This window comes from Salvelinus sp. IW2-2015, linkage group LG23 (genome assembly GCF_002910315.2).
Source record: "Salvelinus sp. IW2-2015 linkage group LG23, ASM291031v2, whole genome shotgun sequence".
Classification (NCBI taxonomy): Eukaryota; Metazoa; Chordata; class Actinopteri; order Salmoniformes; family Salmonidae; genus Salvelinus; species Salvelinus sp. IW2-2015.
Genome location: NC_036863.1, coordinates 41,559,814 through 41,631,902, shown reverse-complemented (window position 1 = coordinate 41,631,902; position 72,089 = coordinate 41,559,814). Strand labels below are relative to the sequence as shown.

The 72,089-nt window shown below is 42.7% G+C and overlaps 4 protein-coding genes across 5 annotated transcripts in view; 1 reads left to right on the top strand and 3 right to left on the bottom strand.

Annotated features, from left to right (window-relative positions):
* LOC111951004 (zinc finger protein ZIC 3) overlaps positions 1 to 3,773 on the bottom strand; it is a 6,378-nt gene extending 2,605 nt beyond the window's left edge. The window contains exons 1-3 of one of the 2 annotated variants that reach the window (XM_023968959.2): positions 2,341 to 3,773; positions 1,945 to 2,108; positions 1,043 to 1,227 (exon numbers count right to left, since the gene is read on the bottom strand). In XM_023968959.2, the coding sequence (XP_023824727.1) occupies positions 1,043 to 1,227; positions 1,945 to 2,108; positions 2,341 to 3,319 (1,328 nt within the window). In that variant the 5' untranslated portion in view covers positions 3,320 to 3,773. Of the gene's footprint in view, positions 1,228 to 1,944; positions 2,109 to 2,340 lie in introns of both variants that reach the window. The other variant, XM_023968958.1, reaches the window with a different exon arrangement.
* Positions 3,774 to 19,567: 15,794 nt separating this feature from the next.
* On the bottom strand, positions 19,568 to 27,484 carry LOC111951208 (fibroblast growth factor 13-like). The gene is made up of 5 exons (XM_070434534.1): positions 26,693 to 27,484; positions 24,665 to 24,787; positions 24,346 to 24,473; positions 21,791 to 21,989; positions 19,568 to 21,249 (listed from the first exon to the last, which is right to left on the bottom strand). Exons 1-5 carry the CDS (start codon positions 26,895 to 26,897, stop codon positions 21,107 to 21,109), a joined length of 798 nt encoding a protein of 265 aa, XP_070290635.1. The 5' UTR covers positions 26,898 to 27,484; the 3' UTR covers positions 19,568 to 21,106.
* Positions 27,485 to 40,628: 13,144 nt separating this feature from the next.
* On the top strand, positions 40,629 to 45,761 carry f9b (coagulation factor IXb). The gene is made up of 8 exons (XM_023969212.2): positions 40,629 to 40,832; positions 43,375 to 43,544; positions 43,654 to 43,678; positions 43,811 to 43,924; positions 44,163 to 44,294; positions 44,401 to 44,753; positions 44,846 to 44,972; positions 45,066 to 45,761. Exons 1-8 carry the CDS (start codon positions 40,766 to 40,768, stop codon positions 45,644 to 45,646), a joined length of 1,569 nt encoding a protein of 522 aa, XP_023824980.1. The 5' UTR covers positions 40,629 to 40,765; the 3' UTR covers positions 45,647 to 45,761.
* Positions 45,762 to 46,000: 239 nt separating this feature from the next.
* On the bottom strand, positions 46,001 to 62,307 carry LOC111951173 (proto-oncogene DBL). Its single transcript, XM_070434640.1, has 27 exons — positions 62,169 to 62,307; positions 56,475 to 56,603; positions 56,084 to 56,200; positions 55,731 to 55,880; positions 55,486 to 55,610; positions 55,181 to 55,295; positions 54,963 to 55,082; positions 54,619 to 54,810; positions 54,258 to 54,449; positions 53,728 to 53,899; positions 53,423 to 53,508; positions 52,293 to 52,378; positions 52,023 to 52,089; positions 51,820 to 51,935; positions 51,634 to 51,703; positions 51,422 to 51,514; positions 51,148 to 51,240; positions 50,915 to 51,040; positions 50,545 to 50,760; positions 50,334 to 50,426; positions 49,798 to 49,876; positions 49,559 to 49,619; positions 49,039 to 49,238; positions 48,650 to 48,762; positions 48,371 to 48,483; positions 48,178 to 48,281; positions 46,001 to 47,140 (listed from the first exon to the last, which is right to left on the bottom strand). Exons 1-27 carry the CDS (start codon positions 62,217 to 62,219, stop codon positions 47,106 to 47,108), a joined length of 3,114 nt encoding a protein of 1,037 aa, XP_070290741.1. The 5' UTR covers positions 62,220 to 62,307; the 3' UTR covers positions 46,001 to 47,105.
* Between the last annotated feature and the right edge of the window lie 9,782 nt (positions 62,308 to 72,089).

Here is a 72,089-nt window from a genome sequence, read left to right as displayed (position 1 = left end):
GCCTATACCAGATGTATTTAAATTGCTTGTTTAAAACCTTTCCCTTGATGTCCAACTGAATACTTTCAGATTATTTTGTGTCTTGTGGGCAGTAATGGGTTGTCAACTTTAGCATTGTCCTCAAATACTGGATCTTGGGAATCATTTAGCAAAAGGTAGGTTACGACTCCAAAATCTAAAAAATAAACGCCTAAACATCTCTACAAATGGATCTTATCTAAGTTAGACTCAACATCGTATAAAATGCCCATAAACATTTTTCTTATTAAAGTTTTGACTGAAGTTGCATGCCTCTTATGAACTTACGAAATATAATTTGTATTTGATTGATTTATATCCGTAAAATGTATACACCAACATTATAATACGTTCCAACAAAAATACAATTAAATAAATGATATTATAAACGGTATATTTTAAGATAGAGAAATGAAGCCATTCATTTTTATGTTGTTCTTTTCTAAAGGCGACATGGAATGTCGACCACAGTAGACCTATCTTTTTCTGTCTTAAAACGGATTCTGACGAAAGAGCTAAAATAGGCTAGCGCGAGCCTATTAACATGCAAATGAGCCTATACTGTTCTTCAACTCTATCTATTAATACATTTCCTCGGTCATCTGCTTTCCTTCTTTCTTTTTATACTATAGGCCTATTTGGCTTTTGCTTCTTCATTTCGTATATTTTTGTGTCTTTCATCGTGTATTCATTTATTTGTCTATTTATCAGTAGCCTAGAGGCTTATATAGAGGCCTGCCTATTAATTTAAAGGCTTTGTGTGGGTCACATTTTCATCTATTATACAGTCAATGTGTAGTCTATTCCAAGGATAAGACTTTTCCAAACATTTGGGAGGGGGGATACAGAATAGAAATGACTCCAAAATTACAAAATTTTATGATGGCGCCTTTGAAGCGTAACACTAAGGCAATGCATAGGCCTATACCCTGTGTTTTCTGTAACTTTGTTGAAAACTTGGCAAACGTAGATTCTATTGACGTTTTAGTGTTTACACTTGGACAGTTAACCCTTTCAAACGTACCATTCAACCAAATTGGTTGAGAGGTCCTCTTTGAATATTGACTTATGACGCTTGACCAGCAGCATGGATGTTTTTGTCGAGTCTTCGATGGTTGAGGATGTAGGTCTACACGGAGCTGGTGGCGTGGACGACTCATATCCAGAAGTTCCCGTTGGGGAGTTCTCCGAGGTTTGAGATTTGTGAACCTGCGAAGTGAGAACATTTATTGTACATTTGATAATTTAAAACTTTATTTTTTTGATTGATCCAATTGATTGAAAAAAAATGCCTATGTAGTCCTTCCGTTGTGTTTGTAATGTTTTGTGTGTGTTTAAAAAAAACATTGAAATAATGCAGAAACGTGATTTCTAGGTCATATAGGCCTACAGGTAACGGCCAAAATAACGGAAACACGTGAGTAAATGAGGGATAACATGTCTATTGAAAGCAGTTGCTTCCACACAGGTGTGGTTCCTGAGTTAATTAAGCAATTAACGTCCCATCATGCTTAGGGTCATGTATAAAAATACTGGGCAGGCCATTACTTTGGATAGCCCTCATAGGATGACAACGCTCCCATCCATAAGGCATGAGCGGTCACAATGGTTTGATGAGCATGAAAACGATGTAAACCATATGCCACGGCGGTCTCAGTCACCAGATCTTAACCCAATTGAACATTTATGGGAGATTATGGAGCGGTGCCTGAGACAGCGTTTTCCACCACAATCATCAAAACACAAAATGATGGAATTTATCGTGGAAGAATGGTGTCGCAACCCCCAGACACTCTATGCCAAGGTTAATTGAAGCTGTTCTGTCTCCTGATGGCCTAACGCCCTATTGACACTTTATGTTGGTGTTTCCTTTATTTTGGCAGTTACCGGTACATTTGCATTCATTCTCCAGAAAAGATGGCTTACCTTCGAGTGTTTCCTCAGAGAGCTGGGATGAGTGTAGGCCTTGTCGCACAGCTTGCAGATGTATGGCTTGTCTGAGGTATGAACGTGCATGTGTTTTTTTCTGTCGCTGCTATTTGCGAACCGCCTGTCGCAGCCTTCGAATTCGCATTTGAAGGGCTTCTCACCTGCCAAAGAAAATATGTAGCCTAATTTTAACATAGACGTGGAGTTCAGAAATTGTAATGCGTTGTAGGTCAAAGTTGCAGTTGGATAGGCCTATTGACTGGTAATTGGCCAAAGTTGGACCCATAGCAGTCTTAAACAAAGAACATTGTAACTTCAACCAAGTTCAAATAAAACATGACATATTGCGTGTTAGGCCGGTTGGTTTTATAGCATATATGGCAGGCTCATTACCCGTATGAATCCTCTTATGTATTTTCAAATTTTCCGACCTGGCAAACATTTTCCCACAGCCATGAAAGGGACAACTGAATGGCTTTTCTCCAGTGTGTACACGAATGTGATTGACTAGTTTATACTTCGCTTTAAAAGATTTGCCTTCTCTCGGACAATCCTCCCAAAAGCAAGTATGCAGACTCTGGTCTGGACCGCCGACGTGATCCATGGAGACGTGCGTAACCAGCTCGGACGTACAGCAAAACATCTTGCCGCACGTTTTTTGGGTTTGATTCGTCTGATTCGCATCTATCCATTTACAAGTGACATCCTGCTTAGAGTGCTGTCGCATGTATCGAAAGAAAGCACCGTGACCAGTCTGTGTTGTCACTCTCATGCCCATGTCCACATTGTGACCAAAGTGTCGCTGGGTATCACTGAAATGCGGATGCGGGCCCGAGACAGGTTGATGCGGATCTGCTCCCACGTATATGTCTCCCTGTGTACCCAAATGCGCCCTGCTATTCGCCATGTATCCATTTGGGGATGCGCTCTGTTCACCTATAGACGAAAATAGAGTGTGCGCTCGGTTTTCAGAGATCCTTGGGGGAATTCGCACACTTGCTGTTGCGGTGCGGCTGAAAAGTCCGTGCCGAGTATCTCTTGCTGCGGAATCGACAATGTCTGGAGTGCGATAGGTAAACGTAAAATTCCTGGAATCGATAGCTCTGTATCCATGTGAACCGATGTGGCCTCCGTAGTGGCTTCCTAGCGCAGCTGCGTATCCAGAAACTTGGGGAACAAACTGGGACTTCTGTGCGGGGGCAATGTCTTGACACGCGGCAATGAGATTGAAGGCTGCGAAGTGAGAGGTCTCTCCATACGGGCTGATCCCTAACCGAAGGTCGTTGTCCCCCGGTTCATGTTGTCTTGGTATTCCAACGCCCCCGACACCAAGCGCGGAGAATTGCGCACCACCGTTAACTAGCTTGGTCATTGAAGCGCAGAAGATGGAAAACAAATAAAGCAATACGGAAACCTTTTACAGCTTCATAACAGCCAAATTGTCTCCAACATGGCCATACTGCGCGAAAATCGTATGTATGCTTCCATTCTGTTACATGTTGGCTAACCCACAAAATCGCTTGAAATCAAGGTTTTCAGAGGACACAAAGTGAGAGGGGGTCAAACTCCTAACACTTTCGATTACGTAGGCTATAGTAGCCTAAATGTATTTGGTCGAATCAAGTCAATCACTCCACCCAAATACGACAACAGCAGCACCCATACAGTAACCAATGACATCCAAGATAACCTCTTGGCACGTGATTTTTCGCACAGTGAATGAATTGACAAGCTATTTCCTCATTGCAAACTGGTAGCCTGCATGTCCTCCAAAGCGTCCGTAGTAACACCAAACCCGTCAAGCTGTCCTATTTCTCGTCTATCAAAAAGTGTACCTTTATTCCCATGTCTTCCATGACTCTGCTTCGCGTCATTGCTATACGCTCGACACTAATTACCACCACTACCTGCAATGATGCTGCTGCTGCTGCTTTAGATCGGCAATGTTTGGAATTTCAGTATTGGGTAATTCAACCAAACCCACACTGTAGTATTTACACCGTAACTTCTCACGTGTTACCGGACAGGTCTTTAAAGCCCATGCCCATGAAAATGCCTCCAAATAAAAATTACATTTGTGCAGGTTGCAGAATGATTACACTGAACCAAAATATAAACGCAACATGCAACAATTTCAAAGATTTGACTCAGTTACAGTTCATATAAGGAAACCAGTCAATTGAAATAAATTAATTAGGCCCTAATCTATGGATTTCACATGACTGGGAATAAAGATATGCATCTGTTGGTCACAAATACCTTTAAAAAACAGTAAGGGTTTGATTCAGAAAACCAGTCAGTATCTGGTATGACGCAAAGAGTTGATCAGGCTGATTGTGGAATGTTGTCCCACTCCTCTTCAAAGTCTGTGCAAAGTTGCTGGATATTGGCGGGACCTGGATCACACTTTCGTACACGTCGATCCAGAGCATCCCAAACATGATCAGTGGGTGACATGTCTGGTGATTATGCAGACCATGGAAGAACTGGGCCATTTTCAGCTTCCAAGGAATTGTGTACAGATCCTTGCGACATGGGGCCGTGCATTATCATGCTGAAACATGAGCTGACTGACGGCAGCGGATTAATGGCACCACAATGGGCCTCATGATCTCGTCACGCTATCTCTGTGCATTCAAATTGCCATCCATAAAATGCAATTGTGTTCATTGTCCGTAGCTTATGTCTGCCCATACCATAACCCCACCTCTACCATGGGACACTCTGTTCACAACGTTGACAAGGGGCCATGCAGGCTACCTTGCGACATGGGGCTGTGCACTATCATGCTGAAACATGAGGTGATGGCGGCGGATGAATGGCACTACAAACGGCCTCAAGATCTCGTCACAGTATCTCTGTGCATTCAAATTGCCATCCATAAAATGCAATTGTGTTCATTGTCCGTAGCTTATGCCTGCCCATACCAACACCCCACCACCACGGAGCAGGCACTCTGTTCACAACGTTGACATCAGCAAACCGCTCTCCCACACAACGCTATACAAGCTGTCTGCCATCTGCCCAGTACAGTTGAAACGGAATTCATGCGTGAAGAGCACACTTCTCCAGCGTACCAGTGACCATCGAAGGTGAACATTTGCCCACTGAAGTCAGTTACGACACCGAACAGCAGTCAGGTCAAGACCCTGGCGAGGACGACGAGCACGCGCATGAGCTTCCCTGATACGGTTTCTGACAGTTTGTGTGGAGGTCCTGGGCTGGCGTGGTCACATGTGGTCTGCTGTTGTGAGTCCGGTTGGACGTAATGCCACAAATTCTCTAAAACGACATTGGAGGCTTCTTATAGTAAAAAAATGAACATTTGATTCACTGACAGCAGCTCTGGTGGACATTCCTGCAGTCAGCATGCCAATTGCATGCTCCCTCAAAACTTGAGACATCTGTGGCATTGTGTTGTGTAACAAAACTGCACATTGATATGCCACACCTGTCAGGTGGATGGATTATCTTGGCAAAGGAGAAATGCTCACTAACAGGAATGTAAACAAATTTGTGCACAAAATATGAGAGAAATAAGCTTTTTGTGCGTGTGGAACATTTCAGGGATCTTTTATTTCAGCTCACGAAACCAACACTTTACATGTTGCGTTTATATTTTTGTTCACTGTACATAAAAATATCTGGGTCATTTGATCCTGTCCGGCCCCATGCATGTTTTAAAATAAAAGTAGTGTATTTGAAACAACTGATATTTTGCCACAGAATTCATAATAACACAAGTACCCTGTCAATTGTGTAAATATGTGTTATTTCCTGAATTTATAGACAGGCCCCAATAGACGAATATGTCCGAAAAACCGAGATAATTGCTAGCTTAGGCTACTGTTTAACACACAGGAAACATTTCAGTGTATTTATGCAACAATGTTATTGAATATTTTATCACTAATCACTTACACGTCATTTGAAAGGGCTGTTTATGTGCGCATAGGCCTAAAAATTGGGAGATTTCAGGGAGGTTTTATGTAGCCTAAGGTTTAGACTATATTTGTTTATCCCAAGAATCACTTCTGTTTCAGAGCAATTGAGCAATTTCATCCAGTTTTGCTGCCACGTGTAGGTTATAGTGGTAGGCTATAGTGGTAGGTTATAGTAGGCTATAACACTGTGACCAGACAGTTAAAAATTCAAACAAACAAAATTAAAATATGGTTAGCTGAATGACTATAGTTGCTATAATTTTTTTTTTCTTCTGTTCTATTGGCCTATTATCATAGTTTTTACCTACATAAAGTTCAATATCAACCTGAACCACAATTTCAATAAATATAGCCTAAGAATAGACAACATTACGATTTGCATTGGTGTATGTGTGATTAATTCAAGGCTTTTAAAAGCTAGAATCCTTAGTTGCTACATCCATTTTTTGACTTATAAATTAATGATATATACCCATTGATTCTTGAGGAATATACTGTCTGGTCCATAATTATGGGCACCCTTGATAAAGATAAGCAAAAATACTACACAATAAATAATACACACTGAGCTATATTGCATTGCATGCTATTTTTTGTGTGAAAATTAGAGTACCCGTTTAAAGTTTGGGTAAACCTACTCATTCAAGGGTTTTTCTTCATTTGTACTATTTTCTACGTTGTAGAATAACAGTGAAGACATCAAAACTATGAAATAACACATATGGAATCATGTAGTCACCAAAAAAAAGTGTTAAACAAATCTAAATATATTTTTTATTTGAGATTCTTCAAAGTAGCCACCCTTTGCCTTGATGACTGCTTTGCACACTCTTGGCATTCTCTCAACCAGCTTCATGAGGTATTCACCTGGAATGCATTTCAATTAACAGGTGTGCCTTCTTATAAGTTAATATGTGAAATGTATTTCCTTCTTAATGTGTTTGAGACAATCAGTTGTGTTGTGACAAGGTAGGGGTGGTATACAGAAGATAGCCATATTTAGTAAAAGACCAAGTCCGTATTATGGCAAGAACAGAAACGACAATCCATCATTAATTTAAGACATGAAGGTCAGTCAATGCGGAAAATGTCAAGAACTTTGGATGTTTCTTCAAGTTCAGTCGCAAAAACCATCAAGCGCTAGGATGAAACTGGCTCTCATGAGGACCGCCACAGGAAAGGAAGACCCAGAGTTACCTCTGCTGCAAGGATAAGTTAATTCGAATTACCAGCCTCAGAAATTGCAGCCCAAATAAATGCTTCACAGAGGTCAAGGAACAGACACATCTCAACATCAACTGTTCAGAGGAGACTGAGTGAATCAGGCCTTCATGGTCGAATTGCTGCAAAAAACACTACTAAAGGACAACAATAATAAAATAGAGACTTGCTTTGGCCAAGAAACACGAGCAATGGACATTAGAACAGTGGAAATCTGTCCTTTGGTTTGATGAGTCCAAATTTAGGTTCCAACCGCTGTGTCTTTGTTAGACGCAGAGTAGGTGAACTGATGATCTCTGCATGTGTAGTCCCCACCGTGAAGCGTGGAGAAGGAGGTTTGATGGTGCTTTGCTGGTGACACTGTCAGTGATTTATTTAGAATTCAAGGAACACTTAACCAGCATGGCTACCACAGCATTCTGCAGCGACACACCATCCCATCTGGTTTGGGTTTAGTGGACTATCATTTGTTTCTCAACAGGACAATGACCCAACACACCTCCAGGCTGTGAAAGGGCTATTTGACCAAGAAGGAGAGTGATGGAGTTCTGCATCAGATGACCTGGCCTCCATAATCACCCGACCTCAACCCAATTGAGATGGTTTGGGATGAGTTGGACCACAGAGTGAAGGAAAAGCAGCCAACAAGGGCTCAGCATATGTGGGAACTCCTTCAAGACTGTTGGAAAAGCATTCCAGGGGAAGCTGGTTGAGAAAATGCCAAGAGTGTGCAAAGCTGTCATCAAGGCAAAGGGTGGCTACTTTGAAGAATCTCAAATAAAAAATATATTTTGATTTGTTTAACACTTTTTTGGTTACTACATGATTCCATGTGTTATTTCATCGTTTTGAAGTCTTCACTATTATTCTACAATGTAGAAAATAGTAAAAATAAAGAAAAACCCTTCAATGAGTAGGTGTGTCCAAACTTTTGACTGGTACTGAATATTATTTTATACTAATACAATTGCTCAGAAAAAGAGACGTTGTTTAATAATAACTCTAAAAGATAAGGGTCAAAATTATTGGCACCCCTGTTTTCAGTTCTACTCCATCACCCTCCCCTTCTGAGGATAATGGCACTGAGCCTTTTTGTAAATGTTTTGTGAGATTAGAGAACACGTTGGGAGGGATCTTAGACCATTCCTCCATACAGAATCTTTCCAGATCCTGATATCCTTCATCTGTTCTTATGGACTGCCCTCTTCAATTCAAACCCCAGGGTTTCAATGGGGTTCAAGTCCAGAGACTGAGATGGCCAATGCAAAATGTTTATTTGTATGGTCAATGAACCATTTCTTTGTGGATTTTGATGTGTGCTTGGGGTTATTGTCTTGCTGGAAGATCCACTTGCGGCCAAGTGACAGTCTCCTGGCAGAGGCAACCAGGTTTTTGACTATAATAACATCAAAGATCCATCACAATATTTTATCGTAGGTATGAGGTACTTTTCTGTATATGCTTCTGTTTTTCAATACCAAACCCACCACTGGTATCACAACCCGCGGTGATTGGGAGTCCCATAGGGCGGCGCACAATTGGCCCAGCGTCGTCCGGGTTAGGGTTTGGCCGGGGTAGGCCGTCATTGTTTAATAAGAATTTGTTCTTATCTGGCTTGCCTGGTTAAATTAAGAATAATAAATAAATGTTGTGTGTGGCCAAAAATATTTATTTTCATGTTATTATTTAACCATAGCACCGGTTCCAATCCAAGTGCCAATAAAGTTGAACAAACTCCAGGCAGTGTCACGGATCAGATTGGGGCATTACGGAGTCCCTCCGTAGGTAGTCTATCACATAGAGTACCAGGTGCAGCAGACCGTAGCTCTAATGAAACGAATAAATAAATACAAGAATGAACTATCCAGGTAGTCTGGTCTATGACATTTCTACTTCGGGGAAAACAGAGCTCAAATTTGAAGCCGTGCCTTTAATCGTAATCCCATTTTTGTAAAAACAGCTTGGAGCCATTGGAAACTATAGGCCTGGCGGATCAAAACGTACAAGTGAGGAAAACCTGAAGCTTTCCCCCATCATTAACATGGACCTACTTTTTGGATGCAAGAAGCATCTCCCTTTGCTATCCATCTACTTTCTCAGCCATCTAAGAAATGCCAGCCCCTAGTTATGATGTTTTTTGGCATCCGCTTGCTGCAGGGATGTCCCTCTGTTTCCTATTTGAGGAGTCAGGAGGATCACTGTGATCCATGGTTCGAGGGCTCTCGCTGATTTTTTCACAAGTAAGGTGTGTTCAATAACCCCATAAGCAAACACATTGATACAATTCACGCAACAACACAAAACAATTGGATTGGTAATATTATGTTGGTGATAGGCAATAAACATGTGCACTAACCAATCTAGCGTGTTGGGACGTTATATACAGATTCGTTCAAATGGCCTCCGCATCAGAGGCATCAGCAATCTCATTCAACTATTATTCAGAGGCCTTTGGCATTGAAAAGGAATTATCCGCAACCACAGAGTAAACATGAATTAATTATTTGTGATGATCACTCCTTGAGTCTTTGGTCGAAATGCAAAGCATTGAATGCAGGCCTCAATAGCAAGCTCCTTAATAATTCAAAACTCAAAAGGCAGCGTACACAGTGCTTGCCTTGGGCAGGATCTCACCGGAGCTCAGTGCATGCACTTCAAATATTCTACTGCTTGATCTCCTGTTCCTCATAGATTATTAGCACAGAAGTAATGTGGAGCTCCTGCACCTAAATATAAACATTACCAGCACCCAAAATGAGTACAAGCACCTAATTCAGTCCAAGTAAAGTACCGAGCATACGTGATTCGGTTCATAGTAACCGAGTCCCATTTATTAAATCAATATCAAAACACTCTCATGATCATAAGGGCACCCGTATGAGACAAAGGATGTTGGGGCATCAGGAAGTTGAAACGTCTCTGAGCCTGATCTTTAATACAGATACAGTAGCATAGATTGAATTTGGTCAAAGTCATGGCCAAATGGATTAAATAGATCTAACGAACGCATCCCCAACCAACATGTTTAATTTTTTTTATGTCTGTGTATGTAAATTAATGCTAAGATTATGTTCTGAGCTGTCAATTTGTCAAGAAGAAATATGATTCAGGGATGGTAACCATTTTAAGATGTTCTTGTCCCTGGTAGGACGAAATGTTGTATCAGGATCCTCCATGTTTTGTGAGAGTCTGATGTTTCAATGAGTTGGAAATATTATTGAAATATTTGTCAGTGAGCAAGATTTGAAATATTTCTCACGGCGTGACTTTGATTTTGTAATGTTTAAWGTTATCACAGCCTTTGATATGGAAGAACATTTTGTAATTGAAACTATTCCAACACTAGTAGTGGCAATGTAAGAACAAAGGATATTTGTGACTGTGTCTCATTTCTGTGTCACTTATGAGACATGTATCAATTGATCCTTACTCACCATTGTCACAATACGCTCATTGTATAATTGATGGGTAAATATTATATTTGACACTACGGTTAACTTTCCATGTCCCTGTGTGTTTCAGTATTAACAAAAAGCAGAAGCAGCATCAATAGTGAAGCTTAAAATCATTTAAAAAAAGGAAAATCCCTACTATTGAGTCTTCAACAGTAGTATACAAGGTATTGATTTCCTATATATCTATACGCATTGCTTGTGTTCTTATTGAATCTAATTTGAAAACAAAGTCAATGAAGAGARAGTAAACCACTAGCCTAACCAGTATTAATCATACACATATAGTTCAATAAAAAAAACAACAGTGCATTTGAATGTGTCTATGTCCGCTATATTTCAGCCAACCCACCAGTTCAGAGGTCAAATAAAGTACATTGTATCCGTCATGTACATTATCAGTGATGTGTCATCCAACCCGTGATTGCTCAGAGTTTGTTGAGTATAAGTATTGAGCTCTTTGTCTGCCAGTGACAGCAATGATACAGTCTATCTCTAATATCCCTTATCAAATGACCTGCCATTCATACTACAAACTATAATCCATAAACACAGACAGTCCTGTATTGACGATGACCTAACAATTGACAAAACCTGAACAAGCTAACATCACATTACCCAACGACAAAATGCACAGACTATTACTTGAACAATTGCAGTCCGCCATGAGGTTTGTAAAACGGAAACTGAACACTGTACATGCATTCTTGTAACCTGTCCCAAACATAATCCGTACCCCCCAAAAATGTATTACCACAAAATCTGTCCATGTATTTCAAATGTTTTCACATTAAAACCATCCCCAAACCCTTTGCCCTCTAAAAGTTATTTATCGCAGAGGAGAAAAGTGAGAAGAGGGTACAGTACCTTGGAGGAGCCTATGACAAGATCCCCAATATAAGCATACAGGACAGTGGGCCACTCACTTAAGACTACAGATTCTATTTGGGCCAGTAGCTTTTATGAGGAGATACTAAGAAGGAGCCTTTGTGAGAATTTGGATGGCACATTAAACCTGCATTATATGAGCCATTAGAAGAGAACGATATTGGACTTTAGGTTTCTTTTTAAAGTACAGATCAAGGATCTGATCATACAGCGTATGTGGAAGAAGAGGKGGAGGGAGGGAGGAGGGAGGGTGTTAAAGTAGTGGTGTCCCATTCCCTTATAAAAGGAGCTCTTGCTGTTTTTGTCTCTTTTCAAATGTCCCCCACACAGCTATACAAATAACTATGGTCCTGCTCATCGTGATGATCAATCTACAGTGGGCCTACCACTTGACAGAAGAGAATAAACAGTTGAATGGCTGACAGATAGACTAGGCGATTATTTATCCGTTTATGGATGAAAAGGGGAGAGGAGATGTGAGAGAAATTATATAGATCAGAGGCCTCTCTCGTCACAAAACGGGACAGAGCGAGAAAGCACTATGCCCCCTACTGGCTACTTCTGTCATGCTATTGTCTTTTTCCATGAATGGTTATGATGAGATGATGAGAGTATTATGATGCTGTTCGCAACACTAACTATGATTTAAAAACCTTAGTAATCCAACCAGGTTGTGGACGATTGTGGGTTTGTTTTCAATAGAAATAAATTCAATCTTTGGACATGTCATCCTATTTACATGATGGCACATATCATTTTATCCCATTTATATTACACTTTACCTGTACTATTCAAAATAGTAGTACAAAAGGTAACAGAAAATGGACATTTACATTAGAAGAGAGTGCCCTCTGCTGCATAGCTWAAACTAGTGCACTATGGTTGATGCAGCAATTTATCTTGAGCGTGGTACTCAATCTTAAAGGTTCAATGCAGCTGTTTTTATCTCAATATCAAATCCTTTCTGGGTAACAATGTAATTACTGTAATTGTTTTCAATTCAAATGGTCAAAAACAAACAAATAGCTTCTTAGCAAAGAGAAATTCCTCAAATATGAATTCTGCTAGGACTGTCTGCGAGTGGTCTGAGTGGGAAGGGGAATACTGAAATATGAATTCTGCTAGGACTGTCTGCGAGTGGTCTGAGTGGGAAGGGGAATACTGAAAACGAGCTGTTATTGGCAGAGAGTTTGGAGCTCTCTTTCTTATTGGTCTATTAACTCCACCCCACCAAAACAAGTTGAACTTTCAGGCGGTCTTTTCAAACAGCTCTTACACTAAAAGGGCGTTATCATCATTTTCACAATTTCACAGTATTATTCCAATCTCGTAGTGTGGAAATATAAAACACAGGAACATCAAGTTTTTTTTCACATTTTCTGTCCCACCAAAATGGTTCCTGATGAATCCATAATCACTTCCCTATAGACAAAATGAAAGAAGCAACTTCTGCTGGAAGGATAGCACTGGCCTGGGTCCTTGTTTCCATGTATGTGTTGAGGTAAGGCAATTTCGAGGCAGATAAGAGAGGGGAGCTGCTCTATTGAATCCCTCTATATAGGAGTGACCAACCATGGCTGTGTGACTGTTTTCGTTTTCTGTATTCTGCCGTGAAAATTGATTCAACCCAACTTAATCCTACCATTGTTTTCAACAATGGCCGCTAGTGGCCCTGACACATCTCAAACCAGAATGATATGGCTGTCCAGTGGGATTCTACTGCAGTGAGATAATGACCCTGTTGGTGGGCGTTAGTCGACCTGAACAGACAGTTACCCAGATGGSATGAATCAAGCCCTGACTCCAAAACCACAGCAGAAATCCTTAACAACCAGGTGTCAAATATAACTCTTACTGCACCTTTGAACAAGTGAATGAGCCCTAATCATTACACTGACTAACTACAAGGGAGAGAAAGAGAGAGTTAACAAATTCTAGAAGTGCACAGATGGCCATACCTTGGCCTTTTCTCATTTGGACAAAAGTCTGTCCTCTGTTCTCTGTCCTCCGTGACCCGGATACCAATAAGTGGTTGAGGACTGTGTCAATTCGTTAGCAGACAAACGGAAAACGGTCCTCCCCTCCTCGATAGCCTCCTTTTGGAGAGGAAGCACAAGTGTATCCTACTGCGGAATACTTTTGATATCTGCCACACCCAGTGGTGTAAAGTACTTAAGTGAAAATACTTTAAAGTATTACTTAAGTAGTTTTTTTTGGTACCTTTACTTCACTATTTATATTTTTGACTAATTTTACTCCACTACATTCATGAAATAAATATGTACTTTTTACTCCCATACATTTTCCCTGACATCCAAAAGTACTAGTTACATTTCGAATCCTCAGGCAGGGCAGCAATATGGTCCACTTCACACACCTTCTGATCTGGCGGACTCACTAAACACAAATACTGCATTTGTAAATGATGTCGTTGGAGTGTGCCCCTGTCTGTTCGTAAATWAAAWAAAWAAATAAAATTGTGCCATCGAGTTTGCTTAATATAAGGAATTTGATGTATAGCATTTACGTTGACTTTTTACTTTACTCAAGTATGATAATTGAGTACTTTTTCCACCACTGTACTTAAGTACATTTAAAACCAGTTACTTTCGATTTTTAATCAAGTGGCATTTTACTRGGYGACTCACTTTTACTTGATTTTCTATTAAGGTATCTTTACTTTCACTCAAGTATGACAATTTAGTACCTTTTCCATCACCCTTTGAATCAGATGTTGTATTGTACTGTAGGAGAAAACRATATTAAATACGATATTAAAAACGACATTCTACTTAATACTAAAATGTCTTGCACAACTAACTTAATTTGTTTTTATCACTTTGCACATTTATTTTGGAATCCCACCCCTGTAAACATMTTTTGCCTGATTATGTGCGAGTGGGCACTGGGCACAGACGTCAATTCAACGTCTATTCCACACKGGTTCAATGTCATTTCACTGACATAACGTGGAAACAACGTTGATTCAACCAGTGTGTGCTCAGTGRGGWAGGAGCTTTTCATTTCATACAAGCGCATTTTCGCCCACATTCAGYCTCCTAGCCGCCTCTCCTCGATTACCTTCGACCTTTTTCAAAAGGAGGCGAAAGTAGACCGAGGAGAGAGGACGCAGGAGTTAAACCGAAAAGAGCCTTGTCCAGTCGGCGTGCGTCTCTACATTAAAGGTTCAATCTGCATTTGCTACATACATTTCTTTCTCTCACGCTACACACTCTTTTATTCTTGATGAATATAACTTAGAAAGGCCCCGTGAGCTTAGTTCAACTGTCTAACCCAATCAGAACCCAAAATATAAGCTCGTTTTACTTCTTTGCTTGTAAACAAGGCATAGCCTCAAAACATGGTTAAGACTGTAATTGTAATATCATGGATGGTCAGTCCTTGCATCCATAGCTCTGTCTATGAATTTCAAAGCGGTGACATTTTCCCAGCCCCATCCCCCAGCTGTTTACCGAAAGTGGCTGGGGTAGGGCGCTTTGTTTTTATTTTAATTGAGATTTCCCATTTAAATGGAATGGTGGCTCCCTTTGTTCACCAGTAGATGGCGACTCTGGTACTCACAGACGATGGCGAGGCTGCTGCAGAACTYCTCTCAAATCTTGGCTWCACATCTGCGTTCCTTCAGGAGTGTGTCCCACGGAGAATGAATTCCACTCTATTCACAAGAAGTCATTGTCATGTTCCCAACACAAGACCGTATATCGGTTGACCTTGCATCGGTTGCCTGTTGTGTAGGCTAACCACAACCATTTCATTTGAACCTATTAGGCTAAATTCAATTCAATCACTGATTCAGAATCAATCATTTGTTATATCATAGGAGGATGTTTGTTTCTAGTGAGGTCCATCTCTACCTTGACAGAACCCCTTGTTCTGAMATTTTTTGTTTCTGACATACACTACATGACCAAAAGTATGTGGACACCTGCTCGTCAAACATCGCATTCCAAAATCATGGGCCTTAATATGGAGTTGGTCGCCATTTTGCTGCCTTAACAGCCTCCACTCTTCTGGGAAGACTTTCCACTAGATGTTGGAACATTGCTGCGGGGACTTGCATCCATTCAGCCACTAGAGCATTAGTGAGGTTGGGCAGTGATGTTGGGCGATTAGGCCTGGCTCGCAGTCGGCGTTCCAACTCATCCTGAAGATGTTTGATGGGGTTGAGGTCAGGGCTCTGTGCAGGCCAGTCAAGTTCTTCCACACAGATCTCGACAAACCAWTTCTGTATGGACCTCGCTTTGTGCACGGGGGCATTGTCATATTGAAACAGGAAAGGGCCTTCCCCAAACTGTTGCCACAAAGTTGGAAGTATGGAATCGTCTAGAATTCCGTTGTATGCTGTAGCGTTAAGATTTCCCTTCACTGGAACTAAGGGGCGTAGCCYGATTATGAAAAACAGCCCCAGACCGTTATTCCTCCTCCGCCAAACTTTACAGTTAGCACTATGCATTGGAGCAGGTAACGTTCTCCTGGCATCCGCCAAACCCAGATTTGCCTGTCGAACTGCCAGATGGTGAAGCGTGATTCATCACTCCAGAGAACGCTTTTCCACTTCTCCAGAGTCCAATGGCGGTGTGCTTCTGGGAAAACCCTTCCCAGAAGAGTGGAGGCTGTTATAGCAGCAAAGGGGGGACCAACTCCATATTATTGCCCATGAGTTTGGAATGAGATGTTCACGTCTCCACATACTTTATGTAGCCATTCCCTGCACTGATTGGGACTCAGGTTTCAGTAAAATGCCTTCAGTAAAATCCCTTCAGTAAAATCTAGCTGTCTGCTCTATATCCTCAGAAAAGCCAGTCACATGTCTGCGGTAATAGCACTGTGGCCACAGTAAGTTTCTCGTTTGAATCTACCAATATTGTTGAATAACTCATACAAATACCAAATAACATTGTTTTATATCATAAGATTGYAAATGAGATTTGAGGAAAGAGTTGGCCTCACGTGACACTAAGACAGTAATGCATTTTATCCTGAGGCTAAGTGTGTGACTTGGAAAGGGTTTCCCTACAAACATAACAACGGCTAGCAAAATGAGTGGTCAGTAACAGCTCAGAAGTTGAGAGGTCAGGATCTGAACGATTACAGTACCACACAGTGCGGCCCTTTAATCTATGAAAGTATTGTTCAAATAAAGTACGCAATTATTGATTGAAGTAAGCCATTGTGGTGTGGCTATCCAGAGGGCCTCCTCATTGACGTGAGGCTCTATTCAATCCGGAGCGCGGAAACTCAGCGCTAAAGCCTAGTTAAAGGCACTGTTCTCCACCCTGGCGGAGACGGCGTTCACGGCGACCGCTGGATAATGTCGGCTCAATCAGAAATGACCGTGACATTTCTATTGTCGAGTCTTTAACGCTTCAGCTTTACAGATTGACTTGAGACCCGAGAAATATAAGTAAATAACATTCTCCTCTCACTACCATTTGACCCTTCATTGACCCCTCCAGAGCGATTGATAAGAGTGGGGCTATTATTCACTGCTCTGGCATGTTAACCTTATCCTTGAACCCAGGGCTTGAGGTCCATCTATCGATTGTTGTCAAGGATGTGCACTGTCCTCTGTGTTGTCATCGATACCATAATCAATTCCAAGGCAGGAGGTTTATTAGCCTAGTGGTACTTCCTGTTTCATGAGTGTCAGTTAGTCCCTTTGGTTTTGACCATGTACAACTCATGATCTTAATCTGATCATTCTTTTGTTGCTGAGAATCTTCCTGCACAGCAGGAAATGCTAACTTATAGTGTATTCAAGGTTTAAAAAAGCTTCTAAAGTTGTAATTTCCATTTTAAAATGTCAGACTTGATTTGCCCGAACKAAAAATGTATCAACCMCAACAAACAATGCCCATTAATTATAATACATATAATAGTTCACATTTCCTGTTGCTGTAAGATTTTATTCCTGCTGTAGAAAACTGGCTCAAATTAAGATCTTACATCTGTATGCTTTCTCCACCCTCACTGCACGGAAGGGCTCTCCCCACATTACTACATTTCTTTATTTCTGTGGCGAATAGACATAATCTACCAAATAAAATAAAACAAACATTGTTTTTTTGCCAATATTTTATTTTAGTCTGCACAATTTCTCCTGACCCTCTCTGTCTCTTTCTCGGTTTGTGGCCACTCACATTTATAATGCTGTTTGTACTGAGGTCTATCCCATCTCAAGCAGAGCTCTAGAGTTGTGCTCCACTCTGGCGTGATTGGCTACCCCTCCTGCTGAGATGGCCTTGGATTTCAACATGTGAGGAATTACCATCAATATTAAATGGCCTCTCAGTCTTTAGCACCACTAGAAGAGGGGTACATCAGTTCCCTAGGGATTCATTGAAGATGATCTAGCTAGCCCATCCATAATAGATGGATGGACATTTTACACCACCCAGGATATTGTAGTCTCAGTATTAGCACTGATGACAGCGGTTTAACCCTTTCATAGCTGGGGAGGGGCCACTAGTATCAACAAGTGGAAAAGAGGGACAGCATAAGCAAAATCGTATTTCCTTATAAACATTTTATTCAGTGCATTTTCATTAGAACAACAAATAACAAAGTGGAAGAAGGTTCCAGATTAAACGTGTGTCTGTGCTATGGATCATTCACTTGTAGTCTGGTACAGACTGGAGCACRGGGTCCAAAACAGATAGATAGTAAGAACACTAGACCTACAGTGGTACATCATGCTGCTAGTTCCCAGAGGTCCACAGTCTCCCATGCAATAATAGTGTCAATAAATCAATGAATCAAACCAAATGATAGACATCAGCATCTCTACTGAACAAAAATATAAACGCAACATGTAAAGTGTTGGTCTCGTGTTTCGTGAGCTGAAATAAAAGGTTGCGCACATTTCAGGGAATGTGCGGAACATTCCCTGAAATGTTCCGCACGCACAAAAAAACGCTTCTTTCTCTCAAATGTTGTGCATACGTTGGTTTACATCCTCGTTAGTGAGCATTTCTCCTTTGCCAAGATAATCCATCCACCTGACAGGTGTGGCATATCAAGAAGCTGATTAAACAGCATGATCATTACACAGGTGCACCTTGTGCTGGGGACAATATAAGGCCACTCTAAAATGTGCCGTTTTGTCACACAACACAATGCCACAGATGTCTCAAGTTTTGAGGGAGCGTGCAAGTGGCATGCTGACTGCARGAATGTCCACCAGAGCTGTTGCCAGAGAATTGAATGTTAATTTCTCTAATGTTGTTTTAGAGAATTTGGCAGTACATCCAAATGGCCTCACATGCCAGCCCAGGACCTCTACATCCGGGTTCTTCACATGTGGGATCATCTGATCATCAGCCACCCGGACAGGTGATGAAACTGTGGGTTTGCACAAACTGTCAGAAACCGTATCAGGGAAGCTCATCTGCATGCTCGTTGTCCTCACCAGGGTCTTGACTGCAGTTCGGCGTCGTAACCGACTTCAGTGGGCAAATGTTCACTTTAGATGGCCACTGGTACACTGGAGAAGTGTGCTCTTCAMGGATGAGTCCCAGTTTTAACTTTACTGGGCAATTAACAGACAGCGTGTATGGCGTTGTGAGGGTGAGCAGTTTGCTGATGTCAACGTTGTGAACAGAGTGCCCCATGGTGGTGGTGGGGTCATGGTATGGGCAGGCATAAGCTACGGACAACGAACACAATTGCATTTTAACGATGGCAGTTTGAATGCACAGAGATACCGTGACGAGATCCTGAGGCCCATTGTCGTGCCATTCATCCGCCGCCATCACCTCATGTTTCAGCATGATAATGCACAGTCCCATGTCGCAACGATCTGTACACAATTCTTGGAAACTGAAAATGTCCTAGTTCTTCCAAGGCCTGCATACTCACCAGAYATGTCASGCATTGAGCATGTTTGGGATGCTCTGGATCAACGTGTACGACAGCGTGTTCCAGTTCCCGCCAATGTCCARCAACTTTGCACAGCCATTGAAGAGGAGTGGGACTATATTCAACAGGTCACAATCAACAGCCTGGTCAACTATATGTGAAGGAGATGTGTCACGCTGCATGAGGCAAATTGTGGTCACACCAGATACTGACWGKMTTTYTRAWYCMWSSCCCYWMCYTTTTTWTAAAGGTATCTGTGACCAACAGWTGCATATCTGTATTCCCAGTCATGTGAAATCCATAGATTAGGRCCTAAKGAATTTATTTCAATTGACTGATTYCCTTACATGAACTGTAACTMAGTCAYATCTTTGAAATTGTTGCATGTTGCATTTATATTTTTGTTCAGTGCATTTGGCCCCAGGGAAGGAAAGAACAATGCAGGAGAATACATACAATCATTKTACCTGGAAGAGCCCTCAATYTCACTAATAATCCCCACTTGATTGTACATTATAAAAATCAAGGATTATGTTATTAYCCTTGCACATACACGCAAGCAAGCACGTAATACACATACACGTAAACAAACGAGGAAACACATCTAAATACACTATGAAAGTACGTTCATGGTTTGCTATGTCATCTAGAATGGAAAAGGAGCCTACTAATGACACGGTGCTGTAAAAGGGTTGACGTAAGTAGCCTATTCAAACGACAAGATCTCCCAAAACTCAAGAGGTCTCTAGTTAGGCTTTCGGATGTAATAACTGAAGATGGAAACTGACTCTTTAAATAATATAGATAAACAGAGAGGGTTTGTGAAAACAAGTCYCTATAAACCACACATTGGCCGTGTCCAATTATCCGTGGCCTACTCATAGTCTACTTGCGTTCGAAAGAAAGTTTTATAGTGTGTCGAATTTTGAAAATGTTATACGCTTTAAATGCCACGATGTCATAGTCATTTCACGTTTCATCTAGTACGAGTTCGCTACATGCTATTGGGGGGGAAGAGAAATATCTTTTCAGACCAACGTGTGTTTGGCAACAGCTGATAATCAGATAAGGGGAAGAGTTGTACCAAAATGTATGAATGGTGAAAAACAACGCATTAGATGAGGCATTTTCAGTGTGAGTGAGCCTAGTATGTTGAAATGTGTTACTTATTGTATACATTTTTGYCAAACACTATGTTCTAAATAGTATGTAGTACGATTAGTCCACAGTTTTTCCGACTTTTTTTGTCTTCAGCAAAACCAGAGAAACAGGTTTGAGTCTTTGGTACACAGGAACAAAWGAACGCAATGGGTATGGCTGGCAAGCAATGCATATGGCAGATAGTCAGACCGAGGCAGAAGGCTTGCAGATATGTACACTTTTCTTGGACTCAAACACCCCCCCAAAAATTGCTWTTTTTAGGAGGCATGGAAGCGACCGATCACGCACCACATAAATACTGGCCAGTAACTCTCCCTCTCAAGACCCTTGGAGAAAGATATACATGGGTAATACGCTACATATGCTCAAGAATAATCCAAGGAAGAATATATACTCCTGACCAGCAAAATGGTTTAGGCCTTTTGTATCAAAGTTCATAGCAAAGTTGACCCACAGAAGCTCATGGATTTATTTCATTGATGATGTCATAGTCTGTCACAGTGGTTTCAGTACACACTAAGCTAATTYCCTTGCTCTCCACCTGTTCAGTTTGACGAGGATCAGCTTACTGTACGATTGGGAGAGCCGCCCTCTGCCCGAGGCTGATCCCCACAGCTATGTGGACTGCTCGTTCTGGCTCAGTGTCTTCCCTCCACCGTTCAGCAAGGCCGACGCACTSCGGCTCTTGGTGGGAGTACCGCTGCCCGAGCGGGAGAACTCGGTCAGGTCATGGAGTGAGGGTTCTCTGTACATGGCAACTGGAAGAGAAAGAGGCAGAGAGGAGATCACGTTTGGTAAAGGTAAAGTCTGGTTATCTGTATTATGCACAGTGTTGGGGAGTAGTAATTACATTTTGCTCCAGCTTGGTGGTAGTTGAACTACATTCAAATCTKGGTGGTGTTTACAGTAGTTAAATACTTTGTTTGCCATGTAGCGGTGTAGCTAAATACTGGAACTATTTTGCAAAAAGTAGGCCCGAATTTCCTTTCTTTATCGGCATCGAAAGTAGTTTGGATGTAGTGAACTACTTTTCCAAAGTAACTTTAGTTAAGTCAACAATGTGTTTCTTAAGGGTCGCTTTAGTGTAACTTTACTTCTGCCGGTGTGAAGTAACCGGTAGCTTGGTAAACTATATTTCCAGAGAAGCTTCCCCAACACTAATTATGCTTTTGACAAACATTCTTCCGTAAAGCACAAAAAATATACTAGGGTGAGTCTTTCTAACGAGCCACTTCAGGGTTCCCACCAACAGACCTCAACACAGATACACAAAGCCTCGCAGAAAAAAGGCCCACGTACCTTTCAGTGGTTTAGGGATGAAGTGGGCCGCTGGTTTATTCTTCTTCACATGGTTGCCCTTCATGRTGACTCCCTCTTTATTGAGGCCAAGATACCAGGCCCTGCCTGACTGCTGCTGTCTGTACATCATGGAGGAGTAGGTCACGTAGTAGTTCTCAAACACCGACTCCTTGAACTTACACTCCGGGGTGAAGTGGTCCTAAAAGAGGGGGGACAGCGAGGAGAGAAAGACAGGAGTGGGAATGTGTGTATGTGAGAAAAAAATGAAGAGAGAGGAAACAGAGATGGACAGACTGAGAGAGAGAGAGAGAGAGAGAGAGAGAGAGAGAGAGAGAGAGAGAGAGAGAGAGAGAGAGAGAGAGAAAGCTCTACCTAGTTTCAGCCATTTCACTCTCACCTAGGCTATCCATTCATATCAAATGCCCAAAGGGGAGTAAATGACGACAGAAGGGATGGAACAACTAACTGGAATGGAACACTGACAGAATCGGTTCAAAGCGCCACAGAAGACTGAGCTGAAATGCAGTTGGGACCAATTCCAGTTCTATGCTTGGGAACCTTTTACGTGCACAGCGTACAAGTCAGGATAGGCCGGCCACACAGTGCCCGGCAGCAAATCTACAATGCGAAGACCTCAGTTGACTGATGATCTGAATTGAACTCGCTTGCCATACTATGTGAATAAGCCTAGGATGGGAATCTCAGATTTCTGGAGCCACCACGAGCCATCCATCACTCTCACAGCTTGCTCAGATKGTGACTTTTAAACTGCACGGTATGAAAACACTGACTCATTCAATTGCCAGATAAAGGTCAATACTTTCATTGGTAAAGATCGATACAAAACCACATTCTGGCAAGAGATATCCAGCAACACCAATTTCATGGTGACCACACACAAACCATATCACACACACACACACACACACACACACACACCACACACACACACACACACACACACACACACACACACACACACACACACACACACACCACACCACACACACCACACACACACAACACACACACACACCACACACACACACAAAATACATATACTATGCTTTAGGGAATTTAAATAAACATTATGTAAATAAAGTGTTTGAAATTCAATATCCATCCAGATGACTATAATAACACAAAGCTATAACAATAACAACTTTGACAGGGTTAAAGTTAGCATTTCCATACTCATGTGTCTCCATGGTAACTTGAAAACTTTCAGAATACAAACCAGCCCTCTCATAATCAGTTACAATGACATAAACAAATGAAACCAATTGGGTTTTCACACCAACAAATGATTTAATGATTACATGGCTTGAGTGACCTTCAATTAATCAACTAACTCAGTAACACAGGTATTGACTATACTGTGATATACAGTGCATTTGGAAAGTATTCAGAACCCTGACTTTTTCCACATTTTGTTACATTACAGCCTTATTGTAAAATTGATTAAATTGCTTGTTTCCCTCATCAATCTACACACAATACCCCATAATGACAAAGCAAAAGTTTTTTTGACATTTTTGCAAATGTATTACAAATAAAAAACATAATCACATTTACATAAGAATTCAGAGCTTTACTCAGTACTTTGTTGAAGCACCTTTGGCAGCGATTACAGCCTCGGTCTTCTTGGGTATGACGCTACAAGCTTGGCACATCTGTATTTGGGAGTTCCTCTCCATTCTTCTCTGCAGATCCTCTCAAGCTCTGTCAGGTTGGATGGGGAGCTCTCTGCACAGCTATTTTCAGGTCTCTCCAGAGATGTTACATCGGGTTCAATCCGGGCTCTGGCTGGGCCACTCAAGGAATTCAGAGACTTGTCCGAAGCCACTCCTGCGTTGTATTGGCTGTGTGTTTAGGGTTGTTGTCCTGTTGGAAGGTGAACCTCGCCCCCGGTCTGAAGTCTGAGCGCTCTGGAGCAGGTTTTCGTCAAGGATCTCGCTGTACTTGCTCCGTTCACTTTCCCTCGATCCTGACTAGTCTCTCAGTCCCTGCCGCTCAAAAAACATCCCACAGCATGATGCTGCCACCACCATGCTTCACCGTAGGGATGGTGCCAGGTTTTCTCCAGACATGACGCTTGGCATTCAGGCCAAATAGTTCAATATTGGTTTCATCAGACCAGAGAATCTTGTTTCTCATGGTCTGAGAGTCCTTTAGGTGCCTTTTGGCAAACTCCAAGCGGCTGTCATGTGCCCTTTTACTGAGGGAGTGGCTTCCGTCTGGCCACTCTACCATAAAGGCCTATTGGTGGAGTGCTGCAGAGATGGTTGTGTCCTTCTGGGAGTTTCTCCCATCTCCACAGAGGAACTTCTGGAGCTCTGTCAGAGTGACCATCGGGTTCTTGGTCACCTCCCTGACCAGCCCTTCTCCCCGATTGCTCAGTTTGGCCGGACGGGTTATTATGTGTAGATTGATGAGGAAAAACATTTATTTAATACATTTTAGAATAAGGCTGTAATGTAACAAAATGTGGAAAAGTCAAGGGTCTGAATACTTTCCGAATGTACTGTACAACCTGTGTGTAGCGTGTAGGAGACCCAATGTTGTGTTGGGAAGGAAGGAGACTCACAGAGTGTAAGGAAGCCGTCGTTGTTCATGGCCGGTAGAGCTTGGTCTGAACCCCTGGATGGCCCACTCGCAGCCAACAGGAATGAGTTGAACACAGCTCAATGTGGAATACAAAGAGAGAGTGTGCTAGTATACTGTATAAAATAAACATTATACTCAATATGTAATAGTGAAAATACAGCTACAGGAAATGTTGAGCAAAAAAGTCAAGCCTACATTTCTTCTTGAATTCTACATAACAATCATCTGAAATCAGCATGAATTAAAGGCAAAAACACAGTCAAATGCACATAGTCCTACCATGGCTGTTGTCCTCGTCCTTGGTTCCATTGATGGTTCCATCAGCTTGCATCTGAAGGTGGAAGCCTGTGCGGCTGTACAGCCTTGTCACTATCCCCTTGAGCTGGGGCTCTGCGGAGACGTCAGGGCAGACCGGGAGAACGGGAGGAGAGGGAAGAGAGGAGGAGAGGAGAGATTGGACATATGCCAAGTCTATAGTCCAATGCTACTCGTTTGCCACTGCTTCACAGTCAGTAGTAAACTTTCCGGGAGAACCTCAGGCATCCCATAGACATCACACTATGGCACAAACCCAGACAGTGTGATGGGTACCTGGGATCGTGGTGACCGGCCATGCAAAAAAAAGGGGGGAAAAAGCTAATTCATAGATTCAAAAACAGGTGCACTAGCTTTCTGGATACGGCACAATGTATTTTGAATGTACTTCTTGTTTAGATGATCATTTCATGCACAACAGAAGCATGGAAGTGCGAAGGTGTTGTGCACTTATCTGATAATGACACGGAATGTATTGCTGGTGTCTTAAGTGTTCGAGTGAGGTAATGAATTGATGAGTGCATGGACTTGCAGGATCACCAGAGTTTGATGGAATAGGTCGTCAAATAAGGTTGTCTTTCTTATGCTATAACATCACCATTTGGACAGAGGTGTCATTGCTCCAAGGTCTTCACATTTTAAAGTGTTGAGTGGTGGGATAGAAGTGGTGCTGTTGGTGTTCGTGGTGATGATCAGTGGTGTAGTGAAGGGTATACCGACTTATTTTTCAGCGGGCATTGCGTATACTCACTTCGTAGTCCCCACGCTGCGTATCAAAGTAGTGTGGTGGAGGTACGTGCCATTATCAATGAATAAGGCTAATGGAACAGATCAGAATGTTTATCTTAAAATGTTGGTAAACTATTATTTGTTCACATTTTAGGTGCAGCGGTAGGCCTATGTGCAAATGTTCCGAAATGCAATTTGCGGATAAATACAGTTCTAAAAATGCGCACTGCACTTGTGAGCAGAAATATAGAAAGAGGGGAGATCTAAAGATGCAACAACTATCATGGGATGCTAATATGACTAGGATAAKGCCTTTGGCTGCTAGACAATGAAAGAAAGTGGAAAGAAAACCAATAGAACAGGAGAACGCATAATGAGGAAGTCTTTATAAAATAATTGCCTCYAYGTTTCTATGGTGGGATTTTGGCTATAGGCTACTTTAAAGCAAGGTAAGACATGCCTCATAATATGARGTAAAACATCCAGGTTTCAACAATTAAGGAACAGGAAATATTTAACGATGGTGATGATAGGCCTAACTGGCTTCTGGTAGACAAAAAAGGTTTCCCCATAAACCTTCTCAATTAAATATTAAATAGCTACAAAGTAGCCTATGCCTACCTAGCAGAATGATATCATGATTATTTGCATCAATGCATTGGCTTTTTTTTTGTTGCAAACTCCATCTTATGTGCTACAGAAACACCACTAACCAAACAACAGTGCTAGGTGCCTGCACACTTGAATTAAAGGGTAACTACACTTAAAAATCTAAAATTCGTAGATTTTTCCCAAACCTCAAAAATGGTCTCCTGATGTGGTTTAAGGTTTGTTATCGACTTAGAACATTAAATGTTGTCTGTTTTTTTTCTATTAAAAAAGTGTGACTGAGACCAAAAACATGAAGAAAATGGGAAAAATTCTAAACCTGTACATTTCTGACAGCCTCATTTATCTGTTTCAATAGTAGGMCTACAATTAGCCTAATTGCACAGTACGGCTTGGGTTGGCCTAACTGTGAAAGACCAATATGGGATTCATCATTTTAGGTCATTCAGAGTGTATGTCACTGTTTCTCATAGAATTTTTCACACAGGGCACCTTTCCTTTCGCCGGGCTGACCGTTTGGGAAACTATTAGCAAAATGARAGTATACCCACTTCTCCAGGCATCACTACACCGCTGATGATGATGATGGTTATGATGACCGTTTTTTTGTGTTAAGTCGAAAGATCACACTCAAGAGCACACCTGGTCGCCTTATTCTCTTCCGTTTCTTAGAGCCAAAGAGTTTGACCCGTGAGAACACGTTCAGCTTGCTCGGTTTCTCACAGGGTCCCCTGTCCCCTGCTTTGCAATTATCCGGACTGYTTGCGCAGCGGCARGCATTCGCCTTCTCCCGCTCCCTCGCCTGYCTCTTCTGCCGAATGAGGGAGCTGGCGATCGCCGCGGCCATAGCCAGCTTGGCGGCTTGGTGATGACAAAACGTCCCAGGAGAAAATTCGAGATCCTCCGCTCACCAAACAATGAATATTATCCAATGCAGTCTTTGTAGTATTGTTTTTAAGTCAACCAAATAATCCATGATAGCCTTCAAGCGTGTAATAAAATCATTATATTAGCMTACACATTTTAATTGTCAAAGCTGGAAAAGAAGATTCTGGATATTCCAAGCGGAAAAACCTTGGGCGCCTTCAGCTGTGAATCAACAGCTAGTCCCTCCAATTTAGACATTTGATTTGTTGTTGATCACCGCAGCTTCTCTTGCATGCACACAATGGCTGTGATGTGTCCGCTCTGCGTGAGAAAAATGCAGTCCTCAAATTGTTTCTCAGTCAATGAAACAACTCTTGTCATAGTTGTGTGTGCCATTGATGCAGCAACCACAAGCAATCCTCTCCTCCGGGTTGGAGCCAATGCCACATACAGTATGGCTTACGGTAAAGAGAACCTGTTAAAGCCATGAGGTATAAAAATCATGTATGTTATGCTGTGAGGAGAGAAAGAGAGAGAGAAGAGAGAGAGAGTCTAGCCTCATTTTGGTGCAGAGGTTCCYCTATTACCGTTCTCCTAGCAGCAGGATATTATGCTGGCTGCAAGAGCACAGATTTTTTAAATTTAAAAATAAGAGTCCCCCTGCAAAGACACGGTAAACTTGAGAAATATATATATATATATTTAGCACTCTAGTGCAGTACAAGTGTTTTTCACAGCATTGCAACCACTTYAGAAGGTTTACACCAATACTGGTATGTTGAAAGCTATTGTGTAGACTATATTTAAAGAAATACACTTTTAATAAAATACAAATATATGTAACTGGAATAACTCAATAGAGTCTGCAAAACTTAAATTGGTCTGGGCAATGGGTTTAATACAGAGTGCTAGTGACTCCTCACTCCACCCTCTCCATACACTGTGTATGAATTACATATKGGCTTATATAGAAAAAACGATCCAATGTGCCGAGGTAAAAGGGTGACTGGAATTACTCAGTGGGGTCTGTAGAATCTATGTATGGTGTTATTTCATGGGGAAATGTGATGTAAATACCCAGCAGCACTTTCCACTCCAACCAATCCATTGGTCCTCAGCAATTACATATWGGCTTATAGAGAAAGATATATCATATAGTTTATCTATATATGGTGCCATTTAAAAACCCAGCAGCACTTTCTTCTCTTCCTCCTCAATGCACTGCAATTCATTGATGACGCTGTACTTGAAACACCGAAGACATTTTTGGCTGAATATAAAAAGTAGAGTACCTGTGTCGTGAAATGTGGGTCTGAAATGTATGAAGACAACAACCCTCAGTATTTCAACTACTTAATATGAACATTGTAGGTTAAACCGCCTTACAATGGTCTGGTGCTATCCATGGTCCTGAAGTCAATGCCTATATACACACGGAACTATCAACACTCGAAAAACAAACACACCTTGCAAACATTGTATTCAAAATGAAAATTGTGTTTATTTACAAGTTAAACGTAATGAATATCAACCAGGCTATTAGTACACAGTATAAACACGCTTTCAGAACARCAATGGACACAATTATTTACAAGTTACAGGCCTTTATGTGTTGCTTATCTAACAAGGTTAGCAGTATACAGTAAAGGTCTATCAACTCGTTTTCAAAAACAATAACAGAGACAAGATCATTTACAATTTATATTATGGTGATTATCTATGAAGGTCAGCAAAGGCATTYTCTGAGTTTAAAGTGCATTACGTGAGACAATCCACAATAACAGTCGAACGACAAAATATTCTGAGAAGCACTGCAATTTATTTAGTAAAACGTGTCAGTTAATTCCCGGTCTAACACACTAGGATACACTCATTAGTTTCAGTCCCCCATTTCATAAAATGTTGAGGCWAAAAATGCATGGTCTAACACACTMTATGATTYGTTTCAATCACTCATTGAATAAAKGAATAAAATGAATRATGGGCACCGATATGGAAAATCTATATCGACATCAGTTGCATTTTTCGATTCAATATTGATATGTCGGTTTGTAGAATAATACATTGCGGCTGTGTTGAATGTTCACTTTTCTGTATAGTCCAGACAACTGCTTGTGGAGTTCCCATTGGGCCAGGTGTGTTATGGTGGCATAAACCTACCTAAACAGTTTTAAATACAATGGGAACCCCATCCACAGTTGATGGCCCATCAGCAGGCTACTAAGTATGCYAAGGAGCCTGTTTTAGTGTTAGGTTTCTAAAGAATGAGAAGCAGCCTGTGAGAAGGTCTGTTGGAGGGCATTGCGCATGCAGGACGAGTTATGTAAGCTTTCTTTTACAGAACACTGAGGAATAAACCAATATCACGATACGCCTTGCTCGTATCGATATCAAACAATATCGATATCACGTCGACTTATCAAAATTGGTGCCCACCACTACATTAAATAAATAACAAATGTATATTTAAATATMATTTCATTATTAAAGGACACTTTTCAACCTCATATGCAGGAAGGTAAAGGAACCCCTTTACAAACATATACTGGCTTAGAAGTCTATCCTTTGTTATGGAAAATGTTCATTTTATTCACCCTGGCGTTAAATATACTGTAAATGGAGAATGTCATGGACTGTGACATTGATGTCTTCATGGCTGAATGAAAATGATGTTGAAAAGTGGTGGGCTTATATTTTGAAGGTTTCCTCATTACCATATAAAAGTGACGCCATAATTTGTGCTGCTGGCAGAATACTAGTGGTTCCATTACTCCTTTCACCTCCCTAACTCTGCGGTATGAATTGCGCAATAGACAGGAGTCTTGTCCAAATTGATTAGGAGAAGCAGGTAACTGAATATAAGCATCTGACAGGCAAGGCATGAGACGCTGATCCAAAAACAATTCAAAAAAACGTTGTATCGTATAAATCCAGGGATATATATATATATATAGATAGCTCTGATGTCGCATTTGTCCTCATCGCAAAAATAATCAGGAGAGGGAGTTGTATCCAGTTGAGTGACTAACTTGTTTGCGGCAGATCTTGCCTCATTCAGCTCCCTGTCCCCTCTCCAACAGGGATGTGGTCATGTGATATGAATCTGCATAATATACTTTCCAAAAGGTTAATGAAATTGGTGCGTTCCCGAAGCGCCGAGAACATAAACCGAGATGTTGTCGGTTTCCAGAAGGACTATGGTATAGGTCTTCATCTTGAGGTAACATCTATCTAACGTTCAATGCCTTGCCTGTCTTCACTCAGGTAACAACCACATCCGTCATCAGATTGAAACGCATTTAAATGTAGTTGTGGTTTCGGATTTGGCGCCATATATCCTATAGGTCCTTTCATGTCAATTTAAGTTCAAAGATCAAAGAATGGCACCTCCTAGTTTTATTTGGATGAATAATTAAAGAATAATCAATCATATTCTTCGATTGAGATTTAATGAGATCTAGTGTGAAATAAAATGTCCACGTAGGCGAGTATAACTTCCCCCTATTACAACTTTCTTTGTATTTGGATGAATKATTTCCATAAAATTATAACCCCACTTTAAAGCCCTTTTAGTTGCTTGATTCGTGGTATAAATCTAGGTTTATACTAGTGGCACTGTTGTTTTGATTTTCTGTTTACTTTCCTCTGGTGTTCAATTGCCCTCTCTAAGGCCCTTAACACATATAATTTCTTCAATTGCGTCACCTGCAGTTCATAGAGAATCACTCACAMTTAGAATGACCTAATTCTTGCCTTCTCTTATCAAGAGTAAAATAACAACCTCACCCATACCAACAACAACAGTTAAACTGTGAATAGATAAAAAAATGTTAACATCAAATATCGCAGGAAAGCAACAAAATGTCACTTCAGCACCTTGGACAGGGAGCGTCATCTGTAACTTCAGCACCTTGGAAAGGGAGTGTCACTTATGACTTCAGTACCTTGGACAGGGAGCTTCACTTAACTTGGACAGCGCAAACGTACACTACTATTTCTATGAAATACCTATTCAATTATATTTGACAGGGAATGTCACTACATTAGCACCGTGAGCAAAAACGTCACAAGATCAGCACCAGGGACAGGGATGTTACYTCTGAGCTCAGCACAATGGACAGGGACCGTTACTCTAAGATCAGCACCGTGGACAGCACTCATACTCACAACAGGCACTCCAGGAGGGGAAAACTACTTCAACCTACAGTATGCGAACAAGAGCATTAGGCTATGTAGGCTCAGTACACTCTGAGAAAGGAAGGTGCTATCTAGAACCTAAAAGGGTTCTGCGGCTGTCCCCATAGGATAACCCTTTGAAGAACACATTTTTGTTCCAGGTAAAAACCCGTTTGGTTCCACATAGAACCTTTTTGGGTTCCATGAAGAACCCTTTTCACAGAGAGTCTACATGGAACCCAAAAGGGTTCTACCTGGAACMAAAAATGGTTCTCCCATGGGGACAGTCGAAGAACCCTTTTGGAACCCTTTTTGCTAAGAGTCTGGGCTAGGCCTAATATTTTATTGAATTGAATGGGAAAAGTACGATACTTTTTAGCTAAATCGGGSCCTCCTCCCCCCCAAAACTCATTTTTTGCTATTTTATTTTAAAAACATAAAGATGATTCTATATTTGAACAATAAAATGTATTTAAGTGAGCGTACCTGACGCTGATCTCCGCAGAGGGAAAGTCATGCTTCGCCAAGGAAGAGTCCTTTGTTAATGTTTCAGCACTTCCCCGATATGCACAGTGAAAAGGAAGAGGACTTTCCGAAGTTTAAACCGACAATTCTCAAAGGCATTCCATCCATTAAATCTGTGCACGTGGTTGTGATAGGAGRTCATTATAGAGCATTAATGGAAGGCCATTATTATGACTTTAGAAWCGCTCGTTAATGATTTATCCCAAGGTATCGCTGATCGGGGAAAAACATGCATTACTGGGCCACTGTAGCCTACGCTGATGTGCAGGAAAAGGAAACCCTTTACAAATATAACATGGCATATACTGGCTTGGAAGTCTATCCTTTGTTATGGCAAATGTTCATTTTATTCACMCTGGCATTAAATATACTGTAAAGTGTGAATGTTATGGACTGTGACATTGATGTCTTCATGGCTGAATTGATCTAAACATCAAATAGATCACAGGTATCCATTACATAGACTACAACACTCCCACAATAGCCGTGGAAATAAAGGGGAGGCCAAGCAATCCACCCCCCTTAAAGATGGATTCTGCAGTAGGGGGGAACAGAGCCACTTTCTGCCCCACAGCAGATGTTATTGTTTTTTTGTTGATGAAGCAGAGGTGGAGAGCGCTGGGGGAACGTTGCGCATCATGGCAAACAAAATGTACAGTATATGTTTCTGTTCTATTGCACGTGTTCATTGTTTGCAGTAACTTCTTTGTTGTTGTAATATCGCAAACGAATGTGGCAGTTTCACCATTAAGGATTCCAGCTYTAAAGATTTTACTAGCAACTCATTAAATCCAGAAGTAATAAGGAAGTCTTATTAGGCCTACAGCTCGGGACAATTATATTAGCATGCTCTTTCTTCCTGTTACGACACAGATGGTCGTCATCGTGGTGAATAACAGGCCAACGGTTTTGCATTAGAGAAACTATCAAATGATAAAAGATCTTTCAATAATTAGAATTAGTCATAATTAGTGCGGGCTATATAGTAGGCTATATAGTGTATAGTATATAAAGTACAATCTGTAAGCTGCAGTCATATTGCGACCCTGTCTATCATTAGGTAACTCTAATATAAAGTCTAACTCCCACGAACATAAACATTTCCACAGTCATTGGGGAAAACTTTAATGTAGACACAATGGCCAGCTTCCCGGAAACCATTTCCATTCATCTCTACCATTTAAACTACGGTTTAACTTCATCTCAGGGCAGGTGCGTTCTTTTCCAATCCGATTCAAATTCTTTAGTCTACAGATTGTATTTTCAAGGTAGGCTATAAGGACACCAGCATACCAGGTATGCCCTCTTATGKGCAGTATTACAAACTGGTGATAACTTATCTCTGTTGAGTTGTAACTCTTTAAACTGGAACACTCTCCACTAGATGGAGCCAAATGAAAGTAAAATCATTTAGGAGTGAGTGAGGCTCCAGGGTCCGTTTTCATAAAGTGGGTCAGAGTATAAGTACTGATCTAGGATCAGCACTACTACTCTGACACACTTTATGTACAAACAAAAATGTGGTCCAAGACATCATCACCTACTACTTCTCCCATGAAGGAAAAAAGCATTAAAGGTTTACTGTGGTGCGTCCAGGCTGGGGGTAGGGGGGTTCCAATGCCGTGAAAAAACACATCCTAATCCCGTTGAATGACATCAACATGCCATTCAAATGACAACTGAATTCAAGCAAAACMCAAAGATCTATATCAAAAAGCCAAACCAGGTGCAAACATAACATTTTCATGGACAAACCCTCAGGAGAGATTTCTCTTCCCATCCTGATGGCTTGCTTCAATCGACAGCAGAAGATTTTGTAACACGTATTACGGYAGGGGGACTCAATAATCACCACATCCACAGATTGGCTAGAATCCTGCCGTAACAGAACATAATCCAGGGTATTTAAACGCCATCTTGCACCGTGGTTATAATATATCCTACCATAAAATGAGTTAGATTGTGCACCAACAATACACATACTGTACACACACAGTAAGACATGGATTTATATAACCCTCTCTCAGCAGAGACAGCAGAATATCCTGCGAGATAAAGGMAGAACGCCAATGTCCATTATCGTTTTGCCTGAGCATCTTTCTTGTGGAGGTAATGCACACCATTTGGCCTGGAAAATTGTGACGAGGCACTGCCAGGACTCAGGATGAATGACTGTGCTGCCAAGACACATGTCGATGGGCTCCTGTCATGTGTAAGCCTGTGGCGAAGGAGATTGGACAGAGGGTTTTTTGGTGTAAATGGAATTTAAATGTCTTCAATAAAAGCCTTTTTGATACCTCTACTTTTTCCATACAAAGTTTGCTTTGTCTTTTGGATAAATGATCAGTTGGCTTAAATGAATACGTTGAAACGGTATCAATCAGAATCCAAAATATATGCATGTAGTTAAGTTGCATTATCTTCAGCTTCCTACACTTTAATACTGATGATAAACTGTCAGGATAGATATGTTAGTGGCCACACATGATCAGTGGGCGGTGAGAGACAGCAGTCTTGCAGCCCTAGGGTCTGCTGTGGCTATGGGCAGAGACAGACCTCCATCTGCCCGAATAACAATCTACAATAATGTGGCTTACGCTGTCACAATTGACAGTCACTTGTGTTCATGTCTAAAGCGTAGAACAGGGCTTTAAAAGCAACAATTCATATGGGATGAAAAAATATAAAAACATTTGTTTATAGAAGATGTTGGAGCCTGAAACACAACACAAAACACCCYTTTGACAGTCTGTCTGGAAAATCGAGTATGGATGTTGAGCTGAAACATTACCGAAGATCCCCACCATTACTATCCTTTAAGGAAAAAGGCAATTGAAAGTTCCATCATCTCAACTTGAAAATCMTTGTGTTATCAACCGTTCTGTTGYTTWATCTGCACTTTATTTAACCTCCTTAATTCACATGATTTTATAAACGTTGAATTACTTTGTGTCTACTGTCTACACTAACTTAATCCGCTGCAAAGTTTAAAAAAATCAAGATCCTTTTGGGGTCCTTAGAAACGGGCTAAATTACATCTAACCTTCTACCAGAGAAAGAGAGAGAGCGAGAGAGAAAGAGAGAGAGCAGAGATGTTTTGTTGTACCCTTACCAGATAACTGTTTTGATTTATCCTTACTCTGAGTAGCTACAATTACCTGGAGTCTCTGAGATGCCCACCTAGGCTACTATTTAGTCATTCTAGTCATGTGAATGCTATGAACGAACCATTGTTTTTCTAATGTATGAATATGATGTTATTGTGAGAGCTCCTGGTCTAAACCCTGTTAGGTCTACTCCCTGTAGAGGTCTACTCAATGAATTATATATGCACTAGATGACTAACAAGGGGCGCTGTATTGAAGCCACCGTGCCTCCATCTTGGCACTCCCCCACAGTGWAAAAATATTTTGGAAGCTAATAGAAATGCATTTATTAACGTCTACATTCTTTTTTGCCAGATTTATTCTATTTCAGACAACTTATTGCAAACTTAAAAATGCAAAAGGAAAAAATGTATACAAATATTTTCCTTAAAGTATATTTTTTAGAGATGACTAATTTTACTGTCCCCACTACAACAATAAATACTTAAATACATTAACTGGGGAGTGCCAATATGGCCGACCGGTGGATGCAAAGCCTCTCAATGGCCAATACATAGAATCAGCAATCCAGGGTTTATATACATCATTTGGTGTACTCCCTGTAGTGAAAGCAGTGAGAACTCGCGGTCTACTACCTCCTTTGTCTCCATGGCAATTTTATTTTCCCAGCTTCCATTGCGGCGTTTCCCGCGGAGATTCTGTTCATGACATAAATATTTGTCCAGAACGCGCACCTCGCAGTGAACCACCATAACGCACTACAGTTGTCATAACAGACTGGGTGTCTGTCTCTCGTCTCCATGTACACGGCATATTCTGTTTAGCCTACACTGTTTACATTTTTATCCAGTCGTTTCTCCTTGTTATTTGCATATCGTATCGACTGTGTGTAGGTAACCTTGATAATAGTCAAAACCGTTGTGATATTATATTGATGAGGTGCACTGAATTCGTTTAGTTGAAAGATAATTAACCGACTTCATGTTAAACCCCTACATTACAGTGAAAGTGACATAAAGCATTCCTAAAGGCTATACATTCTGTCATTTTGGGTAGGCTGATCACTCACCTCTGGTTGCATGTTCCTTTTCCTCTTTTGTCACTTGTTTCGCCGTTTTTGCACTCATAGAGCCGTCTTGGTAAATCGCACAATGAAGCTTCACCTCAGCAGAACAACGCCACACTGGTTCTCCTTCGAATTACAAGAACATGTAAGGCGGTTTCAGATTTTTTTTTAATCATCAGGTGGGGCTCTGTGGCACAAAACCACTAAGGATAAGCTACTTGACCGTAGGCTACTGGTCGTTTAGCCAGGGAGTCTGCTGACTTGATTTATTGAGAGAGGTAATATATAAAACACAATTTACCATGTGAATTCAGTGTCCAATAAAACATGTTATCTTAAAGAAGATATGTTCAGCATTGTTGTAAACCACATAAAACAGTTCGATACTCAGACCACTCCGCCACGTTTTCGCAAGCAAAGCAAAACTGTCATAACCGAGACATGCACACATTTATATAAATGATCATATTTCTAAGGTGTCAAATTGATAGCAGGTGATACAAAATTGCAAGTGAACGGAGGTAGTTTACCAAGATTGAGTAACCTCTCTCCTTGTCCTTCCACAAGAACAGACGCCGCCGCCACTCAGCCACACAGGTCCGCGCCTCCGAGACTCTGAACTCTATCCGAGACTCAAGATTCCAAGGAGCCAACTTCACCGTGCAAATGTCAAGTTGTTTATTAAAGAGATTTCATTGAAACAAAACAGTCAAAATGAATAAAACGACATTTAAATAATCTGAAATGCATTAAATACTCCCCGTATTTGTACTATTACTCCCAATACAGGCTCTTCCAAAAAGGACTTTAATAACGCATGACAGCCTAATCATCATCCTCATCATAATCGTGATCAGAATCATCATCGTCATCATCATCATCTGTCATACTTCTTCGTTTTAGGTTGTTGTGATTATCACGACTACGAATGCTTATATAATCAAAAGTATTTAGTGGTAAGCCTACTTAGAACATTTTATTATCTTAGTCTTGGCTTTCTTTCCTGTCATGATCATTATGACTTTCTGAGGTCCATTTAGTTCTTATACTAACGAACTAATCAAGAGTAACTGGCTCAAAACTACAGCCTACAAGATTTAGGGCAGAGTAGAATTGACTGGGGTTTTTGTATTTGAATCCTATAGTATCCTATAGGATTGCAATGTTTTTTCTCCTATAGGATTTAAATACATTTTGTCGATGGGAATTGTATATATATTTATATTACATTCTTAAGGATTTTTTCCTCAAAACATGGCTATACACTAATAGGATTCTGATAGAGGTGATACAAAATCGTACAGCATTGCGAGGATCAGCTTACTTTTGATGTCCATGAAAGAAAGCAGTCCAATAGGATTCCAATAGCTTTCTGATAGAGCATCCACAATAAAGAAAATGTGTAGGATATTATGCTGCAACAAGATTAAAGTACCTTTTCAATGGTAAGCATTTTATTTTGTAAGTGGATCGTTCCATGTCATTCCAGCAAACCATCTCAGATTGTTCTGAAATCGTTTCTGCAGTTAGAAACAGACAAGATAAGCTTTCCAGAAGACATGAATTGTAATTTATAAGATTCATATAACATTCAATAATTRTAGTACCTAACATCCAATTTAGACTAAACTTTTTTTCAAACAATGAGTAAGACATGAGGAATCCAATGAAGTGGTCAGAAGCTACCCACGAATCCCCCACACACCACGCCAATCCCACCCCAACGACCAGTACACAGTTTTAGTTTTCCATGTCTGACAAGTAGTATGGCGCTGCGGCTCGGGAGTATTGTTTCTTCATCCTGTGCTATATATTCTCAGTAAATTTGGTGATAGGGTCCCCCCCCGCATTTGTGTCACAAATGCTAAAAAGTTAGCATTTGAAACAGTGGCTAGRTAAACAAAACCAACGCATGGGTTGCTGTCATAMCAGAGGGGTATCCTATGAAGCGAGCTAGATCTACTCATGGTTTCCTAAAGCTAACCAGCTTCAGACAGCTTCACATTCCAGGTCAAGCTTCATCCATATATTACTCATTCTCCTGCGCTAACTCTAGCATATTTTAACATGACTATTTTTGTTTTTACAACAAAACCAAAAAACATTTGTTGAATAAAATATTTAACCAGTCGTCTTTCTAAAATGAAGGGGATGATGACGCAATCTTTGCAAGAGGGAGGGATTCTGATTTCATTGGTCCTCAACCCCGTTGGCTTAGTCATTTAATTCACGGTAAGTGGAGTTAGCTGTGAGTTAGCCTGCCTTTAAACAGGTTAACATTCACAAGGCCGGACAGATTACCAGGATGCGTACTCAGAGCATGCGCTGACCAGCTGACTAAAGTAACCTGCCTAAATGACTATCGCCCCGTAGCACTAACATCTGTAGCCATGAAATGCTTTGAAAGGCTGGTCATGGCTCACATCAACATCATCATCCCAGACACCCTGGACCCACTCCAATTCGTATACYACCCCAACAGATCCACAGATGACGCAWTCTCTATTACACTCCACACTGCCCTTTCCCACCTGGACAAAAGGAACACCTACGTGAKAATGCTGTTTATTGACTACAGCTCAGCRTTTAACACCATAGTGCCCTCCAAGCTCACCACTAAGCTAAGGATCCTCAAAAACGTCCCTCTGCAACTGGATCCTGGACTTCCTGACAGGAGGTAGGCAATAACACATCCTCCACRCTGACCCTCAACATGGGGGCCCCTCAGGGGTGTGTGCTTAGTCCCCTCCTGTATTCACTGTTCATGCACGACTGTGTTGCCGCACACAACTCCAGCACCATCATTAAGTTTGCAGACAACACGACGGTGGTAGGCCTGATCACCGACGACGATGAGACAGCCTACAGGGAGAAGGTCAGAGACCTGGTAGTGTGGTGGCAGGACAACAACTTCTCCTTCAATGTGATCAAGACAAAGAGATGATCGTGGACTACAGGAAACAAAGGGCCAAGCACGCCCACATCCACATCGACGGGGTTGTAGTGGAGCAGGTCGAGAGCTTCAAGTTCCTCGGTGTCCACATCACTAAGGTATTATCATGGTCCAAACGCACCAACATAGTCGTGAAGAGGGTACAACAATGCCTTTTCCCCCTCAGGAGACTGAAAAGATTTGGCATGGGCCCTCAGATCCTCAAAAAGTTATACAGCTGCACCATTGAGAGCATCTTACTTGCTGCATCACCGCTTGGTATGACAACTGCTTGGCATTCAACAACAAGGYGCTATAGAGGGTATTGCTTACGGCCCAGTACATCACTGGGGCCAAGCTCCCTGCCATCCAGGACATYTATACCAGGCGGTGTCAGAGGAAGGCCCTAAAAATTGTCAAAGACTCTCTGACACCATACGCCAAAGCAGTACCAATGCACCAAGTCTGGAACCAACAGGACAGGACCGTGAGCAGCTTCTACCCCCAAGCCATAAGACTGCTAAATAATTAGTCCGGGTAGCTATTGCTTAACTACTTAACTATCTGCATTGACCCTTTTTTGATAACTCTTTTGACTCATCACATATGCTGCTGGTCCTGTTGCCTAGTCACTTTATCCCTACCTACAGTATATGTACATATCTACCCCAATTACCTCGTACCCCTGCACATCGACTCGGTACTGGTACACCGTGTATATAGTCAAGTTTTAGTTAATCATTGTGTATTTATTTACKTATTGTGTAACTACATACAACATTTTCTTGAAAGTATTTTTTTAGAGAGTACTAATGTTACTGTCCCCACTACAACACAAATATACCTAAATAGATGTCCTTTTGTCCTTGAAACATTTAATTCCATTCATTCCTATGGAGGACTGCTCCTACTGGGTAGTAGCAATCCAGGGTTTATATGCAGTACATCATTGGTACCGACTCGAAGGGCCAAGCTTTCATAAACAGGAACCAAATTCATATTTCAGCTCGTCATTGTAATTTCTAAGCAAAATATATTTATCTGTGAACGAGATCATTGCTTGAATACAGGTGCTGTCAATGTCCATGGGAAGATGAGAGCATTGTCTATGATACATTTTACATTCTGTTAGCTGTGCAAAACTATATAATGGTTAATAAGGACTTTGTAGTTGTACATTTTAGAAATATTCCCAATAGTTTCCATGTCCTATGTTTTGTTCTGAGGCTTTCACACTGCCTGTTCTGCTGGTAGTACCACACTCACATTGTGACTGCATGTAGCCTGTTTTAGAGGCCTAGTGCCCTGCTTATACTCTTATCATCCAAAGGTCACTAAAGCTCAGACGGGGAAAACAGCAGGACAGTTAGATATGGGAAAATACATAATTAGTGAGGCAGAACTTCACCAGCCTGAGCTGGCATCGTCCCTAGGAAGAGATCAGGAGCTGACAGCTTTGCGAGCTCTGCAAATACTATTCAACTTAGAGTTATACTGACAAACCCACCTCTGCCCCTCATTTGGGTACACAATCATTGTTTTTGTGACACAGACTAGAATTCACAACAGCCATTTTTTTTWACCTTTATCAAGAGTGGAAATAACCTTGTGGTTGAAGAACCACTATTCAGCGGTCTTGCACTTCAAACACAGGGGTGACAAAAGTCAGGCAGCAACTGTCAATATTTGTTGTGTTGCCCAAGTTTGGACAACATTTGTCTTCAATTAGTAAAAATGTATGAACAATTACATTTGAATCAGCACAATATATAGACCAATAGATGTAATAATGACAGTTAGGTTTTAACTCAAGCCACCCAACTTTTTAAAAAAACTTGAAGATTAATTTTATACAGACTCACAGAGAGACGGAGAGAGAGAGAGTGAGAGAGAGAGAAAGAGAGAGAGAGAGATTCGCTTACCCAGGTGGTCATGTGCAAATAGTCTCCTGTACTTTGGAGTTTAGAGTCAGTTTGTCCATTCCTTTTTGGACTTTTCTGTTTGGTGGGATATCAATAGGAATAACTACCTAGAGCAACAAGATGACAAGGATTTGTTTATTTGTCATAACTGCTGTATTCATGGTGGAAAACGAGTTCACTTCTGGAGGTAGGCTTCACACATCTAACAAAAAAAAAGATATCGGCAAACAGTATCCTATGTTTCTCATAAGTGCTTCTTTATCATTCTTTGTGATAGTAGAGAAATACCGTACAAACGTGATGTTTGACTCACATATTATTTGTCTCAACAGTTTCTGTTATTTCTGCTTCACATAAACCCAAACCAGGACTTTACTCTGATTTCAGTAAACTGGCCTCACTTCTTCCCTGATACCTCATGCCCGTAGTGGGCACAGGGGCATGTTCCCCCTCAGCTTTGTCCTGTTTAAAAATATAKAACTAYTWTAATTTTAAGCACATTTTTTGTTGTTGTTGTTTCTCTGTAATACCTAGCMATCTAGCAATTWTATGAAGTTGSYTTTAGCTAGCCCAGATAGGTTCTCAATCACCCATCCTCATAACTTGCTACCAAGAAKCCATTTCAGGCTATCAATCAAGTTAGAGTAGATTACTTGTCWAACTATCTTAGCTGGCATGYCTGCTGGCAAGGTTGGTAGACTTTAGAAAAGAAAYGCAATAGCTAAATGGATAAGACTCACATTCCTTTCAATCTTTTACACAGACGTTAGCAGMGATGAAGAGAATCACACACTACATGACCTAAAGTATGTGGACACCTGCTCGTCGAACATCTCATTCCAAAATCATGGGCATTAATATGGAKTTGGTCCCCCCTTTGCTGCCTTAACAGCCTCCACTCTTCTGGGAAGGCTTTCCACTAGATGTTGGAACATTGCTGCGGGGACTTGCTTCCATTCAGCGACAAGAGCATTTGTGAGGTYGGGCKCTGTTGTTGGGTGATTAGGCTTGGCTTGCAGTCGGCGCTCCAATTCATCCCAAAGGTGTTCGATGGGGTTGAGGTCAGGGCTCTGTGCAGGCCAGTCAAGTTCTTCCACTTTTTACCCCTTTTTCGTGATATCCAAATGGTAGTAACAGTCTTGTCCCATCGCTGCAACTCCTGTACGGACTCCGGAAAGGCGAAGGTCGACAGCCATGTGTCCTCCGAAACACGACCCCGCCAAGCCTCACTGCTTCTTGACACACTGTTCGCTTAACCCAGAAGCCAGCTGCACCAATGTGTCGGAGTAAACACCGTACAGCTGGCATGCACCCGGCCGCCAGAAGGAGTCACTAGAGCGCGATGGGACAAGGACATCCCGGCCGGCCAAACCCTCCCCTAACCCGGACGATGCTGGGCCAATTGTGCACYGCCTCATGGACCTCCCGGTCGCGGCCTGGGATCAAACCCGGGTCTGTAGTGATGCCTCTAGCACTGCAATGCAGTGTCATGGACCGCTGCGCCACTCGGGAGGCCTCGACAAACCATTTCTGTATGGACCACACTTTGTGCAGAAGTGCATTATCATGCTGAAACAGGAAAATGCCTTCCCCAAACTGTTGCCACAAAGTTGGAAGCACAGAATCCTATAGAATTTCATTGTATGCTGTAGCGTTAAGATTTCCCTTCACTGGAATTAAGGGGCCTAGCCAGAACCATGAAAAACAGCCCAAGACCATTATTCCTCCTCCACCAAACTTTATAGTTGGCACTATGCATTCGGGCAGGTAGCATTCTCCTTGCATCCGCCAAACCCAGATTCATCCGTCGGACTGCCAGATGGTGAAGCGTGATTCATCACTCCAGAGAACGCGTTTCCACTACTCCGGAGTCCAATGGTGGCAAGCTTTACACCAGTCCAGCCGACGCGTGACATTGCGCATGGTAATCTTAGGCTGCTCAGCCATAGAAACCCATTTCATGAAGCTCCCGACAAACAGTTATTGTGCTGACGTTGCTTCCAGAGGCAGTTTGGAGCTTGGTAATGAGTGTTGCAACTTTGACGAACTGACTTGTTGGAAAGGTGGCATCCGATGATGGTGCCACGTTGAAAGTCCCTGAGTTCTTCAGTATAGGCCGTTCTACTGCAAATGTTTGTCTATGGAGATTGCATGGCGGTGTGCTCGATTTYTATGTCCACATACGTTTGTATATATAGTGTATTTAGTTTCTTTAAAAAAATAACCACCAGTCGGGAGGATACAGACAGCTCAAGAGGTATGCTTAGACATGCAGAAAAATAAGCATTTACATTTTTTTTTTAATTAAGCATAATGATTATGGCTCTAGATTTCAGGAAAAAAGCTGTTTAAAAATGCAAAATTCTTCAACTTCCTGACGGGGGCCCTAGCCCCCCTCCAGACTCCCCCCTAGTCATCCTCACATACTTTGTGCCCCCTCAGATTTTTGGTGTGCATGACACCCATGCACACCAGTTCCTTCCAGTTCCGTTGTCAGTCAGTCAAATGCAGTGGCACATTGTATAAACTTCAGGGTACAGATACAGGATGAGAGCATAAGGGTGAGGATGAGAAGAGTCAGAGGAAGGGACGTTTTCTATATGTCAATGATGATATTTTCTTCTTCATGGTAAACGACATATGCTTCGCCAACCTATAAGGGGAATTCATCTCAACTCAATTGTTCATTTAGTGACCCCCCCCCATCTCTGTCCTCGTTTCCTCCCCAGCCTCAGTCTTTCTGTCCAGGCAGTCTGCAGACACCCTCCTGAGGAGGCAGAAGCGCTACAACACRGGGGCCTTCGAGGAGATGAAGAAGGACAACCTGGAGAGGGAGTGYATCGAGGAGCGCTGCAATCTGGAGGAGGCGAGGGAAGTGTTTGAGAACGAGGAGAAAACAGTAGGTAGCATCCCCTACAACCCCACGTGAAGTCCATCTGCCCATTAGGCTCTGCCATGTCAAGTGACAGACAGCATCAATAATGGTGTTTGTTTTTATTTTTATTTAGATGCAATTCTGGGCGAATTACCTTGGTAAGCATTAATGCAAAAAAATAAAAAAATGTAATCGATATTCTGTAGAGATAGTAGAGTTGTTCTATCAGCTGATTGGTATAATCTATCTCATCTACCTGCAGTCAAGTCTTTGTCTGTGTGCCCCTACAGACGGGGACCAGTGTGAGTCCAACCCGTGCCAGAATGGGGGGAAGTGTAAAGACGCMATGAGTGCTTACGTGTGCTGGTGTCTACCTCAGTTCAATGGGAAAAACTGTGAGATAGGTGAGCAATGTGGTCCCTGCGTTTTGTTTCAAATCAAATCAAACGCAGTAACGTAGACTATCTTTTCATCCACTTGGCATTTGATTGGATTTGCAGATACTCCTGCTTCAACCTGAACATTTCATTGCATATGTTTACCTTATAGTAGCTTACATGTTAACCTCGTTAACCCCCCCCCCCATTGTTCAAAGTCAACTAGTCTCCTAATCCTCTGTTCTCATGGATTCTCCCTACTCAGAGATGGCTAAGCAGTGTGACATTAACAACGGTGGCTGCTCCCACTTCTGTGTGCTGAACGCCCAGCATGCTGTGTGTGACTGTGCCACAGGGTATAAACTGGCTCCGGACAAGACCACCTGTGAACCAGACGGTACTGATGAATCCTGCATATAAATCCGTGCTCTATGTTCCCTTTGCGTTGATTTAAATCATCTATCATCTATTTTCAACCGGTCTCATCTATGTTTGTTTGCCAGGACCGTTCCCCTGTGGTCACCTTGGCAAGGCTATAAGCTCAACGCTGTCCTCTCGGTCGATCATCACAGCCGTAAATGTTGATCAGACTCAGCACTCCTACGACAACGCCCTCAACATCACTGAGGCACCGGAGGCCTCTGTGAACAACACCTTAGATTCTCTTGCGGTCAACGCCACCACCACAACCCCCCACCGCATCAGCAGCACCAGTAGCAGCCACTCTTCCTCAGAGCTGGGTGACTTGCCCTCCTGGGCCTTCTACCCAACACTGCCCACCATCCAGGAAGAGACATCCAGCGACCAGCGCATCGTTGGGGGRAATACAGTGAAACCTGGGGAGATCCCCTGGCAGGTAGGACCGTCGAGTGTGTGAGTGTAACTATGCCCCTCCAGTCAATGTGTTTAGACTGTGGTTGTCTGTGCTAACCTCTGGGACACTGCCAGGTGTCCCTGATGAGCAAGCTGACCGGGCAGAGCTTCTGTGGTGGCACCCTCCTCAGTGAGATGTGGGTCATCACCGCTGCCCACTGCCTGAACGAGGGCAAGATTGGATCCTTCTTCGTCAGAGTGGGTGAGTCAAACCAAGYAGGAGTGATTGCCTATTTCGTATGTGTGCTTCACTCGTTCAAAATAATGTTCATCTGATCACAATGTCTCTCTCCAGGGGAGCACAACATGCAGGTCAAAGAGGGGACGGAGCATGACCACGCTGTGGGTGAGCATCACATGCACCCGAGATACGACGCCAAGATAAGTCAGTACAACCATGACATAGCCCTGCTCAAGCTCCGCACGCCCGCACTCCTCTCTGACTACAGCCTCCCCATCTGCCTGGGGCCCAAGGACTTCACTGAGACGCTGCTGAGGGAGGCCTCTAACTCGGTGGTCAGYGGCTGGGGCAGGATGCGCTTCCAGGGCCCCGAGTCCTCCATACTGCAGAAGGTGGAGGTGCCCTACGTGGACCGGACCGAGTGCAAGGGCAGCAGCGCAGAACGGGTGTCCCGCTTCATGTTTTGTGCCGGTTACCGCARCGAGCAGAAGGATTCATGCCAGGGGGACAGTGGCGGTCCCCATGCCACCCAGTACCGGGACACTTGGTTTCTGACAGGCATCGTGAGCTGGGGGGAGGAGTGCGCCAAGGAAGGGAAGTATGGCATCTACACACGTGTGTCACGCTACTTTTCATGGATCTCCAATGTCACTGGGCTTAGAAGCATTGGTTCCAATTCTGAGCCTGATGTCTGAGAGGTCCAAAACCCYCATGCCCTTATGTTACTTAACGTTTTGGATGATTACCATTGTGTAATGTTTAACTGAGCTGATTTACTCTTTGTTGATTTATTAAAAGGGATCCKGGAAATGATGTCTCTGAATGTCTTCTGTAAGTTATTCAAAATAGTCAGGCAGWTTCAGAAACATTAGGGACTGACCCAGAGGCCTACGCCTTGTACAGTAGTGTCAGTCAACATTTACAAAATGCACATCCACACCCATAAAGGTAAAAAAAWWAAAAWWAATTAAGACATAGTAAAGAAACATTTACGAAAATGGATAAGAGTGTCTGCTAAATGACCTAGAACGTAAAGAAAGACTCTCCCATCAGATTATCTTGTGCTTGTATTTGGTAAAATAATTTCCATCCATGTCATATATGAAATTCTCTGTACATTCACATGAATCCCCAACGTCCGTCTATGTGGAGAATTGACATATAAGCTGCARCATCCAATCATCACACTCACTCAGCAGCAGAAATAGCAGCAGCGGCAGAAGCACTGCAGGACCCTCCTCTCACGTCAAATGGTCAGATGACTGCCCCCTACAGGCACAAAACTGCAGTGCACATAAAAAGAAGCATTAGGCAATGTTCAACAGGGAACTGACCACTTGCAACGCCCTGTTGACATTCATGCAGAATAGTGAGCATAGAAATACAACGCTTGGCACKGTTTGCTTGCTGTTAGTTTTCACACTGAAATGTAAGCTATTTACCATAGTAATTGGGGGTAATGAGAGTGGTACAAAATGAGGCTGTTCTAACAAATAAAGCAGACAGGGCAACTGTACAATAGCATGTTTTGGCACATAACCTGGCATTGATGATATGTTGAAATCTATCATGGTCTATCGTGAACCATGATAGTTACACACAAATGTAAAAAAATAGAGATTGATTCACTTTCACTGTAACAGAAGTAAAACAGTCCTTTTTCTAAGTAAATATATTTATAGTGGACTAGAAACAGTTCATGCATCTCATCCACAGGAAAATGAAGACATGGAGATCCTATCTCCCCGGGGTGACAGTTCTTTAAGGGGATGTTGTGATGCYGCCTGGGGTCGGAAAGTAGACTCAGTCCACTGCCTTGTGCTTGAGGTTGTTTGCTTGACGTGGGTAGGGATGTTACCCACGGCAACACATGCACCCTCTGGAGGAAATGTAAAAAGACGTCCTTGTGGTTTATCGTCATGGTATTAATATGGTGGTGATTATTATACATTTCCGGAGATGGACGGTAAAAGAAGGCAAAGTTGACCCTTCAGATCCTCTGGTTTGATTGATGACTGGTCGGTCTCTCTGGCAGCATGTTCAAGGCCCCTGGAGATTCCAGGAAAGATGACCTTGGATAGGGAATGATGTCGGGACGACAGTTATGGTGACAGAGGTTGTGTCCGGACGGAGAGTGGATGGCACGTGCTTCATTCAGAGAGAGCTGAGCTTTCGGGTTTTCTGATTCCCTGAAAGAGTAAGAGAAAGACACAGGTAGTAAGGTAGTAATGTGCAGGTATGTAGAGAAACACAACAGGTAGTAAAGGTCGTAATGAGGCAGGTATGTAGAGAAAACAAAAAACAGGTAGTAAGGTAGTAATGTGCAGGTATGTAGAGAAACACACAGGTAGTAAGGTAGTAATGTGGCAGGTATGTAGAGAAAACACACAGGTAGTAAGGTAGTAATGTGCAGGTATGTAGAGAAACACACAGGTAGTAAGGTCGTAATGTGCAGGTATGTAGAGAAACACACAGGTAGTAAGGTAGTAATGTGCAGGTATGTAGAGAAACACACAGGTAGTAAGGTAGTAATGTGCAGGTATGTAGAGAAACACACAGGTAGTAAGGTCGTAATGTGCAGGTATGTAAGAAACACACAGGTAGTAAGGTCGAATGTGCAGGTATGTAGAGAACACACAGGTAGTAAGGTCGTAATGTGCAGGTATGTAGAGAAACACACAGGTTAGTAAGGTAGTAATGTGCAGGTATGTAGAGAAACACACAGGTAGTAAGGTCGTAATGGGCAGGTATGTAGAGAAACACACAGGTAGTAAGGTGTAATGTGCAGGTATGTAGAGAAACACACAGGTTAGTAAGGTCGTAATGTGCAGGTATGTAGAGAAACACACAGGTAGTAAGGTAGTAATGTGCAGGTATGTAGAAAACACACAGGTAGTAAGGTTCGTAATGTGCAGGTATGTAGAGAAACACACAGGTAGTAAGGTCGTAATGTGCAGTATGTAGAGAAACACCACAGGTAGTAAGGTCGTAATGTGCAGGTATGTAGAGAAACACACAGGTCAGTAAGGTGTAATGTGCAGGTATGTAGAGAAACCACACAGGTAGTAAGGTCGTAAGTGCAGGTATGTAGAGAAACACACAGGTAGTAAGGTCGTAATGTGCAGGTTTGATGTTTGTGGATATGAGGACATCTTATTCATCCTTGCTAATAGCTACAAACACAAGAACAGTGATCTCTACTATTGCTCCACGGGGAGCCCCTCACCTTCCATCCTGCCTGAGTGGGCACGGCCACTCTCTCCCAGAATCCTGTGCAGGTTATCAGCTGAGACCCGACCCTCATCACAACGACTGACATTCCTCACGAGCCTGACAGAGAGAGAATCAGGAGTGCTGCTGTAGTAACGACAGCAAGCAACAGTAACAGCGGTAGTGATATTAGTAACGGGGCTTCTCACCACTTCCCTACAGTGTCCTGATCCAGCAGCTGGATGACATCGCCGCACTTAATGATGAGGTCATCTGTACTGCACACACTACTTTCCACCAGGGCCCTGTACCTCCCAGGAACCTGTGAGAGGAAAACATGTCCCATTAAGACCAGATAAACAAAAAACAGACTGACAATAGCCTCGTATTTTACATCGTGCTCTAACTMCAATGTCCAATTACGTCCACAAACTGTTTTGCAGGAACACTTGACACTACAACGCCGGGTGACGTTTAGACTGGCTCACCAGTGGAGTAGGGTCGTCCTCCTCGTCAGAGTCTGACAGGTTGGACAAGTCAGTGGTGCTCCAGTCCTCCGGACCCTCACAGATGTCCACTGAGTGGGAGGTGCCAGGCCAACCTACGTTTGACAGACAGAAGCTCTCGATTACAACCCTCCCCACAAGTCAAAGGCGTCTCTTTGCGTGCCAAACATATTCACCTAAATGTCACTTACGTTAGACACTTTCAAAACTTTCCCACTGACGACAAAAACACAATTCCACCACGACATGCTGGACTTTTCAGTGTCAAAACCTCACCGACCGGCCMCAATTGGCCAGTAGACTTGGAGTCTGCTTTGCTACTAAAGTGAGTTGGTGAGACAAAATGGCTGCTGTTTTCCACGCTTACTCACTGCGTCGATTGTTGTGCTGGGGCTGGGGGGAGAAGACCACGGGGTCTGTGAGGACGGGGCTGGTGCGGCCCGACGACTCGGCCTCCTCCGTGCTGAGGGACTGGTCTAGAGGCTTACTGTGAGGAAGGACATCAAAACAACCTGAGCAGCCAGTGATCTGCCCGGTACTCCACGGCATGCACACCGACATATGAGCCAGACTGTCCCGCGTCGCAAAGGAACGGGGCAGAAACACAACATCCACATGGTCACAAGCTTGGCCTCAGGCACTGGCTAAGTCACATCATTCTCCAGACCAACGCCAGAGAAACAAGCTTGACATTTCGGGAGTCACTAGGTTGGAGATGAGTTGAAACCAAGCTATGATTGGAATCGACCACAAGCGAATCACACGCTACGAGCGCCGTTTTCAAACATTTCCAGGAAATCCCAATGTTCTCTTTGTTCATCATGCAAATTGTAAGACATGGGGACGTGAGAGAACATGAGAGGACGTGAGAGGACATGCAAAGAGCATCACCTGTCAGTAGAGGGAGGAGACAGAGGAGTCTGCTCTGAGAGTTGAATAGGGGGAATGTCTTCTGAGAGAGGGAGAGGGGGGCAGAGGGCAGATAAAAAGGGACTTTAGACCTCCAGGTAGTTTAACCCAACTACTGGCATGCAGACAGACAAGTCACATCACACCACAATAGAGGACAAGGGGAATGAACAACACACCCAACATGGAAGCTGACAGACAAGTAGACGCAAAGTAGAAACCTTGGAGGAGCCTCTGTTGGTTGGTGAGAATTTTCCTGATCTCGGTGAGCCAGGCGATCTTGATCTGGAACGTAGGGGCCTGGGGAACAACCACGGGCATCAGTACCGTGTGTGTGTCAGCGAGTCAAATCAAACCAAACTGTATTGGCCGCGTACACATTTTGCAGATGTTATCGCAGGTGCCWCGAAATGCTTGTGTTTCTAGCTCCAACAGTGCAGTAATACCTAACAATACAAAACAATACACGCAAATCSCCAAACATAAAATAAAATAATTGAGGAATATCAGGACGAGCAATGTCAGAGTCCGGAATATCAATACACAGGATGGTGTGTATATACATCATGGACAGTGTATGAATAGAAAAGGTGGGTACRGCAGTAGTTATATAGGATGAGCCTTSACTAGAATACAGTGAGTACATATGAAGTGAGTAAGAAGACCAGACCAAGCCCACTCCATCACTTGCCAAGGCACAGACTAAACCGAGAGCACAAGATAATCAAAATCAAATGATACATAATGTGGCCCTCACCTGAACAACATACACCTCCTCTCTGCCACTGTACCAGAGCTCAAACTTCTTCACGTCGCCTTTGACATTCTCAGTGATGCCAACAGCACTCATCTGCAGACAAAACACAATTCACCACCGCAAGTGTATTGACTGTCCCTTTAATCAAAGCGACCGTGTGTCCATATGATAAGAACAGAAGTGCCGGCCGTGCCCTGCCCCCCGGCCTTACCCTCAGGCAGTGCTTGAAGCTATAGAAGGGGGTGCGGTCGTGGCCCTCCCCATGCTCCTCGCGGCGCTTGCAGAAGAGCAGAGCGTGCTCATGCAGGAAGAGATGCCTCTGCATGGGTTTGAAACGGGCCTTCATCCTCGTCGGGCCCCTCTTATGGCTGATCCACACACTGAAGGAGCCCTGCATCAGCACCCGACCCAGGTCACTCAGCTCCCCCTGGKGACACAGCCAGACACAAYACAACCCAGCATGTTGGGATATGGTAAGATATAATTATTACAAAATTCACTTTTGTAAAATATGCACATCTGTCCCTTTCTCGTGCATTCTCACTTAGTCACTCATACATTCTCTCACTCACATGCTTTACCTCATAACCTGTGATGGCGATCTGGTGCATGGAGTCGTTGACAGACTTGAGGAGATTCAGCATAGACTCTAGTGCCCCCTGCAGCTCAGAGATATAATCACTGTCTGCACTGTGCTTCAACAGTTCCTGTCGGGAAAGACAGAAGCCCGGAGGGCCCCAATGTGTTCAAATGGAATGTTAAAGCACACACGCGAACCATGTAAGTCAAGRTGTCGGCTGAGCCCAAGCCMTACCTTGAGCAGCAGCTGGTACTTGGTCAGTCTCTGGACRGGCTTTAGGAGGTACGAGTCCAACCCCAGTTTGTGCTCCAGCTTCTTCTGACACGCCTACACAGGATAGAGACGGAAAGACTGAAGAAATCCTTCAAATGTATCCAGAAGACGCAACGTTCGTCAAAACTATATAACTTTTATCAATACATGAAAGGGGATTCAAAAGTGGGAGGTAAGGGGAAGTGCATCTCTCTTCAATGAAAAAACAGTTTGGCAGTCCACTTAGCCAGAGTACCTGGAAGAAGAGGGAAGCAGAGCACTGTCTCCATAGCAACTCGGAGTGCGGTTTGTTCTGACAGTAACGCTCGTACACCTGGAACTTTTCTTTCTGAAACGACAGAGAAAATGTCAAAACCAAGCCAACTGACTGTAGAGGGTTACAGGGGGCTCTGCCTGATGACCCCATAACACATGAAGTCAGAGAGGTGTGATCAGAAGCTTGCTCACCCGTCGTAGAAAGCAGGCTCCAACCCTCTCGGGAGTCTCCAGGCACCCCTCCAAGTCCTGGAGGAAGGTCCTGTAGAGAGGAGGGGCGGATGAGGCATGACTTCAATCAATACTCTCCTCACTGTAAAAACAGAGCTTTTGCTTATCAGTGCGTGTGAAAGAGCGAGTGTTTGTGTACATCCTTGCCTGCTATGGAATTTGTAGATCTCTGGCATATTCCCAAACAGGACCTCCTTCTTGCTGCGCAGGACAGAGGGCAGTAGGTGGGAGAGGGCGGGGTTATCCATCTCTGCCCTGTAACCCTACAGAAATGAAGACTTGTTTTTTTATATATTGTACCCTTTGGGATGTTTTGTGTGTCTGTGCAACTGTTAAATGAAACACCTTACCAGCAAGACAGAGAGCAGCTCCTCTACATAGATCCTCTCTGTCTCAATAAGCTCTTTGATTATGTGTCTGAAGACACAAAGCACAGTCAGCAAGATGCACAGAGAGAGAGAGAGAGACAGAGAGGCACCAGTAAGGGAAATTCCTTTATTAAATTAAACGTAAATACATTTTCTAGGCAGATAACAGACAAAACCAGATAAATAGTTGATGGAACCAAGCTGGAATCAGACAGTACATGCAGACTGATGATGAGTGGGGTGCTGTTTCACCGTTTCAGCTGGTCTGGGCTCTCCTCTCCCTCCTGGCCGTARGAGAGAGAGTTGCGATTCTCCTCATAGTCATGCATCACCTCTATCTGGAGGGGAGAGAGAGAGAGCAGGAATGAATTTAGTCAACATGACAAGCTGAAACAATGATAAGCCACTCTGTAGGACAAAGATGATGTGGAGGCCAGATAAAACAATATGCTATCCCACACTGGAGAAAATGCAAATCGTGTTTACATGAAATGTAAAGTAGGGACATTCTATAGCCCTATTGGGACGGGGGAGGTTGGGATGGTCGGGTGATGTAATTATCCGCACGAGCACAAAACACCACATCCGTCATTTTAGTCTTGTCCGTATCGGCCATGTCAGTCATTTTTATTTGGCGGGAAGGTTATTATTCCAGCCCCCCCCCAAAAAACGACTGTCTGCGACTGTTTTTTGGCAAACTCCCCAGGTCCTCTGCTAATACTTATCCCGTGTGAATCGTCATCCCTGTTTTTTTGAGGGATAATACAGAGTTGAACAGGTGCGGCACGCAGTCTTAAAAACAAAGTGCTACGCCCGTAGCGTCCAGATGAATGATCTGTTTTGTCATATACCAACTTTCCCGCCTACTGGGCACAGACGTTAACTCAACGTCTCTTCCACTTCGGTTCAACGTACTTTCATGACAATGACGTGGATACAACGTTGATTCAACCAGCAGCCCGCTGCCTATTTCTCTTTTAAAAGATTAAGCGGATGATATTGTGCCAATGAATTGATAAATTGGCAATTGCGTCAGTTAATTGAATGTCTGCGTACAGTTCACAGTTCTTATTGAAACCATTTACCTTCTCCAAACTGAAAGCCAATGTAAGGCTATCCCTAGATAAGTTGAAATATATTCACGCCTGGAACAGCCTCCTGGCTCCCGACACGATGGTCCATTTTGAAKGAGAAAAATGATATATTTCCCGGGGCAGTTTGGTAAAACAAATCCCATCCGAATCGTCGAATGGAGAAAAAAAAAACGGGCATGCTGGTCGAAATAACCACGTAACCAAAGTCCTATATTAATACAGGTCCCGTACGTGTCATACACTTAATGAACCCTTCTGATCTTTCAGGTGTCACAACCCAACTCTCACCTTTCTAGGGCTTTTCCGAGCTGCCCTCTTGCCAGGTAAGAGGTCAAAAGAGAACCTTGAGTTGAGAACCGAGTTGAAATCTACACCTGCAGGCATGAAAATGCACAGAATGATTATTTAAAAAAAAGACTATTACTTCAAGTATGAACACTTGATCTGAGGAAGACAGGCTGCTGAATGTCCACTATCATTCTTGAAAAATCGTTTCTCACACACCTAATAATCAGAGTACGAGAACGAATTCACATTCAGCGTCCGTTAGGCCTCGGTAAGAGTTTTGTGGTTGTGTATTTATGGAAACGTACTGTGTTTGGGGGAGAAGAGAGGGGATTTGCACCGGGGAGAGTGTTCAGGCCGAGGGGCCACCAGCTGGATGGGCCGCACCTGAATGTCAGCCAGCTTCCTCAGACATGCCTGTCTGTTGTGGATCATTCTCTGCATGGCAGACAGCTTCTCAGTGGCCACCCCAATCTGAGACTGAGATAGAAAGAGAGAGAGAGAGAGAGAGAGAGAGAGAGAGAGAGAGAGAGAGAGAGAGAGAGAGAGAGAGAGAGAGATTACCGATAGAGATCGACAGGCCTATTGGATCTGCATGAGGGTGGAAAGTGCTGGCAACAGTAGGTTGTTGATAATAATACTCTACGCTTGTGGCAGAAGTAGTATCAGAGTATTTGTCATGTTTGCTGTGTTGACAGGATGTTGTCGTCGTACCAAAGAGCTTTGGGATGAAATGATACAGTGATAACGGGAGGAAATGGCACGGTATGACTTGGAGCCAGGCTGGGTGAAAAAGTGACTGATACCAAAGAACACACTATGGAACAGGGACACATACCTCTAGCTGTGGGGTCAGGATGGCCTCGAACTCCAGACTGAGGACATCAGGGCTTTGGCTCAGACACAACGGTGTCTCCTCCTGGAGTCTCTCTATATCCTGCAGCGCTCCCTGAGCTCCCTCCTTGGACTGGAACTTATCCACCAGCTGATTGGCTAAGAGGTAAGCCCCCTCGTCACACCAGCGCCGGGCCTGAGGGCGGACGTAGACACACAAACACAGACACACACACACACAGAGACGCATGGAAGCATGACACACTGACCATCACAGACATCACAGACTCTACAAGCTTTATGAGTGGATATGGGAGGATGGGGGTTACAATTGTGTGTGTGTGTGTGTGTGTGCGCTCGCATGCCTCTTCCAGACGCAGCAGCAGGTCACGTATGCGGGTGAGGGCAGCCCGTTTGGCTCGGATAGCGGTGGTCAGCACGTCACAGTGGTGCCGCAGCTCGTTGCACCGCTGGACGATCAGGGCCAGAGCGTAGTGGTGACCGGTGGCCAGCTGGTGGCCGCGCAGGATGATTATCTGGGCACGGCCCATCTCTTCCTGACAACCACCACAATCACAAAAACCCCCCAGTCAAGGATCCCCATCATAGGTGCATCTATCTGGAGCAGTTTACGTTTCTCTGTCAGAAATCTCAAGATGTACTCGATAAGGGTCAAGCGAGAGGTTCTTTTGTGTCGTGGGACCCTGACCTGTGCGCGGGTGTCCAGTGACTCCAGATCTTTTAATAGCTGTTCTGTCTGGACCACAGTCCCGCCCACTGCAGCGACCTCCTTCTCCTGACCAGACAGCCGGTCCAGGATCTCCTCCATCTGAGCAACAGCGAAAAGGAAGTTTGACCTTTGGCACTAAATGTAGGAAATAGTACAGATTGACACGTTTCACTTTTACCACTCTCAACTGTCTGTACCTCATGAAAGCTCATCTCGTATCTCATCAGCTGAAGGTACTGCTGCAGTTTCAGGTGATGCTTCTCAAAAAAGCCATCAAAAGCCATCTCCATGTCCCGTAGTTGGGCCAGAAGCCTGACCAAAACAGATGGTACACAAGCTAAAAGGTCAAACACTTAAATCTATCAAAACGATAATTCCTCCAGAACCCCATCCCATGGCAGCTACCGCAAAGACAACATGAGATAAATGAAACTACACACACCAACGGCATGTGAAGAAACACAATTGTCTGAGCCATCCTTTTTTTAACAGTGTACTCTACCTCTGCACCGTGTCCCAGTCCTGTTTGATATCTTTGTCCTCCTGACCATCAGCTTTAGCTGCCTTGGCGGCTTCCAGGTTGGAGAGCAAGTGACGGCCCTCCCGCATCACTGACCTGATRTCATCCTGCAATCGTTGCCATTCAGTTATTCACAGGACATCACAACACCATGCACTACTCCGGCCTTGCAACAACAACAAAAATGTTTGAATAATTCCAAGGTTGTCATGGGAGATGTGTCTTACTTTCAGCTGCCTGTATTTGTCAGTGTGGGATCTGAGGAGGAACTCGATGTCGTCGGCCTCATCTGGAAGCTCGGTCTCGGCGAGCTCGGTGCCGAACGACTGCAGCATCTGGGCTATCTCCTTCACGGTCACGGCAAAGCTCTCAATAGCCTACAGAGGGAGACAAATATTCACGAATGTCTGCCTTWTACCAAAAACACCAATTTGTCACGTATTCTGCCACACCGCACATCCARGCTGCTTTGCGGTGTTAATTGTCTACATGTTGTTGACGGGGTCAGTGTTCCAAAATACCRGGTCTGCCTATAAATCGATGTGTTGCTTTAGGTGACACCGCGGGACAGCATGTTTACCGTACGAAGGACCACCCAGTCACTGTGGCAGTACTCCAGAGTTCCACCAAACTCTGAGGTCAGCTGGTTCTCATCGATGTAGCGAAGCAGGTCCGTCACTGAACTGAGCATAACCACCTGTGGGAGAACGCAGAGTAGCAGACCGAGGTGTACAACACAAACCCACCATGACAACCAGAAACGATAATAATCACYCCTCACATTACAGTAATACATCTTAGAGAGAGATTGTGGGTAACACAACCTAAGAGAGTCCTTCACAGCCCCTGGTATTGTCAGACTGTTGAAACAACTAGTGTGATCGCCCGAATACTGTCCCTTAACCACTTTCTGTACTGGCAGTTGCTCAACATTTCAAACAAGCCTTGGTTTCGTCATCTCCACTTCTTACCGGCATCTTGAGCATGAAGTCCTCCTGGCTGAAGCGGAAGCCCAAGTCAGTGCCGGTGCCTGAGGGACTCTGCAGGAGGCTGGTGGGCCGTAGAACCAACACCAGGTGGAGATTCCCCGGGAAGGACATCTGCAGAAAGAAGACAGCAGGAGAAGTGAAAAACAGTTAAGTTAATTGATATCATTTAACTTCATTGCCTGTGTGGTATGACTGTTGTGTCAGCCTGCTCTGTTTTATTCCTACTTGGTTATTGCCTCACTGCCGTTCTCAAGCTGTTCTTCTTAGTTTTCATCCTACTCAGTACGTGTGGACGTTTACATTGTTGACCTTTTTAGATCATTAGATAACTCTTACATAAAGCCCTCCTCCCTATCACACTAAAAGAGTGAATACACCTAAGTCAGCATGYTGATGTTTGGTATAAATGATAACCCCTATGTTGCATGGATAGATGAATGCCGAGTTATATTTTGATATATATTTTTACACATGTTAACTACATGGCTCTGGATGAATGTAATGGGCTCTAATTTTACCAAGATGTTCTAATTCTGTCCACTGGAATTTAGGTTCCGGTTCATTTTAAAGCGTTGCAAAACAATTATGACAAGTATTGTCTCTACATGATGAATAAAATAAACTAATGATAGAGAAAGAGGAGAAATGCCGGTCAAATAGAACCCTTCTACTGTCTCTGGAATAGCAGAGAAACTCACAACATACTGCAACACCTCCAATATCCTACTGCAACGCCTCCAACATCATACTGCAACACCTCCGACATCATACTGCAACACCTCCGATATCATACTGCAACACCTCCTACATCATACTGCAACGCCCTCCAACATCATACTGGCAACGCCCTCCACATTATGCAACCTCATCAGACTGCAACACCTCCTATCATAACTGCAACACCTCCATCATCATACTGCAACACCTCAACATCATAACTGCAACACCTCCCATCATCATTACTGCAACACCTCTCCAACATTCATACTGCAACACCTCAACATCACTACCCTCTGCAACCCCATCCAACACATCATACTGCACCACCTCCAACATTCATACTGCAACAATCCAACATCATACTGCAACACCTCCAACATCATACTGCAACGCCCTCCGACATCATACTGCAATGCCCTCCAACATCATACTGCAACGCCTCCGGCATCATACTGCAACGCCTCCAACATCATACTGCAACGCCTCCAACATCATACTGCAACACCTCCGACATCATACTGCAACGCCTCCGACATCATACTGCAACACCTCCGATATCATACTGCAACGCCTCCGACATCATACTGCAATGCCTCCAACATCATACTGCAACGCCTCCGACATCATACCGCAACGCCTCCGACATCATACTGCAACGCCCTCCGACATCATACTGCAACGCCCTCTGACATCATACTGCAACACCTCCAACATCATAATGCAAAGCATCCGATATCATACTGCAACACCTCCAACATCATACTGCAACATCTCCAACATCATACTGCAACACCTCCAACATCATACTGCAACACCTCCAACATCATACTGCAACACCTCCAACATCATACTGCAACTAGAGGTCGCCCGATTAATCGGAATGGCCRATTAATTAGGGCCGATTTCAAGTTTTCATAACAATCGGAAATCGGTCATTTTGGACGCCGATTTAGCCGATTTTTAAAATGTATTTTTAAATGCAATTTTTTACACCTTTATTTAACTAGGCAAGTCAGTTAAGAACACATTCTTAATTTCAATGACGGCCTAGGAACGGTGGGTTAACTGCCTTGTTCAGGGGCAGAACGACAGATTTTTACTTTGTCAGCTCAGGGATTCAATCTTGCAACCTTACGGTTAACTAGTCCAACGCTCTAACCACCTGCCTCACGAGGAGCCCGCCTGTTATGCGAATGCAGTAAGAAGCCAAGGTAAGTTGCTAACTAGCATTAAACTTATCTTATAAAAAACAATCAATCAATCATAATCACTAGTTATAACTACACATGGTTAATGATATTACTAGTTTATCTAGCGTGTCCTGCGTTGCATATAATCGATGCAGTGTGCATTTGCGAAAAAGGACTGTCGTTGCTCCAACGTGAACCTAACCATAAACATMAATGCCTTTCTTAAAATCAATACACAGAAGTATATATTTTTAAACCTGCATATTTAGCAAAAAAAATCCAGGTTAGCAGGCAATATTAACCAGGTGAAATTGTGTCACTTCTCTTGCGTTCATTGCATGCAGAGTCAGAGTATATGCAACAGTTTGGGCCGCCTGGCTCATTGCGAACTAATTTGCTAGAATTTAACATAATTATGACATAATATTGAAGGTTGTGCAATGTAACAGGAATATTTAGACTTATGGATGCCGCCCGTTAGATAAAATACGGAACGGTTCCGTATTTCTTGTTTTTTTATTTTTATTTTTTATTTTATCCCATTTCTCCCCAATTTTCGTGGTATCCAATCGCTAGTAATTACTATCTTGTCTCATCGCTACAACTCCCGTACGGGCTCGGGAGAGACGAAGGTCGAAAGCCATGCGTCTCCGAAGCACAACCCAACCAAGCCGCACTGCTTCTTAACAAGCGCGCCTCCAACCCGGAAGCCAGCCGCACCAATGTGTCGGAGGAAACACTGTGTACCTGGCCCCCTTGGTTAGCACGCACTGCGCCCGGCCCGCCACAGAGTCGCTGGAGCGCGATGAGACAAGGATATCCCTACCGGCCAAACCCTCCCTAACCCGGACACACTATGCCAATTGTGCGTCGCCCACGGACCTCCCGGTCGCGGCCGGCTGCGACAGAGCCTGGGCGCGAACCCAGAGACTCTTGGTGGCGCAGCTAGCACTGTCGCATGCAGTTCCTAGACCACTGCACCACCCGGGAGGCCCTCGGTTCCGTATTTCACTGAAAAATAAATGTTTTGTTGCGCGAGTAGATAGTTCGACCATATTAATGACCTAAGGCTCGTATTTCTGTGTGTTATTATGTTATAATTAAGTCTATGATTTGATAGAGCAGTCTGACTGAGCGATGGCTAGGCACCAGCAGGCTCGTAAGCATCATTTCAAACAGCACACTCGTGCGTTTTGCCAGCAGCTTTCGCAATGCTCAAACCATTGCGCTTTTATGACTTCAAAGCCTATCAACTCCTGAGATTAGGCTGGTTGTTGTAACTGATGTGAAATGGCTAGCTAGTTAGCGGGTGCGCGCTAATAGCGTTTCAAACGTCACTCGCTCTGAGACTTGGCGTGTTGTTCCCTTGCTCTGCATGGGTAATCGCGCTTCGTGGGTGGCTGTTGTCGATGTGTTTTCTGGTTTCGAGCCCAGGAAGGAGCGAGGACAGGGACGGAGGCTATACTGTTACACTGGCAATACTAAAGTGCCTATAAGAACATCCAATAGTCAAAGGTATATGAAATACAAATCGTATAGAGAGAAATAGTCCTATAATTCCTATAATAACTACAACCTAAAACTTCTTACCTGGGAATATTGAAGACTCATGTTAAAAGGAACCACCAGCTTTCATATGTTCTCATGTTCTGAGCAAGGAACTTAAACCTTAGCTTTCTTACATGGCACATATTGCACTTTTTCTTTCTTCTCCAACACTTTGTTTTTGCATTATTTAAACCAAATTGAACATGTTTCATTATTTATGAGGCTAAATTGATTTTATTGATGTATTATTTTAAGTTAAAATAAGTGTTCATTCAGTATTGTTGTAATTGTCATTATTACAAATAAATAAATCGGACGATTAATCGGTATCGGCTTTTTTTGGTCCTCCAATAATCAGTATCGGCATTGAAAAATCATAATCGGTCGACCTCTAACTGCAACACCTCCAACATCATACTGCAACACCTCCGACATCATACTGCAACACCTCCAACATCATACTGCAACACCTCCAACATCATACTGCAACACGCTCCACATCATACTGCAACACCTCCAACATCATACTGCAACAGCAGTGGAGGACCTTAGACTCTTATAACATCCTTGTGACCAACTAGCTGTTGTTCTATGTCAGACTCTTCAGATGTGTGAGGCAAATGCACCTCAGGCTCAGCACTAAAAGTGAATAAGACTTCAGTAATGGAACTTTACATAGGCCAATTGGAGATGTACTTCCATGTACAGGCCACTGTGATCCAAGGGGCAGCTTTGAGCAGCAGCGTGAATGCAAATAGATATAAGGCAAAGTCAATCTGAATGTCTGCAGGACAGGTGATCAATGAAACACACCAGGCGACACCAAGCTCATCAGCTTTCCCTCACACTCAGTCAATCCTGGTGGAGACATGCTGAAGATTAGTTTGACCACTGCAGCACAGATCAGAAACGTGCATATCAACAGTTTTTTGGCCTATTACACATCTCAAATAGACCCGCTATACCATCACATAATGCATGTATTATGAGATAGTTTTTTGGTATAATTCAGCTCTAACAAAACTACTGTCTCCATCGTTTCCGACCACACTGCTGTGTCAGTGAAACACCTTGTTAACAGTACATCAAAATAAAAATAAATGATTTCAGCTTTATTTAACCAGGTAGGCCAGTTGAGAACAAGTTCTCATTTACAACTGCGACTTGGCCAAGATAAAGCAAAGCAGTGCGACACAAACAACAACACAGAGTTACACATGGAATAAACAAACGTACAGTCAATAACACAATAGAAAWGTCTATATACAGTGTGTGCAAATGAGGTAAGATTAGGGWGGTAAGGCAATACATAGGCCATAGTGGCGAAATAATTACAATTTAGCAATTAAACACTGGAGTGATAGATGTGCAGAAGATGAATGTGCAAGTAGAGATACTGGGGTGCAAAGGAGCAACAACAAAAAAGAACAATATGGGGATGAGGTAGTTGGGTGGGCTATTTACAGATGGGCTATGTACAGGTGCAATAATCTGTAAACTGCTCTGACAGCTGGTGCTTAAAGTTAGTGAGGGAGATATGCGTCTCCAGCTTCAGTGATTTTTGCAATTCGTTCCAGTCATTGGCAGCAGAGAACTGGAAGGAAAGGCGGCCAAAGTAAGAATTGGCTGTGGTGCCTGTGGTGCCCTGTGGTGAACTACAGAGCAAATATAGTACAATAGGCTATATCAGTTATTAGCTAACTGTATATGAATGATGCAGACTGATACATACAGATAGCTGTAGAAATGCAACTAGGCAACTGCAATAATATTTTAAGGTCATACAATATTCATTAACTCTCTATCGATAAAGATAACACTGATGATAATAGCCTCCCACAACAAACACTAGGTTATATCACTCTTCAATGCCTAAAGACCTGTTTCAACTAATGTTACTGTTGTTATCCCGCAAGACTTATCATACACTCCATTTTGTCATTGGCATGTCCTGTCCGACCCCCCCCCCCATCTCCAAACACATGTATAGACGTACAACTATGTAAACTATTTTTGAAATTCACGCTTACAAGAACAGACAGAAACTCAAGTGTTATCTGACATTTGTATATGCCTTAAGTCGCATGCGATTTCTAGCTGATGCCGCAGTAGGGCACATCCCGGCCAAGCAGTGTTCGCCTCGCTATGCTGCAATAGACAGATCCTGATCCTAATTTCGGGAAACATCAAAGAAATACTTATATCGTAAACACCTTACCGCGGCCCTCCGCAAACGGGGCAGTCCCCTAAAAGGATTGGCCTCCGCCATGGTTTTAGGTTGGCCTTTCTAGGGGATATCTCCCTATTTTTAGGGGATATCGCGCCGCCTCACAACTTCCCTCCCTCCATCAGTACTGCGCGGGACTCTCGGCAGTAGTGAGCAGCCGCAGCATCGCATTGCAGTGGCCGGGTGGGTAGCCGGTAGTGATACGAACGAACGGCTCTTTTTGAACGGCTGTTTTTGGTGAACGTTGGGAATCGAATTGCATCTGTGAAAAATACGTTCATTTGGCTCCCTTATTTGCATACTGTTACTGTTGCTTTTTCAGCTCCAGACGTCGATTATCTGAAGATGGTAATTCCTCAGTGCAGGAACCATATAGTGAGGAGAGAGCCTCATTCTGATCAACGCTCATTTTTCCATTGCATTATATTTGTTCATATATTTGGTCTGGTAAAAATATAGTTGAACTCACATAACACGATCTGGCCTAATGATAGGCAACGTTGTAGGCATTACATTAGAGATTGGCCATTTTTTTTATGGTTTAAGGTCACTTTGTAAGCACTACTGAAYGAAGAGCCGTTTGGTAGCCAAAAGAACGGCTCTTTTTAGGTGAAAGGAGCCAAATGATCCGGTTCACCGAAAAGACTCGGAATAGCCATCACTCGTAACAGGCAGCGCTGTCTGTCTGCAACACCTTGAACGCACTTGCGTCCACTCAGAATAGGGAGGTGTCAGTGTCACTGTCACGCGCATTTCACGTCAACTGCAAAATCAAATTCATGTAAATAATATGAATGATTTTCCTATGCCATGCTGTGTGTGAGCAATCTTTTCTATAGGACTGTGTGTGTGTGTGTGTGTGTGCGTGCGCGAGAGAGAGAGAGAGATTTTGATTTGATTAGGATCTCTTTTAGTCTTCATTTGGACTACTCTTCCAAGAGTCCTTAAACATTAAAATACAATTTATAATACAATCACATTTTCACGTATAACAGACTGACATATTGACCAGATAAATATTCTAACAGTCTAAAAGATAGAGTGATTATTCCTCTACCATAGTCCAGCACAACTTTCCTATGTATTATATTTAAACGGTTTTAAAGTATTGTTTGAATTTATATATTGAAAGGTTTCTGGTTTGCTCAGATAAATTATTACATTTCTTTATTGCTCTAAATCGAAATGTTCTTGTGCCTATTTCTCTTTTCTGTCTGGACAACACAAAGATGGTGGACAATCTATTCCTAGTATTTACTGAATGTCTGTCTCTTACCAACTGAATTTTGTTTTATATATTTTATTTATTTCACCTTTATTTAACCAGGTAGGCAAGTTGAGAACAAGTTCTCATTTACAATTGCGACCTGGCCAAGATAAAGCAAAGCAGTTTGACACATACAACAACACAGAGTTACACATGGAGTAAAACAAACATACAGTCAATGATACAGTAGAAAAAAATAAGTGTATACAATGTGAGCAAATGAGGTGAGATAAGGGAGGTAAAGGCAAAAAAAGGCCATGGTGGTGAAGTAAATACAATATTGCAAGTAAAACACTGGAATATTAGATTTGCAGTGGAAGAATGTGCAAAGTAAAGATAGAAATAATGGGGTGCAAAGGAGCAAAATAAATAAATATATAAATACAGTAGGGGGAGAGGTAGTTGTTTGGGCTAAATTATAGATGGGCTTTGTACAGGTGCAGTAATCTGTGAGCTGCTCTGACAGCTGGTACTTAAAGCTAGTGAGGGAGATAAGTATTTCCAGTTTCAGAAAAAAACTTTGGAGTACTTTAAATGAAATTATGGGCAGAAAGACAAATTTCTTTCATCGAATCAGATGGCTTATTTATCACAAAACCATTTGATGTTGCCAATTATTTGTATGATTATTTAATTGGCAAAGTGGACAAACTTAGGCAGGAAATGCCAATAACAAACAGTGAGCAATTGTATTCATGCATTGTATTCATGCATTTCCTTAATGGATGCTTCTCTAATGTCAGAAATGTATTGTTGTGTACCGCAGGGCAGCTCTCTAGGCCCTCTACTCTTTTCTATTTTTACCAATGACCTGCCACTGGCATTAAACCAAGCATGTGTGTCCATGTATGCTGATGATTCAACCATATTCGCATCAGCAACCACAGCTAATGAAGTCACTGAAACCCTTCACAAAGAGTTCCAGTTTGTTTTGGAATGGGTGGCAAGTAATAAACTGGTCCTGAACATTTCTAAAACTAGGAGCATTCCTTAAGTTCTAGACCTCGGCTGAATATGGTAATGATTGGTGTGACTGTTGAACAAGTTGAGGAGACTAAATTACTTGGCGTTACCATAGATTGTAAACTGTCATGGTCAAAACATATAGATTCAATAGTTGTAAAGATGGGGAGAGGTCTGGCYGTAATAAAGAGATGCTCTGCTTTTTTTTGACACCACGCTCCAAAAAGCAGGTTCTGCAGGCTCTAGTTTAGTCTAATCTTGATTATTGTCCAGTCGTGTGGTCTGGTGCTGCAAGGAAAGACCGGGTTAAGCTGCAGATGGCCCAGAACAGAGCGGCACGTCTTGCTCTTCATTGTAATCAGAGGGCTGATATAAATGCTATGCATGCCAGTCTCTCTTGGCTAAGAGTTGAGAAGAGACTGACTGCATCACTTCTTGTTTTTATAGGAAACATTAGTGTTGAAAATCCCAAATTGTTTGCATAGTCAACTTACACACAGCTCTGACACACACTTACCCCACCAGACAGGCCACCAGGGGTCTTTTCACAGTCCCCAAATCCAGATCAAATTYAAGAAGGCGTATAGTGCTATATAGAGCCCTTATTGCATGAAACTTCCGTCTCATATTGCTCAAACAAACAGCAAACCTGGTTTAAAAAACAGATAAAGCAACACCTCACAGCACAACGCCTCTCCCCTATTTGACCTAGATAGTTTGTGTGTATGCATTGAAATGTCAGCTAAGCGTGGCTTTACATTTTTTTTATGTAGTTCTGTCCTTGTTCTTGTCTATTGATGTTCTGTGTTATGTCATTCTGTATTATGGTTCATGTTTTGTGTGGACCCCAGGAAGTGTAGCTGCTGCTTTTGCAACAGCTAATGGGGATCCTAATAAAATATTAAAATACCAAATAGAATCAAATCACACATTGACCTACACATTGTAAACCTTTGGGTCCTTTTGTCCCTGCTGAGCCAAACAACTCAACTTTTCACCTAAACTCATCTCTGACCAGACTCCTGACAAGTTCCTATTCAATCAAAACCTGTAGGCCTAGGCAGAGTTCCTGGATAACTCTGTAATTTCGTTCTTCAGTATTTTTGCTTACTAACCGTCGCTCGTACAACACCATCACTATCCGTTCACATTTTACAACCTCATAATACCAATGTCCTGATCGATAGATGGATTACTGAATGCAGTGCTGGTATTATTAAAGTTTTGGGGAAAGTAAAGAAGCCGATTTAGCCTGTGGTGACTTTGTCAAGTGGAAAAAGACCGATGCTTCGCTAACCAAACCGCATGTAGCTGAGATTTAGCACCACGGATAACAGTGGAATCCCATCGGTCTGACGCACATGACATTGGACAGTGATCTGATCTCTCATATGGTGCTTGGATCAGAAGCAATATTGTTCGGCCAGTAGGGGGCACTATACCTCACATAATAAAATAGCTATTCTAGAGTGCTGCCAGACTATACCACACAGTAAGTACTCTGTCATAATACAACAGAAAAATTCAAAAAATATAGCTAGCCAAGGAATTGTTAGCTGTGAGTTTGAGTCTACTATATCTCAGCAATTGTGTGAATTGTTGCACCCACAAATGTACCCTATGTCCATAAGGTAACAATAGTAGTCTACATTAATCTCAGGTGGAACTAGCATTACTCTATATTTTACTCTCTAATACTGATATACACATTTACCCTTGGGAATTCAGTAGTCTTTTGAAGTACTACATTTAGTAGTATTTAGTGTCATCCTTTCTAAGGATATGCTTGCTCGCTATGCTAAGCCAATGACCATATTTAGAATGCAGGTTGCCAGGTTCCTGACWCTGTCGACCCAAACATCTGTTAGAAGCTGTCCTCCTGGCTGGCACAGTACCACACAGAAATAAATAAATGTTACATGCCTGATCAGGACTCATGCGTTCTGGAAACAAGGTTTGCCAGTCCTAATGTGTCTTCAAATAAAATACAAATGTATTGGTTGTGTACACGTATTTTGCCGATGTTATTGTAGGTGCAGCGAAATGCTTCTGTTCCTACTGTAGCTCCAACAGTGCCTAACAATACAAAACAATACACGCAAATCCAGAAAAAAAAGTAATTAGGAAATATAGAAATATCAGAACTAGCAATTTCAGAACCCAGAACATAAATACACAGTATATGTACAGTATATGATTGTGTGTATAGAGATTATGGACAGTATATGAATAGAAAAGGTGTGTACAGCAGTAGTTATATACAGTACATTCTGAAAGTATTCAGACCCCTTGTCTTTTTCCCCATTTTGTTACGTTACAGCCTTATTCTAAAATGGATTAAATACATTTWWAAAAATCATCTGGCCTCCAGAATGGAGCAGCGGTCTAAGGCACTGCGAGGTGTTACTACAGACACGGGTTCATTACGAACGGCGCACAATTGGCCCAGCATCGTCCGGGTTAGGGGAGGGTTTGACCGGTGGGGCTTTACTTGGCCCGTCGCGCTCTGGCGACTCCTTGTGGCGGGCCGGCTGCCTGCGGGCTGACACCGGTCACCAGTTCAACAGTGTTTCCTCCGACACATTGGTGYRGCTGGTTTCCAGGTTAAGTAGCCGGGTGTTAAGGAGCGCGGTTAGGCAGGTCATATTTCGGAAGTCGCATTACTCCAACTTTGCCTCTTCTGAGCCTGTTGGGGAGATAATACATGTTTTAAATCCTCATCAATCTGCACACAATACCCCATAATGACAAAGCGAAAACAGTTTTTTAGACATTTTTGCAAAGGTATAAAAAAACAAACAGAAATACCTTATTTACATACAGTACCAGACATCAGTTTGGAAACAGTTTTGATGTCTTCACTATTATTCTACAATGTAAAAAAAGTCAAAATTAAGAAAAACCCTGGAATGAATAGGTGTGTCCAAACTTTTGACTGGTACTGTAAGTATTCAGACGCTTTGCAATGAGGCTCAAAATTGAGCTCAGGTGCATCCTTGAGATGCATCCTTGAGATGTTTCTACAACTTGATTGGAGTCCACCTGTGGTAAATTCAATTGATTGGACATGATTTGGAAAGGCACACACCTGTCTATATAAGGTCCTACAGTTGACAGTGCCTGTCATAGCAAAAACCAAGCCATGAGGTCAAAKGAATTGTCCGTAGAGCTCCGAGACAGGATTGTGTCGAGGCACAGATCTGGGGAAGGGTACCAAAACATTGAAGGTCCCCAAGAATACAGCAGCATTGAAGGTCCCCAAGAACACAGTGGCCTCCATAATTCTTAAATGGAAGAAGTTTGGAACCACCAAGACTYTTCCTAGAGCTGGCCGCCTGATCAAACTGAGCAATTGGGCTAAAAGAGCCTTGGTCAGGGAGGTGAACCAGAACCCGATGGTCACTCTGAAGGAGCTCCAGAGTTCCTCTGTGGAGATGGGAGAACCTTCCAGATGGACAACCATCTCTGCAGCACTCCACCAATCAGGCCTTTATGGTAAACTCCCGCTTGGAGTTTGCCAAAAGGCACCTACAGGACTCTCAGACCATGAGAAACAAGATTMTCTGGTCTGATGAATCCAAACTATTTGGCCTGAATGCCAAGCGTCATGTCTGGAGGAAACCTGGCACCATCCCTACGGTGAAGCATGGTGGTGGCAGCATCATGCTGTGGGGATGTTTTTCAGCATCAGGGACTGGGAGACAAGTCAGGATCGAGGGAAAGGTGAAAGGAAAGTAAAGAGAGTGTCACGATCGTCGTCAGGGTGGAAATGACCGGACCAAGGTGCAGCGTGGTGAGCGTACATTTCTTTTTATTTTGAATGTCGCCAAAAAAAACAAGAAACAACAACAACGAACGTGAAGCTGACTATGGCTATACAGGCCACTAACACAGACAACTACCCACAACTAAGGTGGAAAAACAGGCGGCCTAAGTATGATTCCCAATCAGAGACGACGATAGACAGCTGTCCCTGATTGAGAACCATACCCAAAACATAGAAACAGAAAACATAGAAATAAAGAAACTAGAATGCCCACCCTAGTCACACCATGGCCTAACCAAAATAGAGAATAAAAGCCTCTCTATGGCCAGGGCGTGACAGAGAGATCCTTGATGAAAACCTGCTCCAGAACGCTCAGGACCTCAGACTGGCGCAAAGGTTCACCTTCCAACAGCCAGAGCCCGGACTTGAACCTCATCGAACATCTCTGGAGAGACCTGAAATAGCTGTGCAGCTACGCTCCCCATCCAACCTGACAGAGCCTGAGAGGATCTGCAGAGAAGAATGGGAGAAACTCCCCAAATACAGGTGTGCCAAGCTTGTAGCATCATCCCCAAGAAGACTCAAGTCTGTCATCGCTGCCAAAGGTGCTTCAACAAAGTCCAGAGGAAAGTGTCTGAATACTTATGTAAATGTGATATTTCCGTGTTTTATTTTAAATAAATGAGCAAAAACTTCTAAAAAMCAGTTTTTGCTTCATCATTATGGGATAGTGTGTGTAGATTGCTGATCATTTTTGTTTTTAATAAGGCTGTAACACAACAAAATGTGGAAAAAGTCAAGGCGTCCGAATACTTTTCGAATGCGCTGTAGGATGAGCCTTGACTAGAATACAGTATATACATATGAAGTGGGTAAAACAGTATGTAAACATTATTAAAATGACCAGTGTTCAATCACTATGTACATACATAGGGCAGCAGTCTCTAATGTGCAGGGTAGAGTACCGGGTGGTATCCGGCTAGTAACCGTGTCTGAAGTTCAGAGCAGGGTACTGGCTGGGGCTTGTCTATATATAGGTGGCTGAAATTGATTAAGAGATAAATCTCGCTCAATCCGCCGTCTCACTTAGCCTGTAATCGGATTGTGTTGTGTATCAGAGTTGTGTACTATGGGACTCCCAGTCAAACTCAAGGGGATTGATCGCCTTTGAGAGATTATGAGGCGTACACTGATATGGAAAACTATAATATATACGGTAATTTGGGGTATTATCAACAGTAAAATACTCTGAAACATTTTACTGCAGTATACTGTAAATTATGGTGCATTGTGGGAAACTGTTGTTGTTGGCGAGGAAGGAATTKCTGTATTTCAAATGGTATTGTAATTCCACCTCACAGATACATTACCATACTGTATCTTTGGAGCGCCAAAAACCTTTTAACCACTAGTGATTGGTGCATGGTAATGTTGTTTCTGGCTCATTAATATTATTTGAGGCATGCCTTGTAAGAGGCTATATTATTACTGTACCAATTTAACTTCTATGTCGTTATAGTACCCAATCAATTTAAAATGTATAAATCAAATCCAATTTGATTTGTTACATGTGCCAAATATAACAGGTGTAGTAGACCTTATCATGAAATGCTTACTTACAAGCCCTTAACCATCAACACAGTTTTAAGAAAATAGAGTTAAGAAAATATTTACTAACTAAAAAGTAACAAAATGTAGTTTTTTTTTAACAAAAATTGTACAATTTWAAAAAAGTAACACAATCAAATAACAATAACGATGCTATATACAGGGGGTACCGTTAGCGAGTCAATGTGCGGGGGTACAGGTTAGTCGAGGCTGTAAAGGGGACATATTGGAGTGGCAGCAAGTCTTAAACCTTAAATGGTTGAGWCCTTTTGGTCTGTTTTGATCTGTAGTCCTGCCAGGCCTCTAAAAGTGCAAGTGGTATAAAAACACCAAATATGTATTAATATGCTGTAATGAGCAGCCAACCTGCTTGCACTCTTGTAATTAAATTCAAATATTGTGAAATACAAACCCCTCCCCTCAATGAATTTCATTAATTCATTCCGATTACGGCAGTATTTCCTTTTTTACAGTATAATACCGTACATTTTACGGTATTGTACTGTGTGCCATTACACAGTGCTTGCTTTGATACCGTATTTATATGACAGTAGGTGTACTGTAATATGAAATACATCATTTTACATGCCACTGAGCTGCCTGTAAGTTACTGTCAAATTCACAAAAAAACATTTACAGTGTAGGCTATGAGGAGTAATGACAGAGAGGCATCAGAGAGGGACCATATGGACTGGCACTGCACTCTCTGGCACTGCCAGGAAACCGACTGCCTTTGTTCAAACACAGATACTTACTAAGGAAATTACTTAGAATTGTACACTTAGAATTGGAAATAAAGGTCTACAGCYATTTTTAGCCTGTCTGCTACCAAACTCGTGCTGTACCATGTGGTCTGTATCAGGCTAAGGCATAACGCATCTTGGCCTTGTGTATGTTTGAAAATAGAACATTAAAATCTCTATTTTACATCTCACACCTCAGTCATCTAGATTGACTTTCAGGTCGACATGCGGTCAATGGTTGCGCTACCAGAAGTATGAGTACATAAGAGCTGAGTGTGTTTGAGGCCTGTCACAGAGGTTGTCAAGTTGATGCAGAGGAACTCCTGGAATCATATGTCTGGTTGTTCTGCTGGTTAGGGAACGTCATTGGATCCCTAATCCAAGTTAGATGAGAAGGAAATGGCAGACTTCTAGAAGTCAAATGGTGGCCCTTTGGAGTTGTTATAGATGAGCTCATTAATGATGAGCCAATCCTTGTGTTTGTGCGTGTGTGTAGCATCACATGAAATCAGAAAACAGTAGAGGTGAGGCCATGAGGGAAGTAAACAGGATAATCAGATAATGTAGAAGTAGATCCACCATTAAGAATAGTAACACTAATCAAGGAAGGCAGCTCTGATAAGTGTTTCTTAGAAGTTCCCGAAATACTCAGGAATAATGTCACTATGTTTGAGATGTATTGGAGACTTAGTACATTATGTGTTAGGGTTAGCATTACTGTTAGGTTTGCGTCTGTCTGAGTGGAGTTATTTAAGGCCAGGAGCAAGGTTCACATCATTATACCCTGATGAAGACAGCTTGGCTGTCGAAACGTTGKTAATGACATTTTTGCATCTGAGCTCCKAGAGTGTGCGSCTCTCCTTTATTTTTAAGTTTTCTACTCCGCCAGCCAGCACCTCGCCTAAATAGGTGTGCGTTTCTTTTTCTTCTAGATCACATCCAATTTGCAACAGATTTTGTTGTGAATGTTCTAAAATCTGCATAAAGCAATATACGCATTTTCCCACCAGCGATGTTTCCACCAACTGACTTTTTGCGGATAAAAGGCTCTGAGTGATGACGTAGTGCAAATAAAAATAAATTTTGTTGTTAAATTCCGAATGCACCAAATGAGTTACATAGTTTTTTCAACTCTACTAGTGGTTTTGTCACAAAACTGTTTGTTATATAGCAAATGTGCCCACTCTAGTCTTGGTACAGGCACCCTAGCCAACAGATATACTTACAGTGCGGGTAGGCTTCCTACATTATGATYTTTTTTTAACTAGGAAAGTCAGTTAAGAACAAATTCTTATTTACAATTACACCGGCCAAACTCGGACGACGCTGGGCCAATTGTGCTCCGCCCTATAGAACTCCCAATCACGGCCTGTTRCGATACAGCCTGGAATCGAACCAGGGTGTCTGTTGTGACACCTCTAGCACTGAGATGCGGTGCCTTAGACCGCTGCGTCACTCGGGAACCCTTTGATAAGAGCGATATTATTTGTATTTGTAAAACGGCAGCCAAGCATCGATCATCATGTCACCAGAATAAGACCCTCAATATTTTTTGGGAAAGGCGC